Raw genomic sequence first — 72,089 nt, forward strand, 5'->3', positions numbered from 1 at the left:
ATTGAACAAGATCAACGCCCACAAATACTTTGTGTTCTACTCGTGCATAGAATCTACGCAATAGACCTAGCTCATGATGCCACTGTTGGGGAACGTAGCATAAATTCAAAATTTTCCTACGTGTCACCAAGATCTATCTATGGAGAGACCAGCAACGAGGGGAAGGAGAGTGCATCTACATACCCTTGTAGATCGCTAAGCGGAAGCGTTCAAGTGAACGGGGTTGATGGAGTCGTACTCGTCGTGATTCAAATCACCGATGACCAAGTGCCGAACGCACGGCACCTCCGCGTTCAACACACGTACAGCCCGGTGACGTCTCCCACGCCTTGATCCAGCAAGGAGAGAGGGAGAGGTTGAGGAAGACTCCATCCAGCAGCAGCACAACGGCGTGGTGGTGGTGGAGGAGCGTGGCTATCCTGCAGGGCTTCGCCAAGCACCACAGAAGAGGAGGGAGAGAGAGATGCAGGGCTGCACCAACAAGAGATCGAATCGCGTGTGTTATGGGCAGCCCCATGCCTCACTATATATAGGGGAGAGGGAGGAGGGTGCGCCCCCTCTAGGGTTCCCACCCCTAGGGGGGCGGCAGCCCTAGATGGCAAAGGGGGTGGCGGCCAAGAGGGGAGAGGGGAGGGAGGCGCGGCTAGATGGGCCCTAAGGCCCATCCCCTTTAGGGTTTGCCCCCTTCCCACCTCTTAGGCGCCATGGGCCCTTGTGGGAGGCGCACCAGCCCACTAAGGGGCTGGTCCCTCACCACTCTTGGCCCATGCAAGCCTCCGGGGTTGGTGGCCCCACTTGGTGGACCCCCGGGACCCTCCCGGTGGTCCCGGTACGTTACCGATAAACCCCGAAACTCTTCCGGTGACCAAAACAGGACTTCCCATATATAAATCTTTACCTCCGGACCATTCCGGAACTCCTCGTGACGTCCGGGATCTCATCCGGGACTCCGAACAACATTCGGTTACCACATACTGGCTTCCTTTATAACCCTAGCGTCATCGAACCTTAAGTGTGTAGACCCTACGAGTTCGGGAGACATGCAGACATGACCGAGACATTCTCCGGTCAATAACCAACAGCGGGATCTGGATACCCATGTTGGCTCCCACATGTTCCACGATGATCTCATCGGATGAACCACGATGTCAAGGACTTAATCAATCCCGTATACAATTCCCTTTGTCTATCGGTATGATACTTGCCCGAGATTCGATCGTTGGTATCGCAATACCTTGTTCAATCTCGTTACCGGCAAGTCTCTTTACTCGTTCCGTAACACATCATCCCGTGATCAACTCCTTGATCACATTGTGCACATTATGATGATGTCCTACCGAGTGGGCCCAGAGATACCTCTCCGTTTACACAGAGTGACAAATCCCAGTCTCGATTCGTGCCAACCCAACAGACACTTTCGGAGATACCTGTAGTGCACCTTTATAGTCACCCAGTTACGTTGTGACGTTTGATACACCCAAAGCACTCCTACGGTATCCGGGAGTTGCACAATCTCATGGTCTAAGGAAATGATACTTGACATTAGAAAAGCTTTAGCATACGAACTACACGATCCAGTGCTATGCTTAGGATTGGGTCTTGTCCATCACATCATTCTCCTAATGATGTGATCCCGTTATCAACGACATCCAATGTCCATGGTTAGGAAACCATAACCATCTATTGATCAACGAGCTAGTCAACTAGAGGCTTACTAGGGACAGGTGTTGTCTATGTATCCACACATGTATCTGAGTTTCCTATCAATATAATTATAGCATGGATAATAAACGATTATCACGAACAAGGAAATATAATAATAATCAATTTATTATTGCCTCTAGGGCATATTTCCAACAATTGATTACTGACAACACCTTGATTGCATATGAGTGCTTGCATACCATCCGACAACAGAGGGTGAAGAAGCCGTTCTTTGCGTTGAAGGTTGACATGATGAAGGCTTACGATCGGGTTGAATGGAGCTACCTCCACCGATGTTTAAGCAAGTTGGGTTTTGCTCCTGCTTGGATTGAGGCAGTGATGAGATGTGTGACCAATGTTCGATACGCGGTCAGGGTAAATGGGGAGCTCACTGATCCTGTGGTTCCATCCCGAGGTATTCGACAAGGGGATCCAATCAGTCCATACCTATTCCTCTTATGCAAAGAAGGATTGTCCTGTCTGCTTTTTCAAAGGGAGAGTTGTGGTGCGCTACATGGGATTCATAATGGTCGTCAAGGCCCACCTATCTCACACCTCCTATTTGCAGACGATAGCATCTTCTTTGCTAAGAGCGATTCTCAGATTGTGGATTCATTGGAGGCAGTCCTCAGTTTATACTGCGCTGGGTCGGGCCAATTGATCAACAAGGAGAAATCATCGGTTTTCTTTGGGAGGCACTGCCCGGTTAATGTTAAGAGCAGAGTTAAATCGCAGTTGGGCATCAACAATGAGGCTTTTCAGGATTCCTACCTTGGTATGCCCACCGAGGTTGGGAGATCGCCGACGTGCACTTTCAAGTTCCTACCTGACAAAGCTTGGCAAAACATTCACGGCTGGTCTGATCGGCCTATGTCTAGAGCAGCAACTGAAACTTTGCTAAAGTCAAAAACACAAGCTATTCCGACCTTCATCGCCAGTTGTTTTCCGCTTCCAGTAGCTACGTGTGAAAAGTTCCACCAGATTGTGGCCGATCAATGGTGGGGACGAGAAGATGGGAAAAAGAAAATTCACTGGCGTTCATGGGATTGGCTCTCGACACCTAAGTCCCTTGGGGGCATGGGTTTCCGCGACATGGGGTTGTTCAATCAGGCGATGCTTGGGAAGCAAGGGTGGAGACTTCTTACTGCTCCTCTTTCGCTCTGTGCGCGGGTTTTGAAGGGGAGGTATTTTCCAAATGGTGATTTCTGGAACGCTTCGGCTCCTCGTACAGCCTCAGCGACATGGCGTGCAATTCTGCATGGTCGTGATCTTCTGAAGATGGGGATTCAGTGGGGTATTGGGGATGGAAGGAGTACTCACATTTTGACTGACTATTGGATCCCCTCCATCCCTCCTGCACTTCTCCGGCCTCTTTACCCCATACCTGCTTCAGCCAAAGTCCACTGTTTGCTTGATGAGGAAAGTGGGACTTGGAATGAGGAGTCAGTGAGGGCCTTCTTCTCGGATGATGTGGCCAACAAAATCCTCCAAGTTCCAATCTGCAGCATTGGCAGCTCTGATTTTGCTCGCTGGCCATTTACCAAACTGGGCGAGTACTCTGTTAAGTCTGCCTACAACATGGCGAGGACGTCTGGCTTCCTGACAGCCCGCAACTGCAATGGTAAGGGCCAACACTCCGAGTGGCATTCAGAGGAGAGATTGTGGAAGGAGTTGTGGAAAGTCAAGGCTCCAAACAAAATGAAGATCGTGCTGTGGCGATTTGCTCACAACTGCTTGCCTTCGGGTGAGCAAATGCTTCGACGCCAGGTTCCGACGCGGACCGACTGTTGTTTCTGCGGCCGGCAGGAGAGTGTTGAATATGCACTGCTGTTCTGTGCACACGCTCGAGCAATTTGGGATGTTCTCAAAGGGTCCATGGGGATCAAGCTGTCTCGATCTTCCTTTGCGTTGCCGAAGCAGTGGTTGTTTGATTTTCTCTCGCGCGGATCCGAGCGTGATGCTACTATAATGAATATCATCTTTTGGCATATATGGGAGGCACGCAACTCTGCTAGGAATGAACCTGAAGCTCCTCATCCCCAACGCACGGCTGCAAGGGCGCGTGCTTACTTGGAAATGATCTTCCAGCACCTGTACAAGCCTACCTCTGCAACTAGGCGTGAGACCCCTGCTTCCAGCTCTATGTGGTATCCGCCGCCGCCAGGTACGCTGTTGGTTTCTTCGGACGTTGTTGTTTCACGGGAGTTGGGTAAATCTTGCGCTGGTGTGGTGGTTCTGGACCACTCCGGTCAATGCATAGCTACTGCTTCTGAACTTCTGAATGGTGTTACTGATCCTGAAGTGGTGGAGGCTTGGGCTCTTCGACGGGCGGCGAGGTTGGTTCGAGATGAGAACTACACTGATGTGATCTTTCACTCGGACTGCCTTTCCGTAGTGCAAAGGCTGAATTCTTCATCCCGTGACCGCTCCTTTGTGGGATCAATTGTTGCTGATATTAAGATGACAACTAGAGCTCTTTCGTCTGTGACTTTCAAGCATGTTCGTCGGCATCGCAATGTTTTAGCTCATGTATTAGCTAGATCTAGTTTGAACTCTTCGAGTCTATGTATTTTTCATTCTGCTCCGGATTGTATCCGGAAGACTCTTTGTAACTTGTTTGCTTAATCAATAAATGCCGACGTTCTCTCTCAAAAAAAAGGCGCACTTATGAAATCTGGAATGGATAAGTACCCGGGGTTTCACCTTCCTTTTATAGTTTCCCTGGTGGACAAATTTCAGGTCAGGTGTCCCCTCACAGGTCAATTTTGAGAGCACCCACTTACAAAATCCTCTCAAACATGTAAGCATGTCACCTCATGGTGCAACATGCATGAAAAAGACTCACCTCAACATGCAAATATGGATGATAATTTGAACTCTATTACGCTGTTTATATTTGTTAAATATTTTATATCTATATATTAATCAAGGGGAATTGTAATTTCCGAACGTTCTCACCTTGTCGATAGATCCGAACGAGTCGATCGGCTCCAGCGCTCCACCTTCCGCCCGCTTTTCATTTTTCGCAAAAAAATGAGCAGCAGTGAGATCCGATCCTTGCACCTGCTGCGTGCATTCTCCTATCGATAACCAGCCCAGCTAACTCTTTTATGTGCTAAATGGCATGTTACATATTCTTTTATCGTATAACTTCTCCTTTGCATCTACACCAAAAAAATAGAAAATAAATTTGATGTGTGTGTGGGGTGCCTTTGGACTCGGACATGAGTATCTCATAACTAAGCTATGGCCCATTAACCAGCTCACTTAAATTACTTTTGTTGTCTTACCCCCCAATTTCATGCTTTTAAATAGCATGTTGGGTACAATAGGCAGTTTTCATATATAGTATTAAAAACGCTATTTTGTCTCTCCATTATAGTAGTAGGTCTCGTTGTCTTGTTCCCATCTACCATTCTTAAGAAGTTGCTCCCCACTACTTCCTATTCTCTCATCATGCACACCGTCCACATCATCGATGTGCCACATCGTTGCAAGCTGTCCATGTCATCAAATAGGTCCACGTATTAAATCGATTTCAGTTCCTTAAAAAAAATTAAAACGATTTCTTCTTCTCTGTACCGACGCTTCATCCCACTCTTTTAACATGGAAGACGAAACCAGGGCCTCTCCATCTTCCATCCACTATCCCATAGGCCCTTCATCTCTCACATGAGCCCTTTGCTCCGTGTCCATATAATGAGCGTGCTCTCGGGTCTCTCAAATTTCAATCCATCGAGCCCTCTCTCCATCCAGAAAAAATCCAGTCCTTTCCAGGTGGTTGTGGCGGCTATGTGGCAATCGCCTCTCTCCTGCTTCGGAACGATCGCCGGTCTGCCTCGGCTCCGGCCTCACACCACCCGTCGTCCAGCAAAAGAAAAATACACTCAGCCATGAAACCAACGAGAACATGCGAGAGAAGGGGGGGAGGGGAGGAGAGGATCTGGGTCGGGATCCCAGGCGATGCCGATGGCGAGGAGATCTTCGGGGCGCGGCGGCGGCGGGCCGGGGGTGGAGGTCATGATGGTGATGGAGCTGGCGGCGGCGGAAGACAACGTAATCATCATCAACCGCCCCGACCAAGCTGGCCTCGGCTGCAACCTCTACATCAACATCTCGAGTTCGACCTTCGCATCTCCCGCACCGGTGATCCCCTTCACATCCTGTCCGGAAGTTACATAAGTTACTGTATTACCTATGTTCCCGCTGCACCATTCTCGCGTCTCTGAAGTTACTGTATGCACGTTGTTAATCAGTAGCAGCGGTTCAATCATAAGCATAAACAAAAACTGGCAAGATGTTGTAACCTGTTCTACAGAAATCTTGTCCTGTTGCTGATGGACTCCTCCGACTCTGGCTGCTGGTCCAGTTGCCTTCGACAGCTCTCCCGCACCTTGGTTCGCTCTCGCCCGGACAACCGACCCGGGTCTCCTTTCGGCCACAGAGGAACAACCTGGTAGCGAATATTATTAGGAGTCCTTTTGCTTCAAGACCTGAACAGACCAACAATTGCAAGGGCTTCAATCTGATGTGTTGTACCACACGGTATTCCTCTACCTGCGTATTCCCACGAATCCTATTTCTTCCATACATATGTGCCTTTCAGGATTCGCTTCTACTATTTTTGTTATGTTTAGCCTTCTGCCATCTAATGCATGGCGTGTTAATCCTTCTTTATATCTTGCAGCAATCAATAATGCATGTTACATCGGTTGGTTTTTTCAGTTACATTTATGCGGAAACTATCTGATTGAGTTTAGCTGATGGCTACAAAATGTGGGATTATTTCTGACAGTAGGGTGCTTCAATATCTGCATCTTACAATTTGTTGCAATGCTAATGGCTACATGACGTGCCATTATTTCTGTATCTCTTTGTTCCAACTGTTCCAGTGTAATGTGATGATGGATTAAATATAGTACGGTACAATAGCTTGGCATGGAAAAATGAACAGGTAGCTTTTTCAGTCCGAGACAACTACCCTCTTTGGTGATTTAGAGTTATAAATTTTATATATTTCTCTATTGTTCCTATGAAGAGTAGATGATGACGCTGTTCCAAACAACAAAATAAAAGAAGCAGGCATTAGCTTTTGTTCTGCCCAGGTTAAATTTTGAACCAGGATTGACTTTATCCTACATTAACAATTCCTCCCTGTTTTAGTTAGTGCAATTCCAAGTTAGTTATTCCAGGAATATCTGCATGGATTATACTCTATACCATCTCAGAATCTTTATTCATAAGAAATAGTGTGAAGCTAGCAACTTAGGCTAAGGTGTGAAAAGATTGTCTAATTTACCTACTCTACTGGTGCTGGATCACGCTTTTAAAAAATGGTACACCATTATTGCATTTGTACTTCAAACTCAAAATTTTACAGAGGCAAAGCACTGCGTTCTTGGCAAGAGATTACCCTTTTAACTCTTGCTCTATTACTCGATATATGTTCATGTATTTATCTGAGAGTTCTTTAGAAATATACTAGTAAGCTTGCACGTGCAACGCACGTCTTAATTGCCACAAAATAATTATGAAAATAGTTGTCTAGTTTTACATAGTTTTTTTATCTACACATGTTTCTTCTTTTTGTGAATTTTTTTAATCTACACATGTTTCTTCTTTTTGCGAAAATTATCTACACATGTTTCACTAAATAATAGTGTTTTTAGTAGAAGAAAAAACTAATTCACAAGGACAAATGAAGAAGGTGCAAATAATATTAAAGATTAATAAATGTATGTAACAAGTGACCGTATGTCCAAGTCTACAGTTTGCGTGTCTGATTGAAGTCAATCAAAAGTATATAACACATGTATACTAAAGAGGAAATGGTATAAAAATATAAAACTATCTTGTAGTACGATAATATTTCATACACCACAATATGCTTCTTTTTTATCATTATTACCATAAAGAAAAATCAGTAAAAGGATACGACAATGACACTCAATGCCATTCATAATACACTCATAGTAAATTCTCAAAAAAAAATCATAGTAATCATATCGTTCAGTGCACGTATTGACTGATATAGCTAAAGCTAAGAGTATTTAAAGCAAGAAAAAATTAGGACATAGAATGGTTTCACTTTGTTGCTTTCCATTGGACGGCCAAAAGGGCATGGCCTTACTCCTTTGACGTGCATCTTTGATGGCCTTACAAAATGTTGTTCTTAACAGAAAAATGTTCCCATTCAAATAAAAATAAAGAATGTCACATGTTCCCTATTTAAACAAGAATAACACATGTTCTTTGCTAGAAATCATGCGTGCAATGTTGGCCAAAAGTATAGTATGAGCAATACCATCAACAAGTACGAGGGGATAAAGAGTGAGCAAACCAAATACATAATAATGTGAATTGCAAGTGGTAACTGTCTCCAGTAAGTTTGAATTGTAATTGGTAATACTCTCTGCAACATGTCCTCTGGCACCTTGCAATAGAAAATATGGCATGTATATTCACATTCATATGAAAAGCTATGGAAACTGAAAACACACCAAAATAATGCACAATCTGGATGTATTGGTTTTTGTTTTCACATTTTGCTTCCCAGCACAAGTACCAGACAGGAAGATTCAGATACATGCAAAACGGCTTCTGTGTGCACATACGCCTTGAATGGTAAAAAAAAATATAGATCTGTTTCCTAGAAAGGAAGAACGCAGTGAGGACACAAATAAAAATGAATGTTGAGAATAGAAACAAATATAAGAATAGGCTTTCAGCGAAAGTTGTATTCTTGTAGAAATTTTGCTGAGCATTAGATAGTCCATCACTATAGTAAATGTGGACATAAAGTGCAAGCCATAGAAGATACATTGTGCTGGTCGGGTTGTGATCAATCAAATCACCGAATCAAAAAATATATCAGCCTGTGAACACTGCCTGTTACAGCTTGGCAGGCACAGATGCACAACTTTCTACCAGTATTTGCAAAGGTGCACTCGCAAAAGGTCAACAACTGTTTTTGATCAGGTGTACTAAAAAACACTTAATAATTTAGCTGCTCTAGTTGCATAGATATCAACAATATGGAATAAAAGGAGTCTAGAATTTCAACAAATGATACAAAGCATTTGGGAGAATGCAAGCCACTGACTCTTGTTATGAGTCAAGAAATTTAGCTGATCATTTTTTCTTGTCGTGGACTGGGATGTTGCATTCTCGGAACACTGGCATGTTTTCTATTTGTTTTCAGATATTATATATACCCTATCAACTCAAACTCGATTTTGCATTTTTTTAATTCAAATTGTTTTTATCTGAGTTGCAGAAGAGTGATTGACATGTTGTCAAGCAATATGACCAAAGTTCCTTTGAGCAATCGTCATAACACACTCCACTTGTGTTCCAACTTCCAAGTAATTCCAAATGTTACCTCCAGTTCAACTCCAATTAAGCTGCAGTTGCATTCTTCCAAGAATGGCTGCATCCACATAAAGAAAAGGCATTAGAAAGATTGGATCACTGACTTCTATAAAATAGATCTACACGCTTTGATGTATGCTGTTATGTGAGGAACATAAACCTGAATGGAAAATTGGAGAAACAATAGTAAAAAATAGTTCCAGTCAAAGGTCCACTTCTCATCCCATTGAGCAGATTTCAATAAAAAGTAATGGAAACATTAAAAAAAAGAGAATTAGAAACATAAAGTAGAAATTCACCTGCTCAACACTATGCATGAAATATTTGTTAAGAATACGGCGCATGAAATATTTGTTAGGAATATGCATAAGCTAAACCAATGCCAAATTCTACCATGTGGCATGGACTATGGTGTCGCGCAACACTTTCAACTTTGATGTGAGGATAATACTGACCTAGAAACTGTAGGATGAAGTTTAGCCATTGGATAGAGAATGGATCCAAATATCAATGGAAATGCTGCTCCAATCGGAATCTCGGCCAGCATCTTAGAAGAGAGATATGGTCCTAGTGCATAGGAACCCTTTGCACGTTCCTGTCAACTATAGCTCGTTCTTTCGGGAAAACCCCCACCGTCTTTGTCAGAGCAGCCATTGCTGTGTTTATGGCAGCCACCTAACTCGTGAAATGAAAGAAAACAGACAGTTATAAGATATGAGGAGGTGCTCAGGCATTTTTTAGAGAAACTGTTCTTTAAGAAAAAATGGGAACAGTTATAAGATAAATCAAATATCAGAATGTGTTTGTTCCATAGATTCAAGACATTCTACCTGAAGAAGTCCCATCCTATCTTGTATGGAAGTTTGAGTTTTCCCCATTCGCCAGAACACTGATCCAAATATAATTGTTGAAGTAACATACATTCTTGCTCTCACTTTGTTTGTTGGTCCATCACAAAAAGCCTGAAATACTTCTCAGAATCAACTAATAGATAGTCAATCTTCAGGTAAACAACCATTTAGATTTCAGGCAGCTAAGCTCAGATATCTCGAAGCTACCCAAGCTAAGATTCGAAATTCAGAAAATAACCAATCTAGAAGTGTTCAATTTATTTTGTTCGCGTCAAGAGCCCTTTTCTTGTTTACTTGGTTTACTTACACATTTCATGCAGTAGTTACATGTTGCAGCTACATCAGCCACAGAGTTGGTGAAAGCACAACATGCCACCAAGTGTCAACTTACAGTAAATATTGAAAAGATAGATCCCCTGAATTTGCTACAGTATAGGTCCGGTTTATTTTAAGCTAAACACACACGCCAAAATAACCTATCAACGAATTTCAAGGCAGAAGTAGGAAAAAAGCTGGAAGACACTATCAGACAAGGCTCCGTGAAAAACATGCATCCATGCTCTCTTGAATATCAAACGAAATTGTCTCCACCAACCACGTCTTTGCTTGCTAGTGGACTTCTGAGCAGGTTTGGTAGAAAATTCAGAGCCCTCCGACTGTGTTACTGGACTGTTAAATTCAGTAATTAGAACCTTATTTGAAAAATCATCAATTAGGTTCTCAATCCTTTTATGTGATGACTGTACACTTTCAGCTGAGCTATAATCAGTGGAAATGAGATCAGCCAAGAACTCAGCGGGGTTCTCATGACCTGGCCATTGGTACCTAATGAAGTAAACAAACTCAAGTTAGTAATCAGTAATAGTACAAGTGCAGAATAAGATATGGGCTGAAAACAAAGCAGTTAAAATAGGCCTGAGTTATGTTCCACGGAGTAAACAGCTAAAAATAACTGTGCAAAAATTCCAGCATCGTGAATGTTCGATTTCAGGGCTCTCCTAACAAGGATACATATAGTCAAATGATAAATTACTTAAGCTTGAAGCAAGTGTGAAAAATCAGACGTACAATACAACCTGAACTGCTGAAAACATGAAGGACCAATGTATGCCTATGGATGGAGTACTTCCCTCTATGCCTACTTATGTAACAATTGCTTCAGTACCGTGTTGGCCACATGAATAATACTAAAATGTTGACACATCACCATATCCATCATCCATGTGTATAACAATCGATCGTGACATGCTACAGTGTCAAATACAAAATGACTGAGATGTGTTACCAAAATCCAATCTATGCCTGGTATTACTTAGCCCTGCTAACTATATTATAAATTAAATAAGTGCAGTACATACATTTGAGATATGTGGAAATCATGGAAAATATTATGTTTTAGAGAACACCAAATGACAGATAGGAATGTAAGTGATGACAGAATAACAACCCTAATGACGCAAAGTATTTTAGAGGTTCTTCTTTTGCCGGCCCCATATATACAACTTCTCCCTCTGAGAGTAGCACAATGTCATCACATTTGCTATAGACTGAACCTCTCGGCTGGTGTATAGAGCATATGACCGTGTGCCCATCTTCTGCAAGCTGTCTAAGGGTCTCCATCACCTTCTCTGACTGGAATGCATCAAGGCCTAAAAGAGAGTAACAAACATACACAAAGTTCATGTGCTATCAGTTCATATTTTACAGCTGGCATACCAAGCTATTAAAAAGAACTCTAGCTAATATTCAGGAGAGGGTCTCAGGAGAAAAGGCTAATCCATGTGAAAGTTCAACAATTCAACAAGGGATCCCACCTAAAAACGGAAAGTTGCAAGAACAGTGTGTCTCATTTTTCTTCACGGGACTGTGGGTGATACTTTGGTGGATTGTCTTGCTTGAGAAACAAACTCGAGAATTAAATTGATAAAATGATGGTTAACATAAAACGTAGACAACTGCAGTTGTGAGGTAATCAGGAAAAGATGCAAGCAGGTCACATACCAGGCCAGTGACTGTAGACAACCTCCCAGGCTTATTGGCCTATCTGTTTTCCTCACAAGATCCACATAATCACTTCACTGAGCCAAGAAATGGGATCACTTATTGATAGTTAAACATGATTTCCTGATCATCAGCTCACTTGTTAGGTTAAAAATATATATAAAGATGGTTATTAGATCAGCATGCCTTGTTTCTTGCAATATTGGTGGCAGATGGAGGCTGATACTTGTGATGTGCAGTTAAATGATTTAATCATTTAGGGGAGATTTGATTTGATGCCTCTGACTGACTATATCAGGCAATGGATACTGAATAATCGCATCATACTTTGAGATAGCAGTAAGGTTAATACTTTAGCTTATTTACCAAATTACATTACTTGCAAAATATTTACCTATTTACAACAGGAAATCGTATATGTATCAGTATTGATGGAGCTAACATTAAACAGTATAATCAACATGTCTAGCTCAGAGCCCTCTTCCTATCATTCCATGATATACATGCTTTTATCCTGAAGTTTGCATCTACTTCGCTATGTCTATTCAGATCAACTTAAGGTTCTGGGAGTAATCAATAGTAAAGTTGGCGGTGTAGAAAAACCAGGATCATATGTATACGTTCAATTTCAGACCACAACATGGCCTACAAGGAGGGAATTAGCTAGGCAACGGAAGAAGCCTGAAAGGTAATCTTGATTAATTCTAAAATAGCAAACCATGATGGATGCCGGTGAGCTGCCTAAACGAACATAAACATTGTTCATCACAAAAATTCAGAAATTTGTCATTCACTAATGGAGCACACACATGCCAGGGATGTTAAAGAAATGGGGAACATCGTACATCATTAGAAATATTCATGCAATATTGAGAAGCTCAATTATTAAATGGTGCAAACAAAGTAAGCAGAATCTCAAGTAAATATGAATATGTGACGAAAAGGACCTTAGATGTTGCAGATGTTGATGAGTGGCAATATTCTGTACCTGTAGAAATAAAGTATGCGTAGTTAGGGAGGAAGAGGAAACTGAATTTTTTTTCATTCTGTCAAAATTATATATTTTAAAATGTCATTCAGTTTTGCCGCATATGGTTTTTATGTAAACTTTTGAATGTTGAAACATATGTTTCATAAATCTTGAAACATATTAGCTTGCACAATTTTTTTTAAAAAAGTACTAAATTATTTTCCCGTATAAAATTTAAGAAAGCGATAGCAGCAGACTGGTTAAGAGTAGAGGCTTCAGAAGATGTTGCAGAGGTGTGGAAGAAGGTAATACTCAAAAATAGAATTTTTTAGGTCAAATCAAGTTGCATCTCTAACTGGAGATGAAAGGTTTAATGTCATGAGTGTACCAAGCAGAGAGCATCTATTTTGCAAGCAGAGAGGCTGCAGGGTGCCTTTTATGCATTCAACAGAAGGACTAAGTAGATGCATCCTTTTTCACCTCCTATATTCACCATCCGCCTCTCCCATTTTCTCTCTCCACTGCCTCCTCTCAACCCATCCCGGTAAGCCCCACCTTCGCCTCGTCGATGCATACGGCCTTTGCATCACGGTGCGCAAACCTTCATGATCTAAATAGATCTACCTTTCATGTCAATATATAATGCTTGCTCACAGCCCATGACTCAATCTCTTGAAACAACAAAACACGTGGGTTTTAAAAAAAATTAATTGAAACTACAATGTGGTATTTTTTAACTCAAACTACAATGTGCAGATTATATATTTAGATTATTTAGATTATATATTTGAGTAGTTGTGACAAAACAAAACATCGCTGCCGATACTATTGTGGATAACCCAATATAGCAAAACTTTGGCCTCCTTTCCTGTAGTTAGGCAACTTCAGGAGCATAGCAACACAATGGGATGGGAAGGTAAGCAACAAAACTTCAAATGTCTGAGTTGCTTGGACTACAATTTATGAAATCCTCACTAATTCAATATGTCCTCATAAACTGTAACCCTTTTAGCGCTGAGTGTGGCATTGGCGTTGGATCATGATAATTCACATACGGCAATTGTTCCAGAATAATTGTTCCTGTTGTGTGGAAGAATCATGTATGTATGCACTAAAATAATCATAACCAGAAGGATCATGTATGTATCAGATTATCTTGTGTGGAAAGAACAGAACCACAAGCATGTTGTTCAAACAATGCACACTTGAATGTAAAGAAAACTTACTGGCTCAGATGAGATCGTTGGCGGCAGAGGAGGAGCAGAGGAAGGCGGGCGGCGGAGAATAGGATCGGCGGGCGGAGGGCGAGGATGTACAGACTGAAGCGAAAAATGATGCAGATGAAGGAAAGATTCACCAGGTTGAACAAGCCTTGGAGTGGTCAGTACAAAACTGGAGCCTGACGATTGCTATGTATGTATCTAGCCTCTACAATTTTCATGAACAGAGACAAAGTTCAGAAGATGTTGGTACAGAGCAAAAACACAGAGTTGAGATGAGCAAACAGTGTTGTGTGTCACGCATCCAAGCAAGCATGCATCTAAAAATTTCAGTTTTCTCACACCCACCAAGTACTAATAAATTAATTGAAGTTGTATGTAGATTCGCAGAAATCCCTCCCTGCTGTGACCTGACCTGCGTGCATCTGTTGTCTCAAGAGCAGAGCATCGGTGGTCTTCCGTTCCGTTGCAGGTGCTGCACCTGCGTGCATCTGCATCAGGGAGGGAGGGTGTGAGTGAGGGGAGCCGCCAAATCCAAAACAATCAAGAGTCCAGTTGGGAGAGGAGAAGAGGGACCTTGACGACATCCAGGCATTCCATGGCGGCTGCAAACGGCGGCGGAGGCTTGGCCGTGGAGCGGCGGCGGAGGCTTGGCCGTGGATGGGCGGGCGGCGGCCGGCGGCGAAGGCCCGACCATGCTCTGGTCGTTGGGAGGAGGAGGTGCGGGGTGTGGGAAAGGTCGTCGTGTGGGGGTTCGTGCGTGCGTGCCGTGGGCAAAGGTCGTGGTGCAGTGGGTTTTTTCGGAACGGGTTAACCCAATGGTATTGGTGGGTAATTAAAGTATAAAACGTGTTTGATGTTTTAGAGGAATGTAGGCCTTCAGCTTGCAGGTTTGGATAGATAGGATGACTTGGTTCTCCGCCCTCTCTTTTTTTTATAGGGGTAGTAGATACAAGTGTACCCGCAGCAACGTGCGGGGTATCATCTAGTTTCTACCATGTCCGAGGAAAGTAAATAATGGGCTGGAAAATTAAGAGCATTGAAATGAAAGCACGCAATCTTTGCTCCCATTATGATAGCATGTTTCTCTATTTTAAGGCCAGGAGCATGCAACCAATGCACGTCATCGAGCTCCTGTACTTGATAACTTAGGTACAGAGGCCATGATAATTTTTCCCTATGGATAAAAGTTGTTGAAAATTGAAAGCACAAGTGCTCCCTAGGTGGTTTTGATAATTGATGACAACATATCTCTTATTGGACTAACATTTCTATCTAGCATGTTTCAGATAAGTTCAACAATGGAGTGGCATGGACTAAAGGTTGTGGGAACTTCTTCAAAATGCTAAGGACAAAGGATTGGCTAAAGCTTAAAGCTCAAGACTCTTTATTTTACATTTTAATGATCCAAGATCACATTGAGTCCATAGGAAAAGCTAATACTATCAAGGAGGGATGAGGTGTTGCTTAATGAGCCTCTTGCTTCATGTGCTTAATGATATGCTCCAAAATCCTCAGCTACTTTCCCACTTCCACATATGACCTAAACCCTAATCCAAACTCGGTCCTACCGATTCTTCCTATCCGGCGCCACCGAGTTTCACTTTTCATAAGCCACTGCCAAACCCTAGCAATTCGGTTCTACCGATAGGGATCTCGGTCTCACCGAGATGGGATTGCAAACTCTCTGTTTCACTTTTGTAACTTTTCGGTCTCACCGAAAGAGCGGATCGGTCCCACCGAGATTGCAATGTAAATTCAGTGTTTCCTTTTTGTAACTTTTTGGTCTCACCGAAAGAGCAAATCGGTCCCACCGAGTTTGCCTGACCAACTCTCTGGTTAGCTAATTACCAAATTCGGTTTCACCGAGTTTGTGTAATCGGTCTCACCGAGATTACGTTATGCCCAAACCCTAACCATATCGGTCCTACCGAGTTGCATGTCAGTCCCACCGAAAATCTCTAACGGTCACTAGGTTTACATTTTCGGTCCGACCGAGTTTGTTGATTCGGTCCCACCGAGATTGGAAAACTGTGTGTAACGGTTGGATTTTGTGTGGAGGCTATATATACCCCTCCACCTCCTCTTCATTCGTGGAGAGAGCTATCAGAACACATACACAATTCCAACTCATATGTTCTGAGAGAGAACCACCTACTCATGTGTTGAGACCAAGATATTCCATTCCTACCATATGAATCTTGATCTCTAGCCTTCCCCAAGTTGCTTTCCACTCAAATCTTCTTTCCACAAAATCCAAATCCTATGAGAGAGAGTTGAGTGTTGGGGAGACTATCATTTGAAGCACAAGAGCAAGGAGTTCATTACCTACACACCATTTGTTACTTCTTGGAGAGTGGTGTCTCCTAGATTGGCTAGGTGTCACTTGGGAGCCTCCGACAAGATTGTGGAGTTGAACCAAGGAGTTTGTAAGGGCAAGGAGATCGCCTACTTCGTGAAGATCTACCGCTAGTGAGGCAAGTCCTGTGTGGGCGATGGCCATGGTGGGATAGACAAGGTTGCTTCTTCGTGGACCCTTTGTGGGTGGTTGCTTCTTCGTGGACCCTTCGTGGGTGGAGCCCTTTGTGGACTCGCGCAACCGTTACCCTTTGTGGGTGGAGCCCTCCGTGGACTCTCGCAACCGTTACCCTTCGTGGGTTGAAGTCTCCATCAACGTGGATGTAGGATAGCACCACCTATCCGAACCATGGGAAAAACATCCGTGTCTCCAATTGCGTTTGAATTCTCCAAACCCTTCCCTTTACATTCTTGCAAGTTGCATGCTTTACATTCCGCTGCTCATATACTCTTTGCATGCTTGCTTGATATGTATTGTGTATGTTGAAATTGTGCCTAAACTCCACTTAAACCAAAAAAGCTTAAAAATTGCAACTTTAGCATTAAGTGTCTAATCACCCCCCTCTAGACACATCTACTTCTAGATCCTACAAGTGGTATCAGAGCTTTGGTCTCCATTGCCTTGGTTTAATCACCATTGGAGGAAGATGGATGTGTCTACATTAGGGAGTCTTAGACATAGAGTGCCTATTCTTTATGGAGAGTATTTTCATGAGTGAAAAAATGAGATGCTTGTAATCTTCAATCAATATCATTTGAACAAGTATATTGCTAGCCCTTGTGCACCTCATATTGATCCTTTGCATCCTACCCTAGATGAAGATATTGACATGATTCGCAATCTTAGAACTATTGAGCTCATCATTAGAGGATTGCCCAAAAATTTGATTGCTAGTTTGCCTACTCTAAATTGTGCCTATACTATATAGAAATTTCTTGAGGAACGATTTCCCGATCATTCCTTGAAAATTTTGGATGAAATTCTCCATAAATCTATTGCCTTGAGTAAGATAAACTCTAGTGATCCTAGTTTTGGTAATTGTCTATTTGAACTTACCAATCTTAAGCATGCTAAAGGAGATGTTGGAATCATTAATGATATCATATTCAAAGCTATAAGAATTCATAAAAGTGACCACTTTGATGATCATTTATCTAATGAGTTACCCTCTCTAGGAAATGATGATCACAAGATCATGATGAACATGGATACTATGATGATGATAGTGACTTCGATCTTGATGATGCAATGAGACATTTTGGTCTTATGGCAAATCTTCGGGGATATGAATCAGGAGGAAAGGAATGGGTTCTTGATAGTGGATGTACTGATCATATGACCGGAGATGAAGAGATGTTTCGTGAGCTTGCTGAAAATGACGGCCCTCGAAAATATGTCACCTTTGGTGATAATTCAAAGGGTAAAGTGGTTGGCCTTGTTAAGGTGCCCATCTCACATGATAGTTCCATTCAAAATGTCATGCTCGTTGAATCTCTCGGCTACAACTTACTTTCACTATCTAGACTTGCTGATTTCGGTTTGAATGTCCTATTTACTGAAGTAGATTGCCAAGTATTTCGTCGAGACAATCATAAAATGGTCTTTACCGGTATGCGTAGAGGTGATCTTTACATTGTCGATTTCTCTAAAAAGGCACAACCTAAAACTTGCTTTGTTGCTAAATCCTCAAAAGGTTGGTTGTGGCATAGATGACTAGGTCACGTTGGCATGAGAAACCTTGACAAGCTTATTAAAGAAAATCATATCCTTGGAGTTAACGATGTCATATTTGATAAGGATAGACTTTGCAGTGCTTGTCAAGCAGGTAAACAGGTTGGAGGAAGACATCCCGTGAAGAACATCATGACCACAAGGAGGCCACTCGAGCTACTTCACATGGATCTTTTTGGTCCCAACGCCTACAAGAGTCTCGGTGGAAATTCTTTTGGTCTAGTTATAGTTGATGATTTTTCAAGATTTACGTGGGTGTTCTTTCTTAATGACAAGTTGCGGGTCCAGAAGATCTTCAGAAACTTCGCTAGGAAGACCCAAAATCAATTTGATGTGAAGATCAAGAAGGTTCGGAGTGACAACGGAACGGAGTTCAAGAACGCAAATGTGGACACCTTTCTTGATGAAGAAGGGATTTCACACGAGTTCTCGGCTACGTACACACCTCAACAAAATGGAGTTGTTGAGAGGAAGAACCGGACGCTCATCGAAATGGCAAGAACGATGCTTGATGAATACAAGACGCCAAAGCACTTTTGGGCAGAAGCGGTTGAGACAGCTTGTCACGCAACAAATCGCTTATATCTTCACAAGCTACTCGGCAAGACGGCATACGAGCTTCTCACCGGTAACAAACCCCAAGTTGGATACTTTTGAGTATTCGGCTCAAAGTGCTACATTCTTGATAAGCATCGTCGTTCAAAGTTTGCTCCTAAATCTCATGAAGGTTTTCTACTTGGTTATGGCTCAAACTCTCACACTTACCGTGTCTACAACAATTTCACCCGAAAGGTTGAAGAGACGGTAGATGTGAAGTTTGATGAATCTAATGGCTCGCAAGTAGAGCAATTGCCAATTGATGTAGGAGACAAAGACCCTTCAGAAGCAATTCAAGACTTGTCCATTGGCAAAATTCGTCCAACGAAGGTGAAGGAGAGTACTTCATCCGTCCAAGTGGAAGCTTCTACTTCACGACAAGGTGAACCAAGAATCGACACGGAAGCATCCACAAGTGGGACACACCAAGATGAAGAAAACGAGGAAATACATCAAGACGAACATCAACAATCTCCTCCACCACGACAAGAGAACGACAACGTCAACAATGAAGAAGGCCAAGAAGAAGAACAAGATGAAGAAGATGTTCAACGAAGACCCAAGCAAAAGCTCTCACGAGTTCGAGCAAGAATTGCCAAAGATCATCCCGTCGAGCAAATCCTCAATGATATACAAACCGGGAGAATCACTCGCTCAAAAACTCGTTTAGCTAACTTTTGTGAAAACTATTCATTCATCTCTAGCATTGAACCTATGAAGGTTGACGAAGCATTGGAAGATCCGGATTGGATAAACGCTATGCATGAAGAGCTACATAATTTTGAGAGAAACCAAGTTTGGACATTGGTTGAGAAGTCCGACAACAACCACAACATCATTTGTACCAAATGGGTGTTTCGCAACAAGCAAGATGAAGATGGACAAGTGGTTCGCAACAAAGCACGTCTCGTCGCCCAAGGGTACACACAAGTCGAAGGTATGGACTATGGTGAGACGTATGCTCCCGTTGCTAGACTTGAGTCCATTCGCATCTTACTTGCCTATGCTAATCACCATAATATCACCTTGTACCAAATGGACATTAAAAGTGCTTTTTTAAATGGTGAAATAGAGGAGGAAGTTTATGTCAAACAACCTCCCGGCTTTATCAATCCTAAGAAACCAAATCATGTTTACAAACTTCACAAAGCTCTTTATGGTCTTAAACAAGCTCCTAGAGCATGGTATAAATGCTTGACCAAGTTCCTTACTACAAGTGGTTTTGAAATTAGTAAAATTGATTCTACTCTTTTTACTAAAAGGGTTAATGGAGAACTATTTGTATGTCAAATTTATGTTGATGATATCATATTTGGATCAACTAACCCTCTCTTTAGTGAAAAGTTTGGAAAGCTAATGTCAGAGAAGTTTGAGATGTCTATGATGAGTGAACTCAAATTCTTTCTCGGTTTGCAAATCAAGCAAACTAAGAAAGGTACATTTGTCTCTCAAACAAAGTACACCAAGGACTTATTCAAGAAGTTCAATATGCAAGAATGCAAAGGTATGTCTACACCCATGCCTACTAGTGGACATAATGATTTGACCAAAGATGATGAACCGGTTGATCAAAAGGTTTATCGCTCTATGATTGGTTCATTGTTATACCTATGTGCTTCACGTCCCGATATTATGCTAAGTGTGTGCATGTGTGCACGATATCAAGCTGCTCCTAAAGATTGTCATCTTAAGGCTGTGAAAAGGATAGTGAGATATTTAATCCATACACCAAATTTTGGCATTTGGTATCCTAAGAGGTCTTCTTTTGATCTTGTTGGCTATTCCGACTCGGATTATGCCGGAGACAAGGTTGATAGAAAGTCCACTTCGGGTACTTGTCAATTTTTTGGTAGATCTCTTGTGTCTTGGTCTTCCAAGAAACAAAACTCGGTATCCTTATCCACCGCCGAAGCGGAATACATTGCCGCTGGTTCATGTTGTGCTCAATTACTTTGGATGACCCAAACTCTTAAAGATTATGGGATTTATGTGAAACATGTTCCACTGCTTTGTGACAATGAAAATGTTATCAAAATTGGTCATAATCCTGTACAACATTCTTGAACTAAGCATATTGAAGTTCGTCATCATTTCATTCGAGATCATGTTGCTAAGGGTGACATCAATCTTAAGCATGTTCGCACCGATAAGCAATTAGCGGATATATTCACTAAACCACTTGATGAGAAAGTGTTTTGCAGGTTGAGAGGAGAATTGAACATCATTGATGCTTCGAACTTGGAGTAGAAACTCCATTGAATACATGCAAGACATGAGCTTATGACTAATCCATGATATATCTCTTATGATAACTATCTTATGTCTTAGATATATTTGCACCTTGCATGTTGTCTAACCCATGTAGGTGCTTGGTTGAATCTAATTCCATGAGATTGCGACTCACTCACATCTTGAGCAATCTCTACATCACCAAGACTATACACAATAGTGGTTGAAGACAAGGAAGCACAAAACCATTCAAACATATCCTTTGACAAATTCTATGTTAAGCTTCATGATTGTCATTTTTGGATACACAAGTGCTCTTCCTTGCAAGAACTAACCCATGTAGGTAGATGAACTCAAACTTCAAGTGGTGCTCCCAACTCTTGATGAGCTACATCAACCTTGAGCACCCACACAAGTTCAACTACATGAGCAAGAACCACACCACCACCCAAGGTATGTTATTCCATCTTAAAGAAGTTTTACTCCAAGACATGAGTCAAAGCAACTCAACAAGATGTGAATATATCAAGATGCTTAAACGAAAAATGGTAACCCCATTTTGAGCTTAAACGATGAGTATGACCTATGATCAAGTGTTCTCACTTTACTCCTAAGTCAATATACTCTAACATAGGTGACTATGTCACCGCCCAACTCTAGATGAAGCTCTCTTGTGTTCTTTCTTTGTGTTATTGTATTTGTCTCATGCATGTTTATTTTCTCTCTCCTTTTTTAAAAAAAAAACTTCATCTAGATCTTTCAGTTTCTTCTCTTTTCTCTTTGTTTTTGTTCTGCATTTTCTGCACTTAATTCCTTGCAAATCCTTCAGGAAATTCATTGCAAATCTTTGTGAGATCCTACATGTCTAGTGAGCTGAGGTGACAAGTGTTTTTCTCTGTGTAAACTCGGTTTTACCGACTTGCAATTTTCGGTCCAACCGAATCTTTTCGGTACCACCGAAATGTGCCACTCGGTGCCACCGACTTTGCAATCAGAAAAACAGTTTGCCACTTGTTCTACATTTCTTCTGATCCAGCTCCACTCAATGAATCTTGTCCTCTACAAGCATCACAATTTTATCCTCTGCTTTGTGCTGAATCTTAAGGACCAAACCTATTCGACGGATTTCAGGAAAAACCTTCTTGGAAATTGATGTCAAAGGGGGAGAAAGAGATCACATCAAAACTCAAGGGGGAGAGAAAGTCTCAAGGATCCCAGATGTTGTTAAGGGGGAGAGAGAGATTTCCAGGGAGGGAAAATACTCAAGGATCCCAGATGCTTGATGTTCAAGAGGAGAGATGTCACATGTCTTTTTGGGGGAAAGACATGTATTTGCATTAAGTTCTATCCATTTGTATTTTCAGCTCTGATTTTCTGTTCCCTATCTTCTCCCAATATCCCATGTAAGATTCAGGGGGAGCAAGACACCTAAGGGAAAGAATTCAGTCAAATTCATTGCATATCTTTATTCTTGGGACATGTTGAATTCAATGTGGTACCTTGTACTCACTCTCTACATGTCATCCCAGTCTTGGTATTCTTATGGTTTCTTTTGTTTGCTCTGGCTAGTGGATGTACCTGTGTTATCTAACCTTGTTTGTGCAGGTTCATTCCATCCTAAGCCAACTCAAGACCACAAGGTAAGTATATGCATCAAAATCATGAGTATGAGGAGTTCTTGCTTATGTACATACTGTTTGCAAGAAGGACTCATGAGCATGAAGGTATTTTCCTTGATAATCTTTTGCTCTGATGCATATGGCCAAGATGCATGTAACACATTGCCTACTCTGTCATGGTTATGCTCTCACATGCCTCTATATTTCATATTTATATGAGTGCATACATGTAGGGGGGCCTATGCTTGTTACATGTCCTTCCAAAGCTTTACTTGTTGTTCTTTATATCTTTATCTAAAGCTTTGATGTATGTTGCCATCAATTACCAAAAAGGGGGAGATTGAAAGCACAAGTGCTCCTTAGGTGGTTTTGATAATTGATGACAACATATCTCTTATTGGACTAACATTTCTATCTAGCATGTTTCAGATAAGTTCAACAATGGAGTGGCATGGACTAAAGGTTGTGGGAACTTCTTCAAAATGCTAAGGACAAAGGATTGGCTAAAGCTTAAAGCTCAAGACTCTTCATTTTATATTTTAGTGATCCAAGATCACATTGAGTCCATAGGAAAAGCCAATACTATCAAGGAGGGATGAGGTGTTGCTTAATGAGCCTCTTGCTTCATGTGCTTAATGATATGCTCCAAAATCCTCAGCTACTTTCCCACTTCCACATATGACCTAAACCCTAAGCCAAACTCGGTCCTACCAATTCTTCCTATTCGGCGCCACCGAGTTTCACTTGTCATAAGCCACTGCCAAACCCTAGCAATTCAGTTCTACCGATAGGGACTCGGTCTCACCGAGATGGGATTGCAAACTCTCTGTTTCCCTTTCGTAACTTTTCGGTCTCACCGAAAGAGCGGATCGGTCCCACCGAGATTGCAATGTAAATTCAGTGTTTCCTTTTTGTAACTTTTTGGTCTCACCGAAAGAGCAAATCGGTCCCACCGAGTTTGCCTGACCAACTCTCTGGTTAGCTAATTACCAAATTCGGTCTCACCGAGTTTGTGTAATCGGTCTCACCGAGATTACGTTATGCCCAAACCCTAACCATATCGGTCCTACCGAGTTGCATGTCAGTCCCACCGAAAATCTCTAACGGTCACTAGGTTTACATTTTCGGTCCGACCGAGTTTGTTGATTCGGTCCCACCGAGATTGGAAAACTGTGTGTAACGGTTGGATTTTGTGTGGAGGCTATATATACCCCTCCACATCCTCTTCATTCGTGGAGAGAGCTATCAGAACATATACACAATTCCAACTCATATGTTCTGAGAGAGAACCACCTACTCATGTGTTGAGACCAAGATATTCCATTCCTACCATATGAATCTTGATCTCTAGCCTTCCCCAAGTTGCTTTCCACTCAAATCTTCTTTCCACAAAATCCAAATCCTATGAGAGAGAGTTGAGTGTTGCGGAGACTATCATTTGAAGCACAAGAGCAAGGAGTTCATTACCTACACACCATTTGTTACTTCTTGGAGAGTGGTGTCTCCTAGATTGGCTAGGTGTCACTTGGGAGCCTCCGACAAGATTGTGGAGTTGAACCAAGGAGTTTGTAAGGGCAAGGAGATCGCCTACTTCGTGAAGATCTACCGCTAGTGAGGCAAGTCCTGTGTGGGCGATGGCCATGGTGGGATAGACAAGATTGCTTCTTCGTAGACCCTTTGTGGGTGGTTGCTTCTTCGTGGACCCTTCGTGGGTGGAGCCCTTTGTGGACTCGCGCAACCGTTACCCTTTGTGGGTGGAGCCCTCCATGGACTCTCGCAACCGTTACCCTTCGTGGGTTGAAGTCTCCATCAACGTGGATGTAGGATAGCACCACCTATCCGAACCACGGGAAAAACATCCATGTCTCCAATTGCGTTTGAATTCTTCAAACCCTTCCCTTTACATTCTTGCAAGTTGCATGCTTTACATTCCGCTGTTCATATACTCTTTGCATGCTTGCTTGATATGTATTGTGTATGTTGAAATTGTGCCTAAACTCCACTTAAACCGAAAAAGCTTAAAAATTGCAACTTTAGCATTAAGTGTCTAATCACCCCCCTCTAGACACATCTACTTCTAGATCCTACAAAAACATACAACCGATAACTTCTTTGTAAATAGCATAATAATATACACTCCCGGACTTGATAACTTAGGAATAAACACCACTAATACTTTTACCCGTGGAAAAAAGTTGTTGAAAACATACTCCGGTAACATCTATGTAAATAACATGGTAATATAGGCTCCCGGACATGATAACTTAGGTACAAACACCACGATAATTTTGACCCGCGAAAAAAAGTTGTTGAGAACATACTCTGATAACTTTTTTCGTGTAAATAGCATGATAATATAGACTCCCGGTCCTGATAAGTTGGGTACAGAGACCACGATAACTTTGGCCCATGAAAAAAATTTGTTGAAAACATACAACCGATAACTTCTTTGTAAATAGCCTGATAATACACATTGTCGGACTTGATAACTTAGGTATAAACACCACGATAACTTTGACCCGTAGAAAAAAGTTATTGAAAACATACTCCGGTAACATCTGTGTCAATAACATGGTAATATAGGCTTCCGTACCTGATAACTTAGGTACAAACACCACGATAACTTTGACCCATGAAAAAAGGTTATTGAAAACATACTTTGATAATTTTTTGTGTAAATAACATGATAATATAGGCTCCCGGTCCTGATAACTTAGATAAAACACCACGATAACTTTGACGTGAATTTTTTTGTTGAAAACATACCAGTGTTTTTTTACCAATGTTAACTTCTCGTGTAAATAACATGAGCTGGTAACATGGGAAAATGTTGTTAAAAATGCAACCCAATAACTCATGTGTAAACAACATGATAATACACACACATGAGAGCTGATAACTCATATACAAATATCGCGGTAATTTTTTGACCGAGAGAATGCAAATTATTAAAAAAGATACCCCGATAACTTTTGTGCAACATGGTAATATACATACAAAGTTGATAACTCACTGCAAACATCATAATCACTTTCTGACCCCTGGGATAAAAGTTTGTTGAAAACATACCCCCGAAACTTTTGTGTAAACGACACGGTAACTTATGTATAACTGATATGATAACTCACGTAGCACGGATGTGGTAACTTTTGGTCCGAAAAAAGTCTTTACAACATATTAACATGGGATATAGTTTCGAAGATCTTGTCCAGATGATTTTTTTTGTGAAGACGGTTTTTCAATCGGGGCGACGGTTTGAACTACAGAACATTTTGAAGTTTGAAAAAAAAATTCTAGAATGACATCAGCTTTTCGTCCTTTAGTGCATATATGCGTGTAATTAGAGAGAGGAGTGTATGTGAAAGAAAAATTAATCATTCTAATACATGCATGTATCTACTACCACTATAAAAGGAAGAAAGGGACAGATTCAAACAATTAGATTCATCCATTAACAAGATCTAATAGCCCATAATTTTTCTGTGTTTAACGCTACCAACCACGCACTTAGAAAACGCTAATCCCTCCGTCTCTCTCCGCACGTCCTCTGTCGCCCCCACTAACCGCTCACACATATCGTGCGTCTTCTCTCTCCCGCACCATCCTTCGCTCCCCCGCACCCGCCGCTCATCCCCGCCGTCCCTTCTCACCGGCAGCCCCGCCGCGCTCCTTCACTCCGCCACCCGCTCGGCCCCGCCGCCCCTTCACTCCTGCGCATGGACGGGGGAGGCCACACGCACGCCCGCACCAGAGACCGGGCGGCGGAGGCCGCACCCGACGGGGAGGCCGGACGGCGGAGGTCGCACGCACCTGAGGCCGGACAGCGACGACGGAGGCTGCACGCACCCGACGGGGAGGCCGGATGGGGACGGCGGGAGGCCGCACGCGTCAGACGGGGAGGCCAGAAGGCGACGGCGCAAGGAGGCGGCACGCACCGGACGGGGAGGCTGGAAGGCGACGGCGCGCGGAGGTCGCACGCACCCGACGACGACGGCGGAGGTCGATTTGGATTATCCGCTGGTATTCCAATTATCCTTCCTTACAAATTTCGTTTGCAAATTTCTGACTTTTAGGTATGTGCGTGCAAACCAGGAGGTGTTTGCACATCCTGCAATTTGATGCAAATTTCTTCCCTTCTAATGTTCCGATGCAATCGATCTACAGTTCCTGGTTATGCATAGTTCTATTTGTTTTCTAGAATTTGCATTGGAACTTTTGCTCGGTGGGCTGACACCAGCGTAGAAATTTCTGCCCTCTTATGCATCAGATGTTTGTATTGTAGGATTGGATCAAACTGTGAATTCTCATGTTGAGACAATGATGTTGACTGATGCACCTCTTCTATATACTCCTGGACAGGTAGCTTAAGCTATAAATAATATGATTAATCTTTATGACCTTAATTTGTCGGAACTCTGTGTTTCATGATGCTAATATAGATAATTGCAAAGTGTTTTTTCAAGGCAACACTTTGTTTGTCTGGTCGAACATTTTTTTAAGATATTCAGCACAATCAATCACCTGGTAAGAATGTTTACCTAGCTTGGCACAGTACAGTTTATAACATAATCATGTAAAGTCCCACCAATAATTGTTCTTTAGCTATGTGTTTCATTTCACCGGTCTACATGAACACTCTGTGTTACAAAAAAAGATTAACCAAGGTGGTGCTTGGTTGAACATATGCCACTGGTTAGGAGGGTATTTAAGCATTTATGACGTTATCAGTACCTTTGACATTGCTTCTATTATTTCAACATGTGTATATGCAGGTTAACCAGCTTCATCTACCTGGTATGAAAGAAATGAGGCATGCTAATCGCAAGTTGAAGCATTGTTTGGATCCAAGCTCTCACGATGAGTAATCTCTGTCAACTCCACAAGACTGCATGCCCTCCATGATCGTTACCCTTTTGCACTCATGCTTGCTATCTGAAAACTTCTGCAGGCACAAGAAGTACCCCCTCTTTTGCAGTATTGATAAAAACCAATTTTACTACGGTGTCATCATCATCACTCGAAGAAAAGCACCCAGTCTGATTATTTCCATGTTACTCTGTTAGAGCTCACTGTTGATGGATTGGTTGGAACTGCAACAGAGCGATCGAGGCCAGTGAATTGGATTCTATAGTCGAGGGGAGCTCTGTAGATTGTAACACGTCATTTTTTCCTGCGTGAAGGTGAGCTAATTCAACTCTCCAAAAGCAAGATCATTCTGTTTATAAACAATTTGTTAAATTCTTAGATTAAGCCCAGGTCCTACCAATTCATCCAAAAGAACCAACGACCCAGATCCTATGTACCATTATTTCCAAACATGATTGAGTACACTGGTTAATAGATTGACATTTTTTTGTTACCCTGAACAGTAAGGCATGGCCCTACTATAAATTTTTGTTGCACCAAGAAAACAAAAGGGTTACAAAGAAATAGAAATGCATATATTGTGGATTGATGACTAAACAAGTTTGCACGCAAATCCCTGAAAATATGGTAAAGCCTTTGGTTGAGAGTTAAGAACTATTCCTATGTTGCTCTGGAAACGAATGTAATATCTGAATGCTTGCTTAATTTAGGTATATATATGTAAGAGCTAAAACTGATCCATACTCTTTCTAAGATCAGATTTGGGCATATAAATGGCTCTCGGTTATACATAAAATTAGAAATGGATGTTCTGTAGGAGCCTATGTTTAGGATGAGGATACAATTTTACCAAATTATATATACCGAGGCAAGCAGACCGACGCCGTCGCCCCGTCTCGCAGCCGCCACCGCTCCCTGGGCCTACTCCATGCGGATTCCATATCATGGACTAATGCCACTGCGACGCCTGGCCCGATTAGGCAATATATGTTATTTTTTGTTTAAATCCTATAGGAATTGCAAGTTTGCAGCCACATGTTGACATCTTGATTCAACCCATGATACTTTCTTCGATGTCTATTTCTTTTTGTAATGCAACTTTTCGCCCTGCATAAATGGCTATTAGGAGAGCACGATGTCAGCTGCACCGACTCTCATGCCGATGTAACTGAATGTGCAAATTGTTTCTTCAACAAAAAGCTGCAATGTGATTTGAAAGTACCAGTTTATACACTGGAGGATCTTGAATTGATGCATATATTGGCTCATAAAGTAACTAGGCTCTGAATTGCGGAATGAGGAGACGTGTGCTTATGGTTGTGTGTTAGTCTCTCTACTCACTCACCTAAATATGAAAAGGTACTGAAGTACATCAGAATTTTTTATCCCAGTGCATCAGAATTATTTCTTTGCTGCAGGGTTTCTGCTGCTATTGTTAAATCTTAAAGAAACATTTGTTCCTGGTTCAGATGTTTACAAGTTCCCTTTGTTCAAACATGGAAATGATTTATTTGCAAACTTCAATGCAAAATGGTTAGTCTTGAAACTGCATCTATATATACTTTCCAGCCGTGCTATTGATGCCGCATCCAGATTATTGGTATCTTCTCTTTTTCTTTTCTTGGGAGAGGTAACAACCAAGGTTTCACTCAAGCATCGAGCAAATGCAGTTCTAATGTTTGTTTCTTCTAATTCTAAGCCTGAGTGAGGACTTTAACTATCCATGGAATATTTCTCCTCTTATATCTAAAAAACTAATATATGGAACGAGAAAAATTAGATTTACTGGATTTTATCGAATTCTATTTGGTGCATAATTTATTGCATATTAGACGTAATGATGCCGATCTATTATATTTATTAGGTGGGTGGACCATGTACCCTATACAGTATTTTTCAACTAGGTTAGAATTTGACATTTCTGTCTTGCGAGCTTTAGAGAAGGATTGATCTGATTATCCATTGATGTTCTAGAGTTTAGTTTGTTGGTTGCTTCAGTTACGGTGCTTTTATTTGGAATAAGAATGACTTCAGGTGCTTAATGGTGTATGCTAGGGCCAAACATTAGTTTCAGCTTCTGCATAAGAGATACGATCAGACTATTATTAGTGAGCTTGTATTCTTTTACGGAGTGCATATCAATCAAAAACATAAATTGTACATGCAAGATTAGTAAAATTGTGAATTTTATATGAAAGACATGCATTGCACTTCTTTTTCTTGGGCACACCAACATATCAATATTATGCTTAAACTGTGGTTTAGTATGACATAGAACTACCCTTATGTGCCAACAGTCTTTCGTGTGTCGAACAGTGCTGCCACTTCAGTTAAGCCAGATGACGGTTTGGTCGGCATGTGAAATGCAAGTACATAAATAATTTCTTTCTTGGAAGATGTCATATGTACGTATTTCAAGAAGACAAATTTTTCATCGCTATCACACCGGCAAAACCTATGAAGACACCGCTATATAATTTTTGACTCCTTTTGATCTTTGGAAACATGTGTTTTGTGTTACCATGTCCCCTTTAAAAAATGGTTACATCAGAAATCAATCAGTTTCATTAGTCTACACTATTGTTTTACAAGGTTTCTTCTATGCTGTTCCGACCATTGGAATTTTCAAAGACCAGCGCCTCAAGAACATGTCACTGGAGGCTCAAGATACAAGGCCCAGCTGGAAGAGACATCTTCCCAAGGTGTGCTCGCAAGTATGCTATGTTTCTTTTTCTCCATGTTTACACCTCCCTTACTCGAGGGCTGGTTATCCAATTCTAAAAGAGGAGCTTGCTATGGCCATCCAAGGTCCAGGGCGATTACATACGCGGCGAATGCAGATGCATATGGTAAAGCTCCGTGTCGACATGACGAACAAGCACCAGTTGGGAGCCCAGATGAAGAAGGCTGCCGATGGGAGAAAGAGGAGAAGCGATGAGTTATGGCAGCTTATGGATGATGTTATCTTAGTTTGTGGATTCTGTTTTGGTCGACTCAGACATCTTGTTTCGTGTCTGAAGATCCCTTTTTGCCCACTGTTCAAACCATCATAAATTGTCAAACAATGCACTTCAAATAACTAAGTTAGGAATCGCACGAATATTTTACAAAAGGATGTACTTATCGTCTAGTGTTACACGTGCAAGCTTACTAGTATAATTAGAGTGAAGTAAAGATCGTTCTTGCCTATTGCTAAAATCCGAACTTTTGGTAGTTATAAAAGTCCATTAATCAAACACAACCAATCATTTGTATAATTGTATTGCCAGTTTGCATTGAAACATATCACAAAACATTCCTGCAACAAGGTGCGGAGTATTATCTAGATAGTGACGTATGTTTGTGCATGCAAAAGAAAAATGTGTTCATATTGCTTAACCAAGGAATTTATTATTGTTCTTGTCTTCTTCTTGATCCTTGGGGCATAGTTGAATCAGAAAAGGACACAAACTAATTAGTACTATTGCCTTATAGAGAAGGTTGTATATATTGGTATGTCTTTAAAATTGAGGGCTTCATAAAATAATTGGGTACAATTGAAGGCATCTTCAACACGGATCCCTACTCCCGCATCAGATGTCTAGGCTGAATGGTCCGGACACATTTAGATCTCCAATGAGGATCTCTATTCTGCCCTGAGACGGCTAGGAGGCCTGCATGACCGAGAGAGCGTGGAAGGGACTAGCACTGCCCATTTTCTTGGTTAGTTCTCCTACCTCCTACTGACGGCCGGCGAGCTTGAGGTCGGCTTGGTGTATCAGGTGTGGTGTTGCGACTAGTTTGGGGTCAACGGTGATGTGTTCTTCTTTCGCATGTGTTACTCTTCGGCTGCCCATCACGTGGTGTGATGTTATGTCGTTGTGCATGCTCAAGGCCCTCCCATGATTGCTCTTGTGTTGCAGCGAGCTTCGGGCTCTTAGTGTTGTCTCGGTTCACCTTTGCACATGCCGGGCGCAATGTCTTCCCAACTTGCTAAACATTTTGACTTCTTGTGACGGAGCTACTAGTCAAGGTTCATGTTCAGGTTCGGCACTCGTTGATTGTGGATGCTCCTGTGTTGTGTCGTGGGGTTTTGGTACGCACATCGGTGTGGTGCGATAGGCTGTTTGCAAAGTCTTGGTATTGTGATCCCTCGACAGCACCCTGCAGCTACTTCAGTCTTTCGTGATGATGGTCATTTTGTCTGCTAACTAGGTTGTGCGTCCTCCTGGACATCAATTTCTTCTCATCTTCTTTTACTTTGTTACTGTATGGTTTTTGGCCCGGTTTTCCTCGTAAACACGTTCAACTTGTTCAGGTTTTTGGTCTGGTTTCGCTTATATGCTGGATCAGCCAAATACCAAGAGGATAACTACTCCTGACTTTGGCATTACTGAACAATATATTCAGGTGGGAGAACTATTCCCCCGGTGATTCTTTAAAAAAATAAGACGTGAAGGGGCTGAAAGTTGGCACCTCCATGATCGATGATGCTTTTCTGTGAAGGAAATACTAAAACGTGTAATCTACTAAAAGAAGAATATGAATCAAACAACATGGACGTATTCTAGTGGAAAAGGGGGTGATATCTCGGAGATATTGGAGCTTTTCATCATTATCTGCTTGATATTGTCTCATGCTCTCGCATCAGGGTGTAGCTTGTGTTGGGAGGGCTGAGCATGAGTGAAGGGGTTTGCAGTTCACACACACCATAAAAAAAATAAAAAGTGGAGGACGTGGAGAAGAAACGAGGCTTTCTTTTAACCTGCCGTGTTATCCTTAGTGAGCTTTTCTCTTGAGTTAGTACCATGCTTTGGTTCTTTGGTTGCTTAGGTCCAACGTCGATATGCAAACCTCCCGCAACCGTCCGGACCGATAAAGCCATCCAATGCGGTCATGTATCGGTCTGGACGCGATTTCTCTCGTAAACCGGAGACAAAAGTGAGGGTGGTTTGCGGGAGTCCAGACCGATCCCAAGCCAGTTGTTGACCGTCCTGGCCCATCAAAAAACCCTCCCTCTCCCGCGTGTTTTCGGTCAGCGTCACTCCAGAGCGTCAGCGCCCGCATTCATGCGTGGCAGAGCGGACGCGACCGCTCACTCGCGCCGGCATTGAAGCGACGCGCCGGCCAAGAGAGCGTCACCTGCGCCGCTTCCCGGTGCATGCAATTGTCGCGCGTTCAAATGACACGACGATCGTATGTCCGTCCATCCGTCGCACGCATTGATGGCACGCGGTTGACGAGGCGTCTCCTCCGGCGCCACCCGTCCGTCCCTCTCCCACCCACCGGTGCTATATAAACCATTGCCTCGGTGCCCCAGCCATAGACATAGTCATCCCTCTCCGCACCGCTCCCCGCCATGGATCCCTCTGCCGCCAAAGCTCTCTGGGACGGGCTGACGTCGGAGCAGAAGAAGGCCATGGCGGCCATTGCTACCGATTGGCAGGCCGGCAGGCAGCCGGAGGACGTGCAAATGGAGGACGCCTCCGACCACAAGCTAGCGCCCTCCTCCCCTTCCTCCGTGACACCCTCCTCCTCAGCTGCACCCTCGCCGGTGCATTGCACCGTGACCATCGGCGAGGCCCGTGCCCGGTATATGGACATGGTGCGGGTGGAGCAGTTCTGGGAGGCCTAGGCCGATGCCAACTACAACCACAACCTCCTCCAGGAGCATCTGCAAGCGGAGGAGCAGGTCACCGCCGGTAGGGCGGTCACGCCGGACACAGACCTGGCGAAGCAGGAGGCATTGCTCGAGCCCTACTGCTCCGCTCGTGAGATCCGCCTCACCCGTTGGCGGTACCGGCAGCGGGTGGCCGCCGCCAACAAGGAGTGCGATTACGATGCGGGCGAGGTGGTGTTCGGCGAGACCGAGGAGAAGGAGGTGGACAACACCGAGGTTGTGCCCCGTCGCCACCATGAAGAAGGAGACACGTCCGCGGGCGTCGCCGACAGTGAGGAAGAGTAGTGCACGGTGGGTCGCCACCATTCTGGTCCCAGGAAGGCCACTGCTCCTCCCCTCCCGTCAACGCCAAGCTTGGTGGGCTGAGCATCTTCGGCCAATTAGTCGCTTGGCGACGATATGGAGGCGGGCAGCTTCACTTCCCGGTCCTTCGAAGAAGGAGGTTACGGAGGCGGAGCTAGAGAGCGCTTCGAAGGAGGTTACGGAGGCGGAGCTGGAGAGCGCTGAGGTGGAGTTGCAGACGGTGAAGCTTCAGTTCTCTTGGTTCATGGCCGGACACGAGGAACGGGCGCCGACGACCATTTAGGCCTAACCGGACGAGCTCCAATTAGTTGATGTAAATGTAATGAAATCTATCATGTTTAGATGAAATCCATCTTGTTTATATGAAATCCGGTCCTGTTTGATCGAATTACATCCGGCTAGTTTGAGTTGTTGTGAAAATGTATGCAACTGCCGTTGGATAGCGTTCTCGCGCATCCGTGTCCGTGGACTGATGACCCCCCCCCCCCCCCCCCCCCCCCCCCAGACGGATGCGGGAGGTAATTTGTGGGTTGCCGTTGGAGATGCCCTTACACATGGCGAAATTTGTTGACCATGACCTTTTCCCCTTTGTGTAGGCCTGTTTGTCTTCTATTTTAGTCAACTCCTACAGTTGGTTTATTGTGTGATTGTGCATTGGCCAATAAGGATATGGCATCGTAGTGGCACCTTACAGTAAAGGATGCACTAGCAAAAATAAAGCTCAAAAGGCCAAAAGGAAGGGAGAGGTAAGTTCGTAGGAAGTGCATGCAAACTGTCCAAGTGTTGATGCCAAAGAAAAAGTGTTGGTGCACTAATGCTTAGAGATCTCGCATGCTATCTTCGGTAGATCAATCAAGTCGGAGGCACATGACATGATTAGGCTAGGGCTGGCTGTGGCTTTGCGGTTGCAGGAGCTCTTGCCGGCGTGGCCACTTGCCTTGTACATTCTTCACTTCTTTTTTTCTTTCTATGAAAATACATTGTGAAGAGAATAAGAGAAAGGACTGACGCATCATGAATGCACGGCTGTGAAGCAATTGCTCCACCGTCACCTATTTGGTTAGAATTCTCCTCGACCATGATACACAAGATACAATCACTTGGAAGCTAACAGAAAGCGACACCTACTCCACGGCTTGGGCCTACATTATGCAGTTCGAGGGGCATACCATCACCTCTGCTAAAGACCGTCTGGAAGGTCTGGGCCACTCCAAAATACAAGTTCTTTGCTTGGCTGATTATTTACAATAAAGTCTGAACGGCTCACAGACTACACCGGAGAGGATGACCAAATTGTGGTATATGCCCACTGTGCAACCAAGTTTAGGAATGCAGTTAAGGCAAGGATTGGTTTGGCCGATATCATGACCGGAGATTGGGCGGCAAGGAACAATGTCAGGGATTGGTGGACCGAGCTTACCCTCGTGCACTCGCCGAATAGAAAAGGAGTGGCCTTCCTACTTATGCTGATTTCTTGGGAACTTTGGAAGGAGAGAAATGCTAGTATCTTTCAAAACGTCTCCACGCCTTCGATGATAATCGTGGACAAGATTTTGGATGAAGCTAGATTATGGGTGTTGGCAGGTGCCAAAGGACTTGGTGTAATTTTACCACACGAGTAGTTGCTTTATCTTTGCCAGTTTATGGCTGTTGTCTTCGGACACTGTTACACTCCTTTTTAATTAATGAAATGGTAAATCTTTTGCCTCGTTTCAAAAAAAAAAAATCTCCTTGACTTGCATCAGCGATGCACTGGCGAATTTATTTATAATATACACATGTATGTTTGACAGCGATATATTTGGATGGGTCGGGGGTTGATCCTCCCTTTCGATAGTAGAAAAAAATATGCATGTGTGTTGCATGTGGACGGACTACGAACTTGTTGAATTTGGGGTTTTTTCCACACTGGAAACACATGATATTCATCGTTTTCTAATAACAACGGTGGGTTTTGTGCGACTTGCGGTAAACGTCTTGCCTTTCTTGGCCGACGTGTTTCATGTTATATAGATGGGTTGCAAGCTCTGACATGCGTAAAAGTTGTTGTGAAGATACATCTTGGAGGAGAAGAAATACAAGAGATAAAAGAAAATAAAGATTACATGAGTATCTTGTCTAACTACTCCTTATACGGTTAGAAAAGATCTCCTCTCCTCGTACACAAGAATATATCACGTTTAACACCCTCCCTTAATCACAACTTCATCAAGTTGAGATTATGCTTGAAGTCCTCAAAACTTCTTGTGGGTAGAGCTTTGGTGAAGCCATCTGCAACTTGGTCTTGAGAATGAATAAACCGAATATCCAAAAGTTTGTTTGCAACTCTTTCTTGAACAAAGTGAAAATCTATCTCAATGTGTTTAGTTCTGGCATGAAAAACTAGATTTGCTGACAAGTAGGTAGCACCTAGATTATCACACCATAAACATGGAGCTTTAGTGCTTTTCATACCTAGTTCCTTTAGAATTGACTGCACCCATATGATCTCTGCTGTTGCATTTGCCAATGCTTTGTATTCTGCCTCTGTACTGGATCTTGAAATTGTGGCTTGCTTCCTTGCACTCCAAGATATCAAATTAGGTCCAAAGAAAAATGCAAAGCCACCAGTTGAACGTCTGTCATCTAGACATCCAGCCCAATCAGAGTCGGAGAAGGCACTGATAAGTGTAGAGGATGACTTGCTGAAATTTAGGCCAACATTCAACATATTTTTCACATATCTTACTATACGTTTTGCAACAGTCATATGAACAGTGGTAGGTGCATGGAGAAACTGACATACTTTGTTAACAGCAAAGGAGATGTCTGGTCTAGTCAGTGTTAGGTATTGAAGTGCACCTACCAGGCTTCTGTATTTTATACCATTTTCTGAACTCAGAGACTCTCCTTCAACAAGGGATAATATTTCTGTGCTGGATAAAGGAGTGGGTGCAGGCTTGCAACTTTGCAAACCAGTCTTTTTTACCAAGTCTGTTGCATATTTTTCTTGAGAGAGGTGAAGGCCATCCTTGTGTTGCTTTACCTCAATACCAAGAAAATAATGTAGATCTCCTAGATCCTTGAGGGTAAATTCTGCACTCAAATCCTTCAACAGTACAGTTATTGCTTCATCAGATGAGCTTGTCACAATTATATCATCAACGTACATGAGAACAAATATGGATATACTTGACTTTTTATAAATAAAGAATGAAGTGTCAGACTTTGAAGGAACAAAACCAAGTGCTTGCATCTTCTTACTGAGGCGAGAATACCATGCTCTTGGGGCCTGCTTTAGTCCATACAATGCCTTGTCAAGCTTGCACACATGAAGTGGTGCACATGTGTTTACAAACCCAGGTGGTTGTTTCATGTAAACCTCTTCTTCCAGAACACCATGGAGGAACGCGTTCTGAACATCTAGCTGACGTAGACTCCATCCCCTGGACATGGCAATGGACAAAACAAGACGAATAGTAGCAGCTTTTACAATTGGACTAAACGTGTCCTCATATGCCATACCGTTGTTAAAACCTTTTGCAACGAGTCTAGCTTTATAATGGTCAATGGTTCCATCAGCTTTCCTTTTTATCCTAAAGACCCACTTGCAGTCAATAAGATTTTTATCTCGTTGTGGAGGAACCAAATACCATGTTCTATTTTTCTTAAGTGCTATGATTTCATCATGCATTGCTTTTCTCCAATTTGCATCACCCAAAGCTTCTTCAAGAGTATTGGGTTCTCCTGGTTCACCTGTAGAACATACCAACCCATATTTTGTAACATGTTTATAATCAATAGGTTTAATTACCCCTTGTTGCAGTCGTGTTTGACATGGAGGAGTAGCAGCAGGGACTTCTCTAGAGAGATCCGGTGCAGAGAATCCCGGGTCTGGATCGAGCTGATCCTCGTCTGATCCCGAGGAGGATCCGCGCGGGCCTCCAGAGCCAGCAGCGTCACTAGGCGATGTCGGGGTTGGATCTTCTGTGGTCATGGGTCATGGTGCAGTGAACGATCTCACCGCAGAAGATCTGGGCCTAGAAGCATCATCACGGCCCAATGATTGCCTGGGACCCGAGCTGAGCGAATCTGCCCCCACGTCCGCCTGACGAGCAGCAGCGCGCCGCGTGTACACACGCAGTTGGGCTTCTCGCTGGACACGGCCCGAGCCAGCGCCGGCCTGCCGCTTGTCAAGCGCGGAGTCGTGCACACAAGGGGAAGCGCTGCAGCCCGCCAGGCTCTGCCGCGTGGCTGATGCGGACTCGGCCTCGCGCCCGCCTGCACCTGTCGTGGCTGGCACGGCAGGATCGCTACCAGACGGGGATCCCAAAGAAGATCTGCTGCATGGCTGCAGCACCTGAGCCGATCCCGAGGCAGATATGTCCCCCGAGCCAGGACACATAAAATAAGGGCTTGCTGCTCCATTTTCTTCATTATTTTCTGCGATTTCTGCACTGTTTCCTGCATCATCACGAGGCTCATGGAGACTATTAGTAGGGTTAGTCATCATATGATCATCACAATTTATAATACCCCCTTGATCATAGCCGGAGAGATGAGAGGGTAGAAGTAAGATTTCCTTGCGGAGTAGTGCGCCGGCGTTAGGATGAAGATCCGCAAAGGGGAATTTTGTCTCATCAAAAACAACATCACGTGAGATGTATACCCTACCAGTAGAGATGTCAAGGCACTTGATGCCTTTGTGTTGGGCACTATATCCAAGAAAAGCACACCGTTTTGATCGAAACATGAGCTTGCGGTTATTGTAAGGCCGAAGATTTGGCCAACACGCACAGCCAAAGACACAGAGAGAGGTGTAGTCAGGTTTTGTGTGTAGGAGACGTTCCATAGGTGTTTCATTGTTAATGACACGGCTAGGTAGCATGTTGATGATGTGAATGGCTGTAAGAAAGGCCTCATCCCAAAATTTGAGAGGCATGGAGGCTCCTGCTAGGAGGGCCAAGCCAACCTCGACAATGTGCCTATGCTTGCGTTCGGCTGACCCGTTTTGTTGGTGAGCGTGTGGGCATGATACATGATGAGATATGCCTATGTTTTGGAAGAAGGAATTGAGTTTCTCGTATTCCCCTCCCCAATCGGATTGGACAACAATGATCTTACTGTCAAACTTTCTTTCAACGAGTGCTTGAAAGTTGTGAAAAACTTGAAACACATCGGATCTTTTTTTAAGAAGATAGATCCATGAAAATTTGCTATAGTCATCGATGAAACTTACATAGTACGTGTGTCTACCAACAGAGGAGGGGGCAGGCCCCCACACATCAGAAAAGATCAATTGCAAAGGTTTGGTGGAGACACTAGTAGATATGGGATACGGTAATTGATGACTTTTAGCACACTGACATGAATCACAAATAGTTTCAACATTGCGCTCACCCACAAATGGGAGCTTATTTTTCCCAAGTAATTTTTCAACCAAAGAAAAAGAGGCATGTCCTAAATGATCATGCCATCGTGTGGACGAAAGCTTGATAGCACCACAAGCTTGTTTATTGAATCTTCTAAACTTCGGAATCAACAGGTAGAGCCCTCGAACACATCTACCTCGATAGAGAACTTTCTTCGTGGCCTGATCCTTGATCAAAAAGAAGAAAGGATGAAACTCGAGAAAAACATGATTGTCAATAGCAATTCTATGAATGGAGAGAAGATTCTTATGAGCACTAGGAACATGCAAGATTCTTTTGAGATGAATTTTACGACTAGGGGTATTAAAAATTGAGTGGCCAATGTGACGTATACCCATACCTTCACCACTGGCCGTATGAATTTGATCTTTGCCACGATATTTCTCCTTCATGGTGACCTTCTCGAGTTCATTGGTGATGTGGTTCGTAGCTCCACTGTCCACATACCAATTTGTGTCAACTCCATAGGAGCCATCGGCCGCCGCGGCAACTTTTTCTTCATCTTGTGAGGAGTCATCATCATCTTCCTCGTAGCGATACCAACAATCCTTTGTGGTATGCCCAGGCTTGCCACAAATTTGACAGCGAGGCAGGTCCGGACGAGATCTGTTGGAGCCGCCATCGCGACGTCCTTTGGAGTTGCCGGAGCGTCCGCCGCTGCGAGAGTTGTTGGAGTAGCCGCCGCCGCCGGATCCAAACCTCCCCTTGCCACGGGAAGGGCCACGTGAACGAGGACCGCCGCCGCGGCCTCGGGAGGTAGAGTTGGCCGACGACTTGAAACCACCACTAGAGCCGTGGTACTGTGCCATGTGTTGATCAAAGTTACTGAGCATGGAAAAGAGTTCATCAAGGGTTACCGGGGTGACACGGGCGTCCAGAGCAGAAACGAGGGGCTGGTAATCTTGGTCCAGCCCATGGATGATGTAGGATATCAGCTCGTCGTCTTGGATAGGTTTTCCTGCCGCAGCGAGTTCATCGGCGAGACCCCTCATGGCGGCGAAGAAGGAGGCTACCGATTGATTTCCCTTCTGCGCGTTAATCAGCGCTGTGCAGATGTTGGTTGACGCGACTGAGTGACTGCGACGAGAACATGCTCGCTAGCGCCACCCAGAGTTCGCGCGTCGTGGTGATCGCGGCCACCGTGACGAGCACCTCTTTGGAGAGGTTTTGGAGAAGATATCTGAGGACCTGCTGGTCCTCCCTCACCCAGATGTGATGGAGAGGATTCGGCTTAGAAGTCTCCTTCCCGGCGGCGTCCTTGGTGGTGACGCTTTTGGCCGGTTCAGTCGCCGTGCCGTCGACGTAGTGGAAGACGCCGGCGCCCCACGGCTGTGGCGTGATCTGCGTATGCCACAGGACGTAGTTGGTGCAGGAAATCTTCTTCGTGACTCCTCCGTTGAGAGTTGACTAGGAGGAGGTGGAGGAAGACATGGCTGCGCACTTTGGTGGAGATGGACTAGCTAGGGTTTAATGGAAGAAGATAGCTCTGTATACCATGTGCGACTTGCGGTAAACGTCTTGCCTTTCCTGGCCGATGTGTTTCATGTTATATAGATGGGTTGCAAGCCCTGACATGTGTACAAGTTGTTGTGGAGATACATCTTGGAGGAGAAGAAATACAAGAGATAAAAGAAGATAAAGATTACACGAGTATCTTGTCTAACTACTCCTTATACGGTTAGAAAAGATCTCCTCTCCTCGTACACAAGAATATGTCACGTTTAACAGGTTTTACTGATATATTTTACACTATAGTTGCAGGGTCCCTCTGGCTGTCCCTATTATGGAAAGCCTTCGTACCTTTAAAGATTAAGATTTTTGTTTGGCAACTACTATGGGATCGCCTCCCATCGGGGACGGAGGTACTTAAGCAGCACGGACCTGATGATGGTCTATGCCCTCTCTGTGCAGTACCAGAGATCGGGACCCATATCCTCTTGTCTTGTACGACGGTAAGGGTACTATGGACTTACGTCCGCGAGGCGTTGGGGCCCGACTGGGAGGCTTAAATCTCGTGGAGTTTGTCGGGGATATACCCCGCGGTGTAAACCGGCCGGAAGTTAACCCGGCCAGGACTTGGCGGTTTATCTGAAGACCCCGCTGACACTTGGTGAGTCACCGACGACCCGCCCTGACCTGGCGGTTTACAAGCAACCCACCTGGTCATTATGACTCACTGGTAATCCGGCGTGCGGGACAGACAGATGACAAGGCCCAAGACCTAGAAGGCCGGTTCACGTCTAATGGTGGGCCGGTTTAAGAGGAAGGTAGGAGGAATATTATCTTACAAGGATTTAAGACCTGGACTTGTATCTGGTTTGTATTAGAGATAAACTAGTCCTAATCCTAATAGGACTCTACATGTAACCCGCCCCTCCAACATATATAAGGAGGGGCAGGGCTCCCCAAAAGGGAGAAGATTGACAAGTTCCATAAGTTGGACAAGTTAGGTTTAGACAATAGCTCTCGAGATAGAGCACTCTTGTAACGGTGATCATAATCATCAATATCAATGAAGTAGGATGTAGGCTTTTACCTCCACCGTGAGGGGCCGAACCTGGGTAAAACATCGCGTCTCTCGTCCCGCTCAACCCCTCTCAAGCTACCATATAGATGCGTTGGCCTCGCGACTAAGTCCTAACACTAAGGACATCTGCCGTGACAGTTCCACGACAGTTGGCGCCCACCGTGGGGCCTGCACACGGTGGTGTTGAGTTCTTGGAGGGATCTTCCTAGGGATCGAGAAACTTGCGATTGATCGGATGAAGAAGAGCCGACGTGGAAGAATTTATATCAACCACAAAGTCAACAGTCAAGATTGAAGAAGTTTTCAGCAGCGGTATATACAAGATTGAGCATGAAAGTTTAGGGTTCTGTCTGTGTAGCGCCACGCCCTAAGTCACCGAGTCAGGCAAGAAGTCGGTCTCGCCGAAGATAAACCGCCGCGCTCACGTGGTCTATTAAAGCTGGTAGGTTCTCTCAATGGAAGGAGATACGTCAAATCAATCCTTGTCCAGTCCAATTTAAACCAGTGCAATCTTAGAAAACGGTGAGCCAGACAGCTGCTTGTGGTCACGTGAGAGCTCCAGATCGATCTAACGAACCATCAACTAGTACTACCGATTCCAAATGTGAAGGCAAAAAGTGATCTATCCAATGATCCATCAGCATGAGAAGAAAGGTCAAACCAATAACAAATCGGAGGAGGATTTGGTCATGGGCGCATGTCGACTCCGAGTCGTTTCCAACCTCGCTCTGGCCGTACCGGCTCCGCCTCCGCCTCGCTCCAACAGCCGCCGCTGTCCGAAGGCCGCTACTGCTACCCCGACTCATCTCCACTTTGCACCACCTACGCCGCCAGCCCGGATCGCCCGGATGGTCTTCGCCGCTGCAAACTGCCCGCGGGCCGGCCCTGCGCGTTTTCGTGTTACCGTGCTATCGCCCTGCTTCCGCCTGAGCCTTTTCTTCTGCCGTGCCACGAGTCGGCTGCGGCCTCGTTCAGCTGCCCCCGCTGCTATTCTCAGACCGCCCTTCGTGCGGCTTCGCAAAACCGCCAACGTTCTTCACCAGCCAAACACTGGCCTACTCCCGGCGGAGAACCACCCGCACTTGGACTCCTTCTCGCATCGACCGAGGCCCGTCGCCGTGGCTCCGTGTTACTGGCCTCAAGCCACGTGATCACCTTCGAGCCGTGATCCCTGTCCGCACTAGCTCATGCCGCGGCCGACTCATTTACTATCCGGACGAGTCAGGTGGTATCCATCTAAAGTTTATTTTATTAAACATATTGTTTTTATCAAAGAACAATTACTTGGTCTTGTAATATTTTTGCAGGTGTCGCCTAAGGGGGCGCATCAACATCACTTTTTGCATTGGTGTTGTCCGTGCATCTACACTGGTTAAACAACATCATGTTTGAATCGCCACCCGCACCGCTTTACAAAACGCCATGGACGACTCGTCCATCTGCCCTCACGGCGGTTCATGCGTCCGCACTGGCTTACAATGCCATGGCCAACTCATCTGTTGTTCGGGCGAATCAGATGATATCCCTCTAAGTATAATTTAGCACATATTGTTTTTGTCAGAGAGCAATTACTTTGGTCTTTGCATTTTATATGCAGAACAATTAGTCATTGCAAAGCCGATGGCCAGATCATGGATATATAAATTGCGTAATTACTGTCATGTGCTAGCATATGACCGTGCCACAATGATCAAAGAATATGTGTGCAAGACGCCGCCCTTGTGGCCCGGACTACTTCGACTCACCGGGACCGCGCCCGCGATTAACTCGCCCATCCGAGCCGGTTTACAACACCGGTGAAGATTTTCCCCGTCCACACCGGTTTACAATGCCGCGGCCGATTCATCTATCCGAGCTGCCTCTGATGTTGCGGTCGCTTTTGTCGTCCGTCTCTCGCGGCCTGGTCTACATCAACATACCGGGCCGCACATGTCTGCATGAGCTGTTTATTGGGTATGAGTAAGTCACAGCTTGGGTAGCCCGGTTTTCTTTCAAATTGGAGACAAATTATCATCAAACCGCCGTTTGCACTGGATGGTTCAATGAGCAGGCGCACAAGTCGCCGCCACTACAGTTTTAACTTCAAATCGTCAGTTGGAGGAAACCATTGGCCGAGTTGCTGACACGGCTCATATGGGATCATTTACAACCCGCCGCAGTCACCTCAACCTTCTATGGATTCACATCGTGCTATCAATGCCAATGATATACAAGTTATGCCGGTTTATATCACAGTCAAATATGGGGAGTCTCAAGCCAGCTCCTCGAGTCACCTTTGAGATTTGGAGGCTACAATGATATGACTCAGCGAATCTTGTCAGTTTCAGCAAATTTAAGAACCCCAGGACGATGGAGGGAAAGATAACCCGGTCCCGGAGGCTACTGTTATATTGATGAAAGTTTAAAGGCCGTCAGAAAATTTCCGGCTTAGAAAGTATATGACAGTTATAAAATCCCGGCTCGATGAAGTTCCAGGTCATCAGAAATGACTCCGGTTTGCAATCCGGTTCAAGAAAAATATTCTCCTACAAAGCTCTGAAGCGCTCAAATCCGGTTTAACAATGTCCGGTTCAAAAGGGAATTAACCTTTCGCAAGTTCGAATTTGAAGGCCGTCAGAAAATTTCCGGCTAAAAATGAAGATTCCGGATTAAAATCCGATTCAAGGGAAAGATGTCTCCCATAAAGCTTTGAAGCTCTCAATATCCGGTTTAACATCCGGTTCAAAGAAGAATTTATCTCTTGCAAAAAGTTAAAAATTGCCGAAGAGGACCTGCTGCCACGATGCGCGGTTCAAATATGGATATTCCGCCTTATTGGCCTGACATATTATTGATCACACGGGGGCTTCTGTTTCATAGAGCGGGGTCTCTGGTCTTTTACATCATGTGAGGTTACACGGAGTTGCTCTAAAGCGGCCTCCGGTTTACCCCTTGAGTTCACTTTGCTAAAAGCATCGTGTTATATCACTTGGAGGATTGGTCGTGTCCAAACCAATACCATGCCTCTTGATAGGCGAGAGCCACCAGATCACTCGGGGACTTGGTCATGTCTGAACCAGTCATGCCTCTTGGTCGACCTAAGGCCACATAATCACTTGGGGGCTTGGTCGAACCCGAACCATGACCACGCCATTTGGTCGGCATAAATGCCACAGAATCACTTGGGGACCTGGCTGACTAGAACCATAGTTACACCTAACGGGAGCTTGGTCGTGTTTGGCCATGGTAACGCCATTTGATCAGCTTAAATAAACCTTTTTTGGCAAACGTTTTTGTTGTTCTTTTGCTTCACACTTTTCTTTGAAGGGGAGTTTTTGCTTTTCATTGTGTTTTTTAAACCGACAAAGTTTTTTAACCAATCAATTGAAGGAACACAGTTCACGTCAATCCGGAGACTATTTGCCCGGTTTGATCCTTGTTTTTAACACCCTCTTATAGAGTAACACGGTGTTTATCACAATCCGGCACAGTTTTATTATAAACCGGCACAATATGGAAGGAGTTATCAGTACTCAAGATTTGGGTTATCACCCTTACTACAAAAAGTTGGTAAAACCAACGATGTGATTCAATGTCACAGGTATGATATATTTCATATTTGATTATTCTTAAGTACAGCCTTGGTTATAAAACCGGGTTATATGTTGGGTATTATGACCCGTCCGGCGGTAAACCGCCAGGACACTTTAAACTTGTTGTATGCAGAAACAGGTTTGTTAAACCGGCCTGGCTTTGGACAACAAGTCGCCAGTATATATTTGGATTGCGCCATTGGAATCATGCGCTTATAAATCATTGGGTTATATTATTCAAATAGCCAAACTTGGCTGAAATTTCATTATGATGTTGAATGAATAAGGTTTTCATACCAGATTATATTATCTTGAATAGCCAACATGGCTGGATTTTTATTATTAAGGTTTTCAAAAGTCGCTATAGCGCAATCTCTACTCTTTTATCAAAGGATATGATTTATTCTACAATGGAAGGAATAGTCCCGAGTCGCTGCAGGCTTACAACCCGGAACTTGGGGGCTACATTATTCAAATCGAGATTACATGCAAGTCTCATGTCGCTGCAAGCATGCATCATGACACTTGGGGGCTAATGCCAAGTCATTTTTAGTCTTACTGAAGAACCCGACTCATCATATTATCATGACCCGGCCCTTGGGGGCTACCAATTGCTCCTGTCAACAATTCAAGGTACACAAGTTTTCATCCATAATATTGAAGGATCCATTGCTCAGTTGGTAAAGCATAAAGCTCTTAACCTTGTGGACGTGGGTTCAAGACCCATGATGGGAGTTACATAATATAATATTATTCTCAATGAAGTATATATAAAGTCCCAGCTCAATATTATCTTACTGAGCCGGCCCTTGGAGGCTACACGTTGCTATTAAAGTCTACATGATCATATTTTCAAAGTCCCTGCTCATTCTTTATATAATGACCCGGCCCTTGGGGGCTACACTGGTTGAAGTTTTTTATGAGCATCGGGAAATTACAAGTCCCAGGTTACTGCAAGCATGACAACCCGGCACTTGGGGGCTACATATATGGAGTATTCAGTTTTGAGATGAACAAACCGGATTTCTTCAAGGTTGAAACACTTATTGGAGCAAGTCTTAAGTTATCACTATGTTCTCCTCTTAAGACTTGGGGGCTACAGGTATTATGCATATAAAGGAGGAATACCTTCATTTTATCAGTTTTGAGCAAATCAGGAAGATCAATTACATAACCCGGTGTTGACAACAATTATGACCCGGTGCCATCAATATTTATAAACCGGCCATTTTGGTAATATTAAACCGGCAAGTTTTACATCTTCAAACCGGCTGAATATCAGATAAGTATTTTCAGACCCATATTTCTTAAACCGGCGGAGCTGAATCAAAGGAGTTATTCTTCACAATATTTCTCGATGACAAGCCAATGTCGGCAAATTGATTATGAAGCTGGTCCGTTGACCTGGATTTCCCAGAAGGAGGAAATAACAAGGACTTAAGGATGATCAGGTACTGGTTTACAAAAATTCTTAACCCGGAGCATAACCTGTCAAATTTGTTCTTGTGTTTATTTTGCAGCATAAGTTTACCATGAATAAATTCAAGCTAAACTTGGGGGCTAATGTCGGGGATATACCCCGCGGTGTAAACCGGCCGGAAGTTAACCCGGCCAGGACTTGGCGGTTTATCTGAAGACCCCGCTGACACTTGGCGAGTCACCGGTGACCCGCCCTGACCTGGCGGTTTACAAGCAACCCACCTGGTCATTATGACTCACTGGTAATCCGGCGTGCAGGACAGACAGATGACAAGGCCCAAGACCCAGAAGGCCGGTTCACGTCTAATGGTGGGCCGGTTTAAGAGGAAGGCAGGAGGAATATTATCTTACAAGGATTTAAGACCTGGACTTGTATCCGGTTTGTATTAGAGATAGACTAGTCCTAATCCTAATAGGACTCTACATGTAACCCGCCCCTCCAACATATATAAGGAGGGGCAGGGCTCCCCAAAAGGGAGAAGATTGACAAGTTCCACAAGTTGGACAAGTTAGGTTTAGACAATAGCTCTCGAGATAGAGCACTCTTGTAACGGTGATCATAATCATCAATATCAATGAAGCAGGATGTAGGCTTTTACCTCCACCGTGAGGGGCCGAACCTGGGTAAAACATCGTCTCTCTCGTCCCGCTCAACCCCTCTCAAGCTACCACATACATGCGTTGGCCTCGCGACTAAGTCCTGACACTAAAGACATCTGCCGTGACAGTTCCATGACAGAGTTTCTCCAACATAGAGCTCTACAGCAGTCGCGACATTACCCTCTATTTTGGCTTGTTTTTGCGGCGATGTCGTGGACTCTTTGGACGACTCGGAATAAGATGGTGATCGAGAAGGTTTTTTCGAGGAAGGCATCCGACTCCTTCAAATTCCTTGCCTTTCTGCAGCACCGGCACCCGCTCTCGAGGCAGCGTGATCGCGATCGACTTGGTCTTATGATGGATGCGCTTTTGGCTTCGGCGTGTCGATTATCGTCCTCGTAGTGCCGCTTTGCGGCTGCCATTAGGTGGCTTTTTTCTTATTTCTTTTCTTGAGCTTGACTGTGCTGTGATCCTAGCCATTGTTTATCGGGTGTTGTTCGAACTTGGATTATATGAACCGTTGCTTTATTTATAAAGCAGGATGAAAGCCTATTTCGAGATAGTTGCATGGTCGAATCTCATAGATATGAGTACGGTTGGGTTTCTTTTGGCCAGCTAAAACCTTGACGTGCTCTCTGTTTGGTCATCTTTTTTTATTTTTATTTTTTTAGAAAATGAGGATGACCCCCGGCCTTTGCATCTGGGAGATGCATACGGCCACTTTATTGATTATTTTCGAGGACCTTACAAAGTATAACAACAATGTGCCTGAATCCATCATCTTGGCAACATATGCCGCTACTCCTATCCAAAATGATGAAGGGGTGCTAGCTGGGCCACTACCTAGACCACCCACCTAAGCTTAACATCAAAAGCCGGAAGCCGAAACACATACGAAAGCCCCAGCCGAGCCACATACCGGGTCTGGGGCACAATCCGGTCAGACGCACTCGTGTCGTCGCCGCCATCTTCCACAGGTCCGTCTTCAGATCAAATTGAGGCTTCTACCTTGTCTGGCCACTCAGCCATCGACGTCACCACGACACTAGACAACTTCGTCCTCCTGCGCGAGTCCATCGCCACACATCGGACGTCGAATCTCCACTGCGTCGTGCCGCCGAGATACACCGCCATCAATGAGTAGGGTCAAGCACCGCTCCGCTGAGACCGGCAGGGCTGCTGAAGACCAATCCACCGTCAAGCAACCAAAGCATCACATCCACTGATCCACCCCCAAGCTCACCACGAACGACACCCCCAAGAGGGTGATGACGCCCGGAGCGCCGCTGTCGCTCGATCCGGCAAGGATTTGGGCTTTCGCCCGGCATACGAGCTGGGTGGAAAGAAGAGGGGAAGGAGGCAACCTGGACGGCGCCTACAAGAAGGGTACGACGCCCTCGGGCGTCGCCGCTGTCGTGACCAGCACTGCTGGCCTAGGATTTCTCCGAAGCCACCTCCCACCTCCAGCCGCCATACAGGTACAACTCCGGCGACAAAGGCCGCCCAAAGCAGGACCATCGGTGGCAGCCCTGGTTGAAGTAGACGGAGGCCTTCAGATCTGGATCGGGCGTCGCCGAGACGCCGGCACCACAGCCGCCACCTGCCGCCGCCTCGCCGCCCCCGCGGCCGAAGAAGAACGGCCAGCACCAACGAGCACCGGTCAAGCCAATGGAGTCTCGCCGGAAGGGCCGCCGCCCCAGATCCAAAGAGCCACGCTCACCCATCTTCGAAGAGACGAGCAGCTCGTGCAAAGCCGGCCGCTCCAGCCACCGCAACGAGCACCACTCCGAGGCCCCATCCCAGACCGACCCCCTCCAAGCACTCCAGCACCATGATTCAGATCTGACCGATCCAAGAGGGAGCAGCCCACCGGACGAGGAGAGGCGGGCGAGCAGGGAGGGGGACCAACGCGAGGATGGACGGAGGAGGAGGTGGAAGGGGTCCCGCCGCCGCCGCCCGCCGGCGACGGCGGCGAGGGAAGGCAGACGAGGGTGGCGGCGCTCAGGGGAGAACCTAATCGCCCCGAGTCGCCTGCGCGAGACGATCACTGTTTTGGTCATCTATTCGAGTTTTCCTTCAGGTGTTTTCACCCCACCCATTTTGTGACGAGACAAGAGGATTGGCATGGAAATGCCAATTGATAATGTGCACTCCGCATGATTGCCTTACCAACTAACACTAGCTAGTAGGTTAGCGTTCTATAAGTGAAACCTCCGAGCTAAGAAGTAAGAAAGATAACAATTATTGCAGCTTTATTAACTACTCTCTCTGTTCAAAAATATTTGTCGCATAAATGAATAAAAATAAAGGTATCAAAAACTAAAATACGTCTAGATACATCCATTTCGTTGACAAGTATTACCGGACAGAGGATACGTAAATCCTAACTGAATCCACTGTCTCACTGAGGCCCCTTGGGTATTTGCGATTTCTTTTCGTACTAGGTAGTATGTATATCTCTACAGAGATCAGGTCTTCCGTTCGAAATTCGTACGAGATTGCTGCGATTCGAGCGGGCACGTGATCTTTGGAGCCGAGGAAACAATGGCGTCAATACAGAACTGAATGCTACTGTACGTGTTAGGTGATGTCCCCACTTGTAATCCATTCAACCCTCGACTGTTTGGCCTTAGCTGCCTGTACTGGCCTGTAGCTGCTTTCGCAAGTCTTGGCCGCGACTTAGAGCTTGATTAGGATCTTGTAATTGGCCACGCTGGTGCTTGGGCACAAGCTTTGTCTTGTCTCGCCTACGTTGTTGCTGCATCCGCGGGTAAAAGTAGCACTCACTTGTTAATTAAGTAGTCACAGGATCCTGATCAAATTGATTAAGCGAATGATGTTGGCGTTGAATTAACCAAGAAAGTTGGCAAAGTGGCGCGCATTTCCTCTAAAGCATCAACCCAACTACTTTCCTGACCTGCGCTGCGCTGCACTGCACTGCCAGCGGTGAACAATCATGGTGCATGTTTCAGCTCGCACATGCACATGGCGGGACACACACACACACACACAGAGGAACTTTTTCCATTGGATGCTGTTGAGCCTTTGACCCTTTACTGATGCATAACCACCATCCATGCCTAGCGGTTGGTGTAGGCTGTAGCTGCTGGTTGCACCTGCAAAGATTAACTAAGATCTGCGCTAGGGGAGAGAACCCATTATTCCATTGCCAAAGGGAAAGGTCGTAACGTTTGACAGGTTAAACTTTGTTTAAATCCCACTTCATGTGATCTCAAGAGTGGTAGTAGAATCTTTCCCACAGCAGGACTGTCAAATACTACGTGTGCCACTGGCGCTTCAGAATATGGGTGAGTAAACTATGGCAAATTACAGGTGCTTCAGAATGGGCCAACTTTACTTAATGACACAAATATGGCTTCCCGTTTGCTTAAAATATGCAAATGACATGGGAAGAAAAGTGTGCAGCAAAAGCGAGTATGCATCCTTTTCCTCAAAAGAACAATCATCATAAGGTTAAAATGTTATTCGTTATCCAGGACGTCAACAAAAAGAGGTTATTCGCTCTCTGGTCAGTAAAAAAAATTATAGCAAAACAGGATCAAAAAGTTTCCTTTTGGAAGGATGGCCAAAATGTACTTCCTTCGATTCGATCCAAAATAAGTGTTTTAGTTCAAATCTGTGAACTAAAATCACGACGCTTATTTTGGATCGAAGGAAGTAATAAAACCAGCTAGTAAAAGAATTGCATTTATGTTTCTCTGTTACCGTAGATTGAACATTCAGATGATATCATTGACATGTGTCATCAAGTTAGTATCATGTTTTCTGCAACTAATTTGTTTACCATGCTTACTTGGATAATACTTCTTGTAAACAAATATAAGACGTAACGACCTAAAACATCTTATATTTGTTTACAGAGAAAGTATTTATTAAAGAGTAGCCTGAATACACTACTTGAATGAAAGGGAAAAAGTTGAAAACTTATCCACAAATTTATAATGATAAATCTGGAAGGAAAAATAAAGAAAAGTAATAGGTGTGTCATGGTCCAAAGGCTAAATAGCACTTCCTTTGTCTGATTTATTGGGTCCCCTCGTATTTTATGTCAAATTTTAAACATATATTTATAGTAAAATATACTCCCTCATTTTCAAAATAAGTGACTCAACTTTGTACTAACTTTGTTTTTCCTCGAATACACACGAGTGTGCGTATCATTCATTAAAGAAGAAAGAGGGAAGACTCCCAAATCCACGGTTACAACATATAATTACATGCCGGGATTCTCCGACACCACCAAACGATCTAGTCACTACTCATGATCCGGCCCATCATCCTCTACTTCAAAACCTACTGTGTTGCCTTTCAAGAGACCGGCCCTAACCCACAGAGCACCCTCCTCTCTAATCCTAAGTAATGTCGCAGTGAGAGACGGGACATCACCATTAAACACGATGTCGTTTCGATGCTTCCAAATAATCCAGATCCCAAGTAGGCATTTAACACGAGTGTACTTCCGATGGGCTGAGCAACGATCCTGACGAAGGCACCAATCGCCAAGGCCTTCTCCATCTTGGGGCTCGAAGTCAGGCATGCCCGTGATGTTCCCCATCCAATGCCAGACCTGTTTAGCAAAGACACAGCCAACCAGGAGGTGCTGGATGGTCTCCTCATGTTGGTTGCAAAGTGGGCAGGAGTCCTGGTGAGGTAGTCCGCGGCGAGCCAACCGGTCCGATGTCCAGCATCTCTTCTTGAGGGCTAGCCAAGCGAAAAAGTGGCATTGCAAGGGTGCCTTGGACTTCCAGCTGAACGCCGCCGATGGGGAGACCACACGCCCCATGAATCCTGCGGCATAAGCTGATCTAGCCAAGAATTGCCCATCCTTCTCCCATGACCATGTCACCACGTCCTCAACGTCGTTCGTAAGCTGGCGTCCCGAGATCAGGGGCCATAGCCGCAGGAATTCGTGCAGTGCTTGGGGCGAAAGGTTGGGGCCAATGTTGCCAACCTAGCTATCATTGAGTAGAGCATCGACGACCAACTTTGATCTTCTTATCCGATCCGGAATCAAACTATGGACTGTGGGTGCAATCTCCTTAATTCTCCATCCGTTGATCCATCTAGCATCCCAGAATAGGGTAGATTTTCCATCTCCAACTTTAGTGTATGCCGCCACATGAACCAACTCCAGTGCTTCCGCCGGAACAGGGATGTTAAACTCAGCCCATGGCCGGGATCTGTCCGCCCGTTGCAGCCAAGCCCATCTGGCTCACAGTGCCTTGTTAAGCCATTGCAGATTCGGGATCCCCAAACCACCCGCCCATTTGGGCGTGCATACCGAAGGAAATATGCCCTAGAGGCAATAATAAAGTTATTATTTATTTCCTTATATCATGATAAATGTTTGTCATTCATGCTAGAATTGTATTAACCGGAAACATAATACATGTGTGAATACATAGACAAACAGAGTGTCACTAGTATGCCTCTACTTGACTAGCTCATTAATCAAAGATGGTTATGTTTCCTAACCATGAACAAAGAGTTTTTATTTGATTAACGGGATCACATCATTAGGTGAATGATCTGATTGACATGACGCATTCCATTAGCTTAGCACCCAATCGTTTAGTATGTTGCTATTGCTTTCTTCATGACTTATACATGTTCCTATGACTATGAGATTATGCAACTCCCGTTTGCCGGAGGAACACTTTGTGTGCTACCAAACGTCACAACGTAAATGGGTGATTATAAAGGTGCTCTACAGGTGTCTCCAAAGGTACATGTTGGGTTGGCGTATTTCGAGATTAGGATTTGTCACTCCGATTGTCGGAGAGGTATCTCTGGGCCCTCTCGGTAATGCACATCACATAAGCCTTGCAAGCATTGCAACTAATGAGTTATTTGCGAGATGATGTATTACGGAACGAGTAAAGAGACTTGCCGGTAACGAGATTGAACTAGGTATTGAGATACCGACGATCGAATCTCGGGCAAGTAACATACCGATGACAAAGGGAACAACGTATGTTGTTATGCGGTCTGACCGATAAAGATCTTCGTAGAATATGTAGGAGCCAATATGAGCATCCAGGTTCCGCTATTGGTTATTGACCGGAGACGTGTCTCGGTCATGTCTACATAGTTCTCGAACCCGTAGGGTCCGCACGCTTAATGCTACGATTATGGTTATATTATTGACTCTAGTAAACCCTTTGGGTATAGGTCACATGACGATGTGAACTATGGGTGTTAATCACATGGTGATGTGAACTCTTAGTGTTGAATCACATGGCGATGTGAACTAGATTATTGACTCTAGTGCAAGTGGGAGACTGAAGGAAATATGCCCTAGAGGCAATAATAAAGTTATTATTTATTTCCTTATATCATGATAAATGTTTATTATTCATGCTAGAATTGTATTAACCGGCAACATAATACATGTGTGAATACATAGACAAACAGAGTGTCACTAGTATGCCTCTACTTGACTAGCTCGTTAATCAAAGATGGTTATGTTTCCTAACCATGAACAAAGAGTTGTTATTTGATTAACGGGATCACATCATTAGGTGAATGATCTGATTGACATGACCCATTCCACTAGCTTAGCACCCGATCGTTTAGTATGTTGCTATTGCTTTCTTCATGACTTATACATGTTCCTATGACTATGAGATTATGCAACTCCCATTTACCGGAGGAACACTTTGTGTGCCACCAAACGTCACAACATAACTGGATGATTATAAAGGTGCTCTACAGGTGTCTCCGAAGGTACATGTTGGGTTGGCGTATTTCGAGATTAGGATTTGTCACTCCGATTGTCGGAGAGGTATCTCTGGGCCCTCTCGGTAATGCACATCACATAAGCCTTGCAAGCATTGCAACTAATGAGTTATTTGCGAGATGATGTATTACGGAACGAGTAAAGAGACTTGCCGGTAACGAGATTGAACTAGGTATTGACATACCGACGATCGAATCTCGGGCAAGTAACATACCGATGACAAAGGGAACAACGTATGTTGTTATGCGGTCTGACCGATAAAGATCTTCGTAGAATATGTAGGAGCCAATATGAGCATCCAGGTTCCGCTATTGGTTATTGACCGGAGACATGTCTCGGTCATGTCTACATTGTTCTCGAACCCGTAGGGTCCGCACGCTTAAGGTTTCGATGACAGTTATATTATGAGTTTATGAGTTTTGATGTACCGAAGTTAGTTCGGAGTCCCGGATGTGATCACGGACATGACGAGGAGTCTCGAAATGGTCGAGACATAAAGATTGATATATTGGACGGCTATATTCGGACACCGGAAGTGTTCCGGGGAAGTTTCGGATAAAACCGGAGCACCGGGGGGGTTACCGGAACCCCCCGGGGGGTTAATGGGCCTCATGGGCCTAAAGTGGAGAAGAGGAGGGGCTGCCAGGGCAGGCCGCGCGTCCCCTCTCCCCCTAGTCCGAATTGGACAAGGAGGGAGGGGCGGCGCCCCCCTCTCCTCTCTCCCTTCCTTCCCCCTCTCCTGCGCGCCTCCTACTAGGGCCGGCCGCACCCCCCCCTTGGATCCTTTATATACGAAGGCAAGAGGCACCCCAGAGACACAAGTTGATCCACGTGATCATATTCTTAGCCGTGTGCGGTGCCCCCTTCCACCATAGTCCTCGATAATATTGTAGCGGTGCTTAGGCGAAGCCCTGCGACAGTAGAACATCAAGATCGTCACCACACCGTCGTGCTGGCGGAACTCTTCCCCGACACTTTGCTGGATCGGAGTCCGGGGATCTTCATCGAGCTGAACGTGTGCTAGAACTCGGAGGTGCCGTAGCTTCGGTGCTTGATCGGTCGGGCCGTGGAGACGTACGACTACATCAACCAAGTTAACGCTTCCGTTGTCGATCTACAAGGGTACGTAGATCACACTCTCCCCCTCTCGTTGCTATGCATCACCATGATCTTGCGTGTGCGTAGGAACTTTTTTGAAATTACTACGGAACCCAACAGTGGCATCCGAGCCTAGGTTTTATGTGTTGATGTTATATGCACGAGTAGAACACAAGTGAGTTGTGGGCGATATAAGTCATACTGCTTACCAGCATGTCATACTTTGGTTCGGCGGTATTTTTGGACGAAGCGACCCGGACCGACATTACACGTACGCTTACGCGAGACCGGTTCTCCCAACGTGCTTTGCACAAAGGTGGCTAGCGGGTGACAGTTTCTCCAACTTTAGTTGAACCGAGTGTGGCTACACCCGGTCCTTGCGAAGGTTAAAACAGCACCAACTTGACAAACTATCGTTGTGGTTTTGATGCGTAGGTAAGATTGGTTCTTGCTTAAGCCCGTAGCAGCCACGTAAAACTTGCAACAACAAAGTAGAGGACGTCTAACTTGTTTTTGCAGGGCATGTTGTGATGTGATATGGTCAAGACATGATGCTAAATTTTATTGTATGAGATGATCATGTTTTGTAACCGAGTTATCGGCAACTGGCAGGAGCCATATGGTTGTCGCTTTATTGTATGCAATGCAATCGCGCTGTAATGCTTTACTTTATCACTAAGCGGTAGCGATAGTCATGGAAGCATAAGATTGGCGAGACGACAACGATGCTACGATGGAGATCAAGGTGTCACGCCGGTGACGATGGTGATCATGACGGTGCTTCGAAGATGGAGATCACAAGCACAAGATGATGGTGGCCATATCATATCACTTATATTGATTGCATGTGATGTTTATCTTTTATGCATCTTATCTTGCTTTGATTGACGGTAGCATTATAAGATGATCTCTCACTAATTATCAAGAAGTGTTCTCCCTGAGTATGCACCGTTGCGAAAGTTCTTCGTGCTGAGACACCACGTGATGATCGGGTGTGATAGGCTCTACGTTCAAATACAACGGGTGCAAAACAGTTGCACACGCAGAATACTCAGGTTATACTTAACGAGCCAAGCATATACAGATATGGCCTCGGAACACGGAGACCGAAAGGTCGAGCGTGAATCATATAGCAGATATGATCAACATAGCGATGTTCACCAATGAAACTACTCCATCTCACGTGATGATCGGACATGGTTTAGTTGATTTGGATCACGTAATCACTTAGAGGATTAGAGGGATGTCTATCTAAGTGGGAGTTCTTAAGTAATATGATTAATTGAACTTAAATTTATCATGAACTTAGTCCTGGTAGTATTTTGCAAATTATGTAGATCAATAGCTCGCGTTGTTGCTTCCCTGTGTTTATTTTGATATGTTCCTAGAGAAAATTGTGTTGAAAGATGTTAGTAGCAATGATGCGGATTGGATCCATGATCTGAGGTTTATCCTCATTGCTGCACAGAAGAATTATGTCCTTGATGCACCGCTAGGTGACGGACCTATTGCAGGAGCAGATGCAGACGTTATGAACGTTTGGCTAGCTCAATATGATGACTACTTGATAGTTTAGTGCATCATGCTTAATGGCTTAGAATCGGGACTTCAAAGACGTTTTGAACGTCATGGAGCATATGAGATGTTCCAGGAGTTGAAGTTAATATTTCAAGAAAATACCCGAGTTGAGAGATATGAAGTCTCCAACAAGTTCTATAGCTAAAAGATGGAGGAGAATCGCTCGACTAGTGAGCATGTGCTCAGATTGTCTGAGTACTACAATCGCTTGAATCAAGTGGGAGTTAATCTTCCAGATAAGATAGTGATTGACAGAATTCTCTAGTCACCATCACCAAGTTAGTAGAACTTCGTGATGAACTATGATATGCAAGGGATAACGGAAACGATTCCCAAGCTCTTCGTAATGCGGAAATTGACGAAGGTAGAAATCGAGAAAAACATCAAGTGTTGATGGTAGACAAGACCACTAGTTTCAAGAAAAGGGCAAAGGAAGAAAGGAAACTTCAAGAAGAACGGCAAGCAAGTTGCTGCTCAAGTGAAGAAGCCCAAGTTTGGTCCTAAGCCTGAGACTAAGTGCTTCTACTGCAAAGGGACTGGTAACTGGAAGCGGAATTACCCCAAATGGTTGGCGGATAAGAAGGATGGCAAAGTGAACATAAGTATATTTGATATACATGTTATTGATGTGTACTTTACTAGTGTTTATAGCAACCCCTCAGTATTTGATACTAGTTCAGTTGCTAAACTCCAAACGGGAGTTGCAGAATAAAAAGAGACTAGTTAAGGGTGAAGTGACGATGTGTGTTGGAAGTGGTTCCAAGATTGATATGATCATCATCGCACACTCCCTATACTTTCGGGATTAGTGTTGAACCTGAATAAGTGTTATTTGGTGTTTTGCGTTGAGCATGAATATGATTTGATCATGTTTATTGTAATACGGTTATTCATTTAAGTAAGAGAATAAATTGTTGTTCTGTTTACATGAATAAAACCTTATATGGTTACACACCCAATGAAAATAGTTCGTTGGATCTCGATCGTAGTAATACACATAATCATAATATTGAAACCAAAAGATGCAAAGTTAATAATGATAGTGCAACTTATTTGTGGCACTGTCGTTAGGTCATATTGGTGTAAAGCGCATGAAGAAACTCCATGCTAATGGGTTTTTGGAATCACTTGATTATGAATCAGTTGATACTTGCGAACCATGCCTCATGGGCAAGATGACTAAAACGCCGTTCTCCGGAACTATGGAGCAAGCAACTGACTTATTGGAAATAATACATACTGATGTATGAGATCCGATGAGTGTTAAGGCTCGTGGCGGGTATCATTATTTTCTGACCTTCACAGATGATTTGAGCAGATATGGGTATATCTACTTAATGAAACACAAGTCTGAAATATTTGAAAAGTTCAAAGAATTTCAGAGTGAAGTGGAGAATCATCGTAACAAGAAAATAAAAGTTTCTACGATATGATCGCAGAGGTAAAATATTTGAGTTACGAGTCTGGCCTTCAGTTAAAATAATGTGAAATAGTTTCACTACTCATGCCACCTGGAACACCACATCATAATGGTGTGTCCGAACATCATAACCGTACTTTATTAGATATGGTGCGATCTATGATGTCTCTTACCGATCTAACACTATCGTTTTGGGGTTATGCATTAAAGACAGCTGCATTCACGTTTAAAAGGGCACCATCTAAGTCCGTTGAGACGACACAATCGGTTTGGCAAGAAACCAAAGTTGTCATTTCTTAAAGTTTGGGATTGTGATGCTTATATGAAAAAGTTTCATCCTGATAAACTCAAATCCAAATCGGAGAAATATGTCTTCATAGGATACCCAAAGGAGACTATTGGGTACACCTTCTATCACAGATCCGAAGGCAAGACATTCGTTGCTAAGAATGGATCCTTTCTAGAGAAGGAGTTTCTCTTGAAAGAAGTGAGTGGGCAGAAAGTAGAACTTGATAAGGTAATTGTACCTTCTCCCTTATTGAAAAGTAGTTCATCATAAGAAATCTGTTCCTGTGACTACTACACCAATTAGTGAGGAAGACTAATGATGATGATCATGTAACTTCAGATCAAGTTAATACCGAATCTCGTAGGTAAACCAGAGTGAGATCCGCACCAAAGTGGTACGGTAATCCCGTTCTGGAAGTCATGTTACTAGACCATGACGAACTTGCGAACTATGAGGAAGCGATGATGAGCCTAGATTCCGCGAAATGGCTTGAGGCCATGAAATCTGAGATGAGATCCATGTATGAGAAAAAGTATGGACTTTGATTGACTTGCCCAATGATCGGCGAGCCATTGAGATTAAATGGATCTTCAAGAAGAAGACTGACGCTGACGGTAATATTACTGTCTACAAAGCTCGACTTGTCGCAAAAGGTTTTCGGCAAGTTCAAGGGATTGACTACGATGATACCTTCTCACCCGTAGCGATGCTTAAGTCTGTCTGAATCATGTTAGCAATTGCCGCATTTTATGATTATGAAATTTGGCAGATGGATGTCAAAACTGCATTCCTGAATGGATTTCTGGAAGAAGAGTTGTATATGATGCGACCAGAAGGTTTTGTCGATCCAAAGGGAGCTAACAAAGTGTGCAAGCTCCAGCGATCCATTTATGGACTGGTGCAAGCCTCTCGGAGTTGGAATAAACGCTTTGATAGTGTGATCAAAGCATTTGGTTCTATACAGACTTTTGGAGAATCCTGTATTTACAAGAAAGTGAGTGGGAGCTCTGTAGAATTTCTCATATTATATGTGGATGACATATTACTAATTGGAAATGATATAGAATTTCTGGATAGCATAAAGGGATACTTGAATAAGAGTTTTTCAATGAAAGACCTCGGTGAAGCTGCTTACATATTAGGCATTAAGATCTATAGAGATAGATCAAGACGCTTAATTGGACTTTCACAAAGCACATACCTTGACAAAGTTTTAAAGAAGTTCAAAAATGGAACAGTCAAAGAAAGAGTTCTTGGCTGTGTTACAAGGTATGAAATTGAGTAAGACTCAAAGCCCGACCACGGCAGAAGATAGAAAGAGAATGAAAGTCATTCCCTATGCCTCAGCCATAGGTTCTATAAAGTATGCCATGATGTGTACCAAATCTATTGTATACCCTACACTGTGTTAAGCAAGGGAGTACAATAGTGATCTAAGAGTAGATCACTGGACATTGGTCAAAATTATCCTTAGTGGAATAAGGAAATATTTCTCGATTATGGAGGTGAAAAGGTTCGTCGTAAAAAGTTACGTCGATGCAAGTTTTGACACAGATCTGGATGACTCTAAGTCTCGATCTAGATACATATTGAAAGTGGGAGCAATTAGCTAGAGTAGCTCCGTGCAGAGCATTGTAGACATAGAATTCGCAAAATACTTACGGATCTGTATGTGAAAGACCCGTTGACTAAAATTATCTCACAAGCAAAACATGATCACACCTTAGTACTCTTTGGGTGTTAATCACATAAATGATGTGAACTAGATTATTGACTCTAGTAAACCCTTTGGGTATAGGTCACATGACGATGTGAACTATGGGTGTTAATCACATGGTGATGTGAACTCTTAGTGTTGAATCACATGGCGATGTGAACTAGATTATTGACTCTAGTGCAAGTGGGAGACTGAAGGAAATATGCCCTAGAGGCAATAATAAAGTTATTATTTATTTCCTTATATCATGATAAATGTTTATTATTCATGCTAGAATTGTATTAACCGGCAACATAATACATGTGTGAATACATAGACAAACAGAGTGTCACTAGTATGCCTCTACTTGACTAGCTCGTTAATCAAAGATGGTTATGTTTCCTAACCATGAACAAAGAGTTGTTATTTGATTAACGGGATCACATCATTAGGTGAATGATCTGATTGACATGACCCATTCCACTAGCTTAGCACCCGATCGTTTAGTATGTTGCTATTGCTTTCTTCATGACTTATACATGTTCCTATGACTATGAGATTATGCAACTCCCATTTACCGGAGGAACACTTTGTGTGCCACCAAACGTCACAACATAACTGGATGATTATAAAGGTGCTCTACAGGTGTCTCCGAAGGTACATGTTGGGTTGGCGTATTTCGAGATTAGGATTTGTCACTCCGATTGTCGGAGAGGTATCTCTGGGCCCTCTCGGTAATGCACATCACATAAGCCTTGCAAGCATTGCAACTAATGAGTTATTTGCGAGATGATGTATTACGGAACGAGTAAAGAGACTTGCCGGTAACGAGATTGAACTAGGTATTGACATACCGACGATCGAATCTCGGGCAAGTAACATACCGATGACAAAGGGAACAACGTATGTTGTTATGCGGTCTGACCGATAAAGATCTTCGTAGAATATGTAGGAGCCAATATGAGCATCCAGGTTCCGCTATTGGTTATTGACCGGAGACATGTCTCGGTCATGTCTACATTGTTCTCGAACCCGTAGGGTCCGCACGCTTAAGGTTTCGATGACAGTTATATTATGAGTTTATGAGTTTTGATGTACCGAAGTTAGTTCGGAGTCCCGGATGTGATCACGGACATGACGAGGAGTCTCGAAATGGTCGAGACATAAAGATTGATATATTGGACGGCTATATTCGGACACCGGAAGTGTTCCGGGGAAGTTTCGGATAAAACCGGAGCACCGGGGGGGTTACCGGAACCCCCCGGGGGGTTAATGGGCCTCATGGGCCTAAAGTGGAGAAGAGGAGGGGCTGCCAGGGCAGGCCGCGCGCCCCCTCTCCCCCTAGTCCGAATTGGACAAGGAGGGAGGGGCGGCGCCCCCCTCTCCTCTCTCCCTTCCTTCCCCCTCTCCTACTTGGACAAGGAAAGGGAGGGGAGTCCTACTCCCGGTAGGAGTAGGAGTCCTCCTGCGCGCCTCCTACTAGGGTCGGCCGCACCCCCCCTTGGATCCTTTATATATGGAGGCAAGAGGCACCCCAGAGACACAAGTTGATCCACGTGATCATATTCTTAGCCGTGTGCGGTGCCCCCTTCCACCATAGTCCTCGATAATATTGTAGCGGTGCTTAGGCGAAGCCCTACGACAGTAGAACATCAAGATCGTCACCACGCCGTCGTGCTGACGGAACTCTTCCCCGACACTTTGCTGGATCGGAGTCCGGGGATCGTCATCGAGCTGAACGTGTGCTAGAACTCGGAGGTGCCATAGTTTTGGTGCTTGACCGGTCGGGCCGTGGAGACGTACGACTACATCAACCAAGTTAACGCTTCCGTTGTCGATCTACAAGGGTACGTAGATCACACTCTCCCCCTCTCGTTGCTATGCATCACCATGATCTTGTGTGTGCGTCGGAATTTTTTTGAAATTACTACGAAACCCAACACATACTGCGTCCCAAGCGACGGCGCAGTTGCCCCCTCTCGCATCTTTTTTACCGCACGCTACTGCAGGATGCTGCTAACGCGACACTACGATCAGAGACCCTTCGAGAAACTATGTGCGATGCAATAATCGCAAACGGTGGTGTATGAAAACTGTCAAAAAAGGTGCAAAACATTTTGCGATGAAGGATGCATCAGACACGGCTCAGATTTTAGTTGCGTGTGCGATGAATGACATACGATTCAGTTCAATTAACTGTTTGCGATGAGGAGGAACAAAATAAACGGGCAGCCAGATGAAGGCGTGTGCGATACACATCATACTGTTCACTTGGATGAACTGTTTGTGATTAGGCAACACAAAAGAAACGGGCAGCCAGATGAAGGTGTTGAAGGAAATATGCCCTATAGGCAATAATAAAGTTATTATTTATTTCCTTATATCATGATAAATGTTTATTATTCATGCTAGAATTGTATTAACTGGAAACTTAGTACATGTGTGAATACATAGACAAATAGAGTGTCACTAGTATGCCTCTACTTGACTAGCTCGTTGAATCAAAGATGGTTAAGTTTCCTAGCCATAGACATGAGTTGTCATTTGATTAACGGGATCACATCATTAGAGAAGGATGTGATTGACTTGACCCATTCCGTTAGCTTAGCACGATGATTGTTTAGTTTGTTGCTACTGCTTTCTTCATGACTTATACATGTTCCTCTAACTATGAGATTACGCAACTCCCGAATACCGGAGGAACACTTTGTGTGCTACCAAAATTCACAACGTAACTGGGTGATTATAAAGGTGCTCTACAGGTGTCTCCGATGGTACTTGTTGAGTTGGCATAGATCGAGATTAGGATTTGTCACTCCGATTGTCGGAGAGGTATCTCTGGGCCCTCTCGGTAATGCACATCACTATAAGCCTTGCAAGAAATATGACTAATGAGTTAGTTGTGGGATGATGTATTACAGAATGAGTAAAGAGACTTGCAGGTAATGTGATTGAACAAGGTATAGAGATACCGACGATCGAATCTCGGGCAAGTAACATACCGATGACAAAGGGAACAACGTATACCGTTATGCGGTTTGACCGATAAAGATCTTCGTAGAATATGTAGGAGCCAATATGAGCATCCAGGTTCCGCTATTGGTTATTGACCAGAGATGAGTCTCGGTCATGTCTACATAGTTCACGAACCCGTAGGGTCTGCACGCTTAACGTTCGGTGACGATCGGTATTATGGATTTATGTGTTTTGATGTACCAAAGGTTGTTCGGAGTCTCGGATGAGATCAGGGACATGACAAGGAGTCTCGAAATGTTCGAGACGTAAAGATCGATATATTGGAAGGCTATATTCGGACATCGGAAAGGTTCTGAGTGGTTCAGGTATTTATCGGAGTACCAGAGAGTTACGGGAATTCGCCGGGGAGTATATGGGCCTTATTGGGCTTTAGGGGAAAGAGAGAGGGGAGGCTGCGCCCCCCCAAGGCCTAGTCCGAATTGGACTAGGGGGAGGGGCGGTGCCCACTCCTTCCTTCTCTTCTCTTTTCCCTTTCCTTCTCTCCTACTCCTACTACATGGAAGGGGGGAATCCTACTCCCAGTGGGAGTAGGACTCCCCAGGGCGCGCCATAGTAGAGGGCCGGCTCTCCCCCTCCTCCACTCCTTCATATACGGGGGAGGGGGGAACCCCATGGACACACAAATTGATCATTGATCTTTTAGCCGTGTGCGGTGCCCCCCTCCACCATAATCCACCTCGGTCATATCGTAGCGGTGCTTAGGCGAAGCTCTGATCGGTAGCTTCATCAACATCGTCATCATGCCGTCGTGTTGACGGAACACTCCCTCGAAGCTCTACTGGATCATGAGTTTGTGGGACGTCACCGAGCTGAACGTGTGCTGAACTCGGAGGTGCCGTACGTTTGGTACTTGGATCGGTCGGATCGTGAAGACGTACGACTACATCAACCACGTTCTCATAACGCTTCCGCTTACGGTCTACGAGGGTACGTAGATGATACTCTCCCCTCTCGTTGCTATGCATCACCATGATCTTGCATGTGCGTAGGAATTTTTTTGAAATTCCTACGTTCCCCAATAGGTGTGTGCGATATACAACATATGGTTCACTCGGATGAACTGTTTGTGATTAGGCAACACAAAAGAAGCGGGCAGCAAGATCAAGGTGTGTGCGATATACGGCATGCGGTTCACTCAGATGAACTGCTTGCGTTGACACAAGAGAACATAAATGGTTCAACTTAACAAGACGTGTGTGTTGTACGATGGGATTGCATACAGAACAACAATATATATATATATATATATAAGGACATGCTTGCATAACCAAATTAAACATCCACTTACATAGGTGGCTACTATAACCATGGCATTTGCACACACCAAAGTAAACTATTACATGCATAATTACATAGGTGGCTACTACACACATGACATTTCCACACACCAATAAATTAAACTATATATTACATGCATGATTAACTAGCATAAACGATCATCTGATCATCATCTACTTCTTGTGACGCTTGCTCTGCTTGTGGCTTGATCCGGACTTGTTGATTTTGGTAACGAGACACTTCCTCATGTCAACGATCCGCCTGTGCATCTCGTAGCATGTGTACACGCTCTTGGCCGTGAACCTGAGGTGAGGTTCATCCAGTTGCCGCATCCAGGCCCTGTGCAAGGATAGGGGACTTGTTCTGTGGGAATCCTGCTTCATCTTTTCGTAGTAGGGGTCTATGATGGCCGAGGCGAGTTCAACCAGGGAGTCCTTCTTCGTGTTGCCCCAGACCCTGTAGTGGTCATGGATTTCGACAAGGTTCTTGCAGGCCAATCCCATAACACTGAGCGCATTTACATCGTCTTTTGTTTCCATCGTGGCAAACTTGTAGTCGGTGCTGTTGACAAACCTGTTGAAACGGTCACAACGCTCTGGGGCCATGCAGTAGTGGTAGATGAGGACATGATGGCGCACGCACTACTGGGCGACGACAACCTTCTGATCTATGCCGGGACGACCGGCGGTGTACTGGAGGTCGATACCGACCACCTTGTACTTGTCTCCAGCAAGCAACTGCTCAACGCTGTTGATGTAGTCGTCCACCATGGCCGGGGCGATGGTGTACACCACCGAGAGATCCGTCTCCCTCGCGTGGGTCTCCACTCTATGCTCGCCGAACTCCATTGGAGCGCCGCTGGACATCCCCTCTCTATGTGTCGTCATGGGTGTGCATGTAGTGTTGTGGGGCGCGATCGAAAGGTTGAAGAGACTAAGGTTATAATGGCCGCGAGAATTAAAGGGGAAGCTGGACGACCAGGAATATCGGTAGGCCCTGATGGCAGTTCTAATTTGCAGCGCGTAACTCCATCGTGCCGCACATAATTGCATCGCGTGGCAACGCGCGCGGCGCAACCGCATGCATAAGGGGCTCCTGACATGATCGTGCACACGCCCAACCGCTGGCAGAGCGCTCCGCGGTCGCCTCAACGGCGATCAACCATACATATATGCATATAGCAGTTGAATACGCAAGGAAAAGCTGTCCACAAGCCGAGCGCGCCAACGGACGCGACAGAGCGCGCCGCGGCGCCTAACAGCGAGCAGAGCTTGCCGAGGGACGCGAGCAGAGGACGACACAGTGATACGTGGTAAATAAGACGAACTGTGCGAGTGATGTCGGAGACATCAAGCACGAATCAGATTAGAGTTGCGTGTGCGATACGTGGCATACAGTTGATCCATCCGAGCTGTTTGTGATGGAATAAGCCGTGTGTGTTGCAGGCAAACACTTGCTGGTATATAACCTTAAATTTAACCAAAACAGTGTTAATGCATGTTACAAAAATTGTATATCTGGAAACTATATTCAAATACGACTCCAACGATATAATCTTTGACGACATGCATTCGTATTTTATTAGTTAAATCCCACTTATAAACCAGGATGGGGGTATAGTAGGTAATTAAATCGCAAACGTGTTTTTATTAAACGTGTCCTCTCGCACGTCTTATCACCCCGCTGCCGCAGACGGCTTATAGCGCAAGCTTGCGCAGCGCGCGGGGCGTTCTTTTGGTTAAACGGTGGCGCCAATGAATCGTCGGTGAGCCCATTCCTGCACAACCTCGCAGTTTCCCGCGCAAGCTTCCCGCCCGACTCGGTGAAATCTCCCAAAATCATAATGCTTACCGACCTGCTATAAAAATCCTCACGGGCGGCGAGTCATGCGTCGCATTTTTCCCTCCCTCCCTGTAGCTTATCTCGTCTGCTTCTCCCACAATCGCGAATGGCACCGGTCCGTCATCGTCGCTCAGCCACTCCGCCATCATCAGAGGACAACTCCAGCTGGGAGGCTACACCGTGACCGCGGCGCAGCCCCCGGCGTAGTGTAGTGCGCGTGAAGTCCCTGTTGGGTGTGCGCGGAACACCCACCACACGCTCCGCCACCGCTGCCCGTCGGCAGCTGTAGCCAGCCGCCGTTGCTGCCACACCACCGTCGAAAGCCAGGGCCATCTCCCGCTCTGCCGCCGCGGCCCGAAGGTGGGAGGGGGCCGCCGTGGCCGCCACCCACTACCGGTCACCGTGGCCATCACCCGCTCCGCCACCGCGTCTCGAAGGTGGCAGGTGGTCATGGCCGCCACCCCATCGTCGGCTGCTACCTCTTGAGCACTGCATTGGTTTTCCCCGAAGAGGAAGGGATGTTGCAGCAAAGTAGCATAAGTATTTCCCTCAGTTTTTGAGAACCAAGGTATCAATCCAGTAGGAGGCTGCGCGCGAGTCCCTCGTACCTGCACAAAACAAATAAATCCTCGCAGCCAACGCGAATAGGGGTTGGCAATCCCTACACGGCCACTTACGAGAGTGAGATCTGATAGATATGATAAGATAATATTTTTGGTATTTTTGTGATAAAGATGCAAAGTAAAATAAAGGCAAAGTAAAGAGCAAAGGAAATAACTAAGTAGTAGGAGATTAATATGATAAAGATAGACCCGGGGGCCATAGGTTTCACTAGTGGATTCTCTCGAGAGCATAGGTATTCTACAGTGGGTGAACAAATTACTGTTGAGCAATTGACAGAATTGAGCATAATTATGAGAATATCTATGTATGATCATGTATATAGGCATCAGTCCGAGACAAGTAGATCGATTCCTGCCTGCATCTACTACCATTACTCCACTCATCAACCGCTATCCAGCATGCATCTAGAGTATTAAGTTAAAAACAGAGTAACACCTTAAGCAAGATGACATGATATAGAGGGATAAACTCATGCAATATGATGAAAACCCCGTCTTGTTATCCTCGATGGCAACAATACAATACGTGCCTTGCTGCCCCGACTGTCACTGGGAAAAGACACCGCGAGATTGAACCCAAAGCTAAGCACTTCTCCCATTGCAAGAAAGATCAATCTAGTAGGTCAAACCAAACTGATAATTCAAAGAGACTTGCAAAGATAACCAATCATACATAAAAGAATTCAGAGAAGATTCAAATATTGTTCATAGATAGACTTGATCATAAACCCACAATTCATCGGTCTCAACAAACACACTGCAAAAAGAAGATTACATCGAATAGTTCTCCACAAGAGAGGGGGAGAACATTGTATTGAGATCCAAAAAGAGAGAAGAAGACCTCTTGCTAATAACTATGGACCCGTATGTCTGAGGTAAACTACTCACACTTCATCGGAGGGGCTATGGTGTTGATGTAGAAGCCCTCTGTGATCGATGCCCCCTCCGGCGGAGCTTCGGAACAGGCCCCAAGATGGGATCTCGTGGATACAGAAATTTGCGGCGGTGGAATTAGGTTTTTGGCTCCGTATCTGATCGTTTGGGGGTACGTAGGTATATATATGGGGAAGGAGTACGTCGGTGGAGCAACAGAGGGCCCACGAGGGTGGAGGGCGCGCCTGGGGCGTGGGGGTAGGCCCGCTCCCCTACCTCGTGGCCTCCTCTTTTGTGTCTTGAAGTAGGGTCCAAGTCTCGTGGGTCTTGTTCGTTGAGAAAATCACGTTCCCGAAGGTTTCATTCCGTTTGGACTTCGTTTGATATTCCTTTTCTTCTAAACCCTAAAACAGGCAAAAAACAACAATTCTGGGCTGGGCCTCCGGTTAATAAGTTAGTCTAAAAATAATATAAAAGTGGATAATAAAGCCCAATAATGTCCAAAACAGTAGATAATATAGCATGGAGCAATAAAAAATTATAGATACGTTGGAGACGTATCATCGGCCGCCGTGGCCGCCAGCCCACCGTCGACCGCCGGGATTATCACCCGCTCCACCGCCGCGGCCTGAAGGCTGGAGGCGGTGGTGGAGGCCCGCACGTGCGTCGGCAACCTTGCGCGCTACATCGAGTTCCTGTGGGAGGAGGAGGAGCGCCTCGTCGAGCATGCAAAGAGCCTTACCACAGTCGTGGCCGCAGGACACGCCGACGCAGAGGCGAGGAATTAGGAGATCTACGAGCAGTCCGGTCGCTACGAGAGGGATCGTCTGGAGCGGAAGTAGGCGTCCGAGCTGGCGAGCGTCGCTGAACGTGCTGCAGCGGAAGGCACCATATTGCATTTGTCCAGCTCGTCGATAGGCTCCTCCTTCTCCTCTACCTCTTACTAAGGGGGTGAGCGCGCTCGACAGAGGAGAGGCTACCAGAAGTAGCACAAAGCCCCTCCGTGGTAGTAGTAGTATTTAGGGGCTATTTTGTTCAGTTCATGTGACTATAGATGTGTGGTCGAACTGTACAACGTACTTAAAATTAGCTAGTATATATAATTGAACTAGCTATTTCAGTACGTGGTTGGCAACAATTGGGAAGAAGTTTGATCGACTCAGCTGTCGAGTTGAACTGTCTGTATAAATTAAGAACGACTGCTTAATCTATGAATGAAATCTATGCTTAATTACTGAATTTTAGTTGCAAAAATTGGATAGTGCTAATGATTTCTAGCTGCATATTTTGACAAATCGCAGTGTTATAAGGATTGACAAATGGCAACGTTACTAGATCAACAAATGTATATCTTTTCAGTTTGACAAATGACAACATACCAAATAATTGTTTGTACGTGGTTGCACACGGGTCATCTAAAACAACCGTTTGAGTTGAAGGATTGCACAAATCCTGCGCTGCTCTCCCTTTGCATACAGGTGTTCTATCTAAAACGTTTGCGATCAAGAGTTGCACAAATCCTGCTCGACACATTTTCCTTTGGCTTCCTGGGGAAGCTGTCGGTTTGCATACGAGTGTTCTAACTAAAACATTTGCGATGAGTGTTTTATATTTAAAAACCGAATTAAACCGGGGAAACCGAATTAAACATGGGGAAGCTCACAATTTTTTTACCACGTCATGTTGATGCCGCTCCATGATAGCATGCCAAGTTTCATGAATTTCAGACGAGTTTTGGATTTACTACAATTTAAATACCAGGTATCTCAATGTTTGCGGCCAAGTGACGGTGGTAGGGTGTTTGAAATTCATTCCCATTTCTTGCATGGGACCTAAGCATGCACCTAAGGACACATATTTTATTTTTCAACCAGTTTATATGCACTGGAGAATGTGCATATAGTTCAAATTTGAATTATGCACATAAAATGCCTGGAAAACCCAGTTAATGTATAAAATGTCCAAACGAACCCCGAAAAATTCGAGAATTGAACACAACACTCTTGTTGTTTTATGTTGACACTCGAAAAAATTTGAAAGCAATAAGAGGCAATGGATATCGTTTCGTCCCCAAAGGTGGCATGTTCCCTAACTAGACCATCACGCTTGTTGTGAGAAGCTTTGGTTTGTGAGAAGCTTATACCCAAACCTGCTTTAAAAGGGACAAATTTTTTACCACGACATGTTGATGCCGCTCCATGATAGCATGCCAAGTTTCATGAATTTCAGACGAGTTTTGGATTTATTAGAATTAAAAAACCAGGTATCTCAATGTTTGCGGCCGAGTGACGGTGGCAGCGTGTTTGAAATTCATTCGCATTTCTTTTATGATCACTGATAATAAAAGGTCTAGCAATTCAAACACCGTCCTTGGTCGCTGTGACCCCATTATGTAATTCAAATCAAGACAAAAAACTAAGTAGATCCCACACAGTTTATTATAACCAACCGTGTGAGATGCAGCACAAAATATATTCGGACCGTGTCTGAATAAGGGACCGTGTCTAACGACACTTTACGCGCCATTTTTTTGGCTGAAGCGATTCCAAATTTTCGGCTTCCGCGGAAATATCTACCTCCCCGCCTCCTCTTCCTTACCAAAAGCCACATTTCCCCTGTTTTCATCTTCCTTTCCAAGTTGAAACCTTCACTCCTTGCTTGCAGTACCGCCGCCTCCTCGCCAGCGACCCTCCTTCACGCTGCTCGGCTTCGCCTATCCAGGCAGGTAATCCACACCCGACCCACATCCTCCTCTTCCTTCCATATCCCACATGCCCCGACCGCCGGCGCAAGTGCGACACCTTCTACCCAAATCACCGACCCCTCCACCAAACAAGCTCCGTCCTAAGCCATGGTGGACGCAGTATAGCCAGGACCTCAAGGAGCATTTGGCAGCGAAGAAGCAAATCACGGTCGCACGCGCGGATGAGGTCGCGATGGCTGCCATTCGTGTCGACTCCCAAATCTTGAAGGAGCACCTCGCCATTTGCTAGCTACGCCGGTTAAGCATGCTCGGTTTACCCGTTGCGTGTGCTGCTCCTGCCTTTCCTTCACAAATTCTAGTGAATTGTGCTATCTAATTTTACCATGCAATCTATTGCTCTAGTGTATATGTTTTATATGTCGTGCAGTGTGGTGCTCACTTATTAACTGTTTTGTTAATTAGTTGTCGTCTTCAGTTAATTGTTTAGTTCAATTCTACAAATGTGATGTTCAATTCTTCCGGCTGCAATTTTGTATCGTCTTCCATGTGAGAAATAAATCGAACTTATCTTTACAAAATACATGAGAAACGAATACAATTTATATATTTCCAAGTTCTCAAGCATGCTTCGTTTGGTTATACATTGTGCAATGTGGTGCTCAGTTAACGTTTGATTCATTTGTATTGTGGTGTTTAGTTAACTGTTTGGTTCAGTTCTGCAATGCGACGTTTAATAGTTGTGGGTGCATTCTGTTATTATATACCATGTGAGAAATAAATTGAATTTGGCTGTAGGAAATACATGAGAAACAAATACAATTGCTACAATTGGCTGTTGTTAACTGTTTGATCTTCTATTAGGAGTATGTTATATTGGGCAATGTGGTGCTCAGTTAATGTTGGTTCATTTGTTGTGGTGTTTAGTTAACTGCTTGGTTCAATTATGCAATGTGATGTCCAATTGTCGTGGGTAGAATTTTGTATTATTGTGCATGTGAGGAATAAATCGAATTTGGCTGAACTTAATACATGAGAAACATATACAAGTGCTATATTTCCTAGTTCTTAATCATGCTTGGTTTGTATAAATGGGTTTTCGGTGGCTTGAATTAATATGATGAATCTTCAATGTGCTATTTTTCATCAACATATTTTACTGATAGCATGCGAGCCCTTACTTAACCTGATGACTAGCTACCTTATATGTGTTGCATGAAAACAATGGGAAGCACTGAGGTTTATAATCGAGGTTAGCACATGCATGGTCCGTTGTCTAATAGCACATTATTGTGCAATTGCAGGAACCATTCTAATATTTAGGTTTTTAACAATTTGGTCTTGCACATGTAGGTCCTGCTGTCAGAGGTTTTGACCCACTATTCGACCCTTTTTGCATATGGGGAAATGAGTTGTCCATGAATATCAGTCAAGTCAAGAAACTTAGGAAGATTGTTAGGATAAAGAAATTAGCGACAAAAAACAACAAGATCTTTGTCTGCACAATGAAGAAGATATCAGTTCACTACAGGATGGTACTAACTATTATACCTTGCCTTTTTTATTCCTTTGCCCCATTTCCAATATAGAGAAGATATTTATGCACATCCTTGTTTTCAGGCCTTTCCAAAGCAGTTCACTCATGATTACCTCTCAAACCACCTGTATGGTCAGGAGGCGAGGAAGGTATTCATACAACACCCACAGTTCAATATTGAAGTGTTCCCGAAGAGGACGAAGGATGGATGGTCAATCATCCACAGGCACTGGCCTAAAGTTACAAAGACCTTCAACATCAATGAAGGCTCAATATTCGCCTTGTGCTT

At 44.4% G+C, this 72,089-nt stretch overlaps 2 protein-coding genes and 1 long non-coding RNA gene across 36 annotated transcripts; 2 read left to right on the forward strand and 1 right to left on the reverse strand.

The window, feature by feature from the left end:
* The first annotated feature begins 5,683 nt into the window (after nucleotides 1–5,683).
* Nucleotides 5,684–16,351, forward strand: LOC125537422 (uncharacterized). 2 transcript variants are annotated; one of them, XR_015616504.1, is made up of 4 exons: nucleotides 5,684–5,850; nucleotides 6,074–6,249; nucleotides 14,132–14,310; nucleotides 14,561–16,351. It is a non-coding gene; the product is annotated as an uncharacterized LOC125537422 (long non-coding RNA). The 2 variants fall into 2 exon arrangements; XR_015616503.1 differs by lacking the exon at nucleotides 14,561–16,351 and having other exon boundaries at nucleotides 14,132–14,458.
* LOC125537423 (ABC transporter G family member 7-like) lies at nucleotides 6,248–11,994 on the reverse strand. Its single transcript, XM_087543940.1, has 4 exons — nucleotides 11,928–11,994; nucleotides 11,741–11,820; nucleotides 11,374–11,575; nucleotides 6,248–10,751 (listed from the first exon to the last, which is right to left on the reverse strand). Exons 3-4 carry the CDS (start codon nucleotides 11,544–11,546, stop codon nucleotides 10,406–10,408), a joined length of 519 nt encoding a protein of 172 aa, XP_087400066.1. The 5' UTR covers nucleotides 11,547–11,575; nucleotides 11,741–11,820; nucleotides 11,928–11,994; the 3' UTR covers nucleotides 6,248–10,405.
* A 9,827-nt stretch (nucleotides 16,352–26,178) lies between the features above and the next one.
* On the forward strand, nucleotides 26,179–30,647 carry LOC125537408 (uncharacterized). 33 transcript variants are annotated; one of them, XM_087543956.1, is made up of 7 exons: nucleotides 26,179–26,672; nucleotides 26,935–27,011; nucleotides 27,425–27,513; nucleotides 27,601–28,877; nucleotides 28,988–29,051; nucleotides 30,111–30,232; nucleotides 30,327–30,647. In XM_087543956.1, the coding sequence occupies exons 1-4, from the start codon at nucleotides 26,369–26,371 to the stop codon at nucleotides 27,713–27,715; spliced, it is 585 nt and encodes a 194-aa protein (XP_087400082.1). In that variant the 5' UTR covers nucleotides 26,179–26,368; the 3' UTR covers nucleotides 27,716–28,877; nucleotides 28,988–29,051; nucleotides 30,111–30,232; nucleotides 30,327–30,647. The 33 variants fall into 33 exon arrangements, with proteins under 33 accessions (XP_087400082.1, XP_087400075.1, XP_087400074.1 ...); XM_087543949.1 differs by having other exon boundaries at nucleotides 30,111–30,220; XM_087543948.1 differs by having other exon boundaries at nucleotides 27,601–27,832; nucleotides 28,645–28,877; nucleotides 28,988–30,220.
* Nucleotides 30,648–72,089: the final 41,442 nt, after the last annotated feature.

This window comes from Triticum urartu, chromosome 2A, assembly GCF_056163025.1.
Source record: "Triticum urartu cultivar PI428250 chromosome 2A, HENAU_Tu73, whole genome shotgun sequence".
NCBI lineage: Eukaryota > Viridiplantae > Streptophyta > Magnoliopsida > Poales > Poaceae > Triticum > Triticum urartu.

Coding starts and splice junctions, on each gene's coding strand:
- LOC125537423 (XM_087543940.1), bottom strand. CDS start 11,546: ATGGAGACCCTTAGACAGCTTGCAGAAGATGGGCACACGGTCATATGC. Junction 10,752..11,373: donor AAATACTTTGCGTCATTAGG/GTTGTTATTCTG, acceptor TTACTTCATTAG/GTACCAATGGCCAGGTCATG.
- LOC125537408 (XM_048700718.2), top strand. CDS start 26,369: ATGGACGGGGGAGGCCACACGCACGCCCGCACCAGAGACCGGGCGGCG. Junction 26,673..26,934: donor TCGATTTGGATTATCCGCTG/GTATTCCAATTA, acceptor TTTGTATTGTAG/GATTGGATCAAACTGTGAAT. Junction 27,012..27,424: donor TTCTATATACTCCTGGACAG/GTAGCTTAAGCT, acceptor GTGTATATGCAG/GTTAACCAGCTTCATCTACC.